The sequence below is a fragment of the Trichosurus vulpecula genome, chromosome 3 (genome assembly GCF_011100635.1).
Source record: "Trichosurus vulpecula isolate mTriVul1 chromosome 3, mTriVul1.pri, whole genome shotgun sequence".
NCBI classification, from domain to species: Eukaryota; Metazoa; Chordata; class Mammalia; order Diprotodontia; family Phalangeridae; genus Trichosurus; species Trichosurus vulpecula.
The window spans coordinates 85,495,011-85,567,099 of record NC_050575.1 but is presented as its reverse complement, the minus strand read 5'-3'; the positions used below and the strand labels follow the sequence as shown (position 1 = coordinate 85,567,099).

General features: G+C 40.4%; 1 protein-coding gene across 1 annotated transcript; it reads right to left on the bottom strand.

The window, feature by feature from the left end:
* Positions 1 to 22,273: 22,273 nt before the first annotated feature.
* SMIM23 (small integral membrane protein 23) lies at positions 22,274 to 37,172 on the bottom strand. The gene is made up of 4 exons (XM_036748890.1): positions 37,004 to 37,172; positions 29,654 to 29,705; positions 29,343 to 29,410; positions 22,274 to 22,640 (listed from the first exon to the last, which is right to left on the bottom strand). The coding sequence occupies exons 1-4, from the start codon at positions 37,088 to 37,090 to the stop codon at positions 22,428 to 22,430; spliced, it is 420 nt and encodes a 139-aa protein (XP_036604785.1). The 5' UTR covers positions 37,091 to 37,172; the 3' UTR covers positions 22,274 to 22,427.
* Positions 37,173 to 72,089: the final 34,917 nt, after the last annotated feature.

The following is a 72,089-nucleotide window of genomic DNA, read 5'->3' as shown; positions in this document are numbered from 1 at the left end:
TTTAAAGATGTCATCAAAGTTATACATGGATTAGAAATGAGATGGATTTATCACTTGATCAATTAAGAGCAATGGCATAATTAATAGAAATACTGAGTATTGCTGTTTTACTTGCAGAGTATAGGGCATAGACTGCCATGCTTGGTGTCAAGAAGAGCTGAGATCAAATCCCTCCTATGATACCAAATAGCCAAGGAACCGTGGGCAGGTGACAACTCCTCAGTTTGCTCCTCTTTAAAATGGGGGTGATAACCCAGAGTTGTTGTGCAACTCTAATAAAATGTTTGTGAAGTATCTGGCAAACTTTAAAGCAATATATAAATGTCAATTTTATTAATATCAACAAAATATTAAGAGACAAAGGGAAAGCCTCCTGTGTATTTCATAGGGTTTCTTTGCAGGATTTGTGGAAAGACACTGGACAAGAATCACACAAGATGAACAGCCACAGATGGCTTGAGGTCTGTACTGATGGAGGTAGTACCCGGGTTGATGATATACCTGATATACCTGTTGGCACTTGCATATAACCTAAAAGTGGCTAAGTCAGTTCTCTCTGGGCCTTGGTTTCTTAATCTGTAAAATGAAACAGTTGAAACTAGTTGGTATTGAAGGTCCTTTCTACCTCTGACAGTACATGATCTATGAGCTATCGTGAATTGAGAAGCAGTGAACTAATGGAAAGATCCTTAGGCTGTTAGAAAAAAGAAACATCTTTGAATGGAATCTCCATTAGGTCTGCCTTGCCTTTGATGACAGGAATGGGGGAAGAGGAGTGCAGCTCTAGATTATAGATTAAAACCCTCCCTTCTCCTGGTGTCTTCCTCCTTCTCCTTCGCCTCAGGCACAGGATATACATCATTAGTGGTGACAGTCACAGCAGCAGATATTTAGGTGCTTGGGGGGAAAATGGCAATTTTGGCTCCATCCATCCCTACCCTCAATTGTTCTTGTGACACTGAGATTTGAGCCAAATTAAATTTAGTGCATTTCACAATGTTGTTTAGCAAATTAATGGATAAAAGGGACAAACCAAACACAGATTTTAATTTGACACCATCCCAAATAAAGGCTTGACATGAACCTTCCTGGCCTGCAGGAAGAATACTTCTTTGATATTCCCATTGTCTAGCTGGGCAGGAATGGTTACCTGACTTCATCAAGGTTGGTCCTTATGAAGGCCCTTCCAAATCAGTGGCCCTTGGACCATGGGGTTGAGGCTATCGAGTAGAAAGCCAGCCTCCAACAATGCATACCAATAACACAATTCCAACGTTTACTTCACCCAAATAGAATGTTCAGGTAGGCATAAGCCATAAAAGACAGAGCTGGAGAGATCCTTAGGGATCTTGCCCAGTGCTTTCATTTTACAAGTGAGGAGACAGAGGTGCACAGAAGGAGAGTCCCAAATGGCACAGTTGGCTTTCCAACACAGGTATTTGGACTCTGAGTTTCGTATTCTTTCTAGCTAACCATGCTGTTGGTGGTTAAATAGCTTTGCATTTAGACTATGAAATCTTTGTTAACTCATGATGTTTTCACCAGCTCAGACCCCCTCTAACAGCAACCAGGGATGAAACAGAAAAAGTGGCAAAACACTCAGTGACAAGGGTCATCTTTTAAACTTTTATTCATGTGAAGAAATGACTTTATATAACACTTGAAGGTTTCCAGAATGATTTACTTAAACCCTGATTAGGGCAAATAAAGAATCCCTGAAGTGGTCTCATTATTTGAGTTTGCACTGCATATTTCCATTGGGCTGGAACCAAAAACCATATTTTGCATGATTAAAAACTTTGAATAGGGCAATGAGGTGGGGCAGTGAGCAGAACACCAGCCCTGGGGTCAGGAGTTCAAATCCGGTCTTGACACTTGACCCACTTACTAGCTGTGTGACCTTGGGCAAGTCACTTAACCCCAATTGCCCTGCCTTCTCCCCCTGCAAAAAAACCAAACAAACAAGAAAAACCCATCAACTTTGAATAGTATGAATGTGAATATATTTGACCACTTCAGTGAATTCCTTATTTGCACTAATTAGGACCAAGTTATATTTCATTTGATGGTCATCATAGTAATATCTTCAAGGTAGGTGTAATTGTTATCTCCATTTTGCAGATGAGGAAACTTAGGCTCTTAGAAACTAAATGACTCAATCAGGCTATATAGCCAATAAGAGTGTAAGGTAGGGTTTGAATCATTCTAAGTGCTAACTCTCCTATTAAAATGATCACTGATTTGCAATCTGATTTCTTTCTAAACCTAACAATTTTCATTTCCATTCTATCTCTAAACCAAAGGGCCCAGGATGATAAGAAGCCATTCTTACTTCTTGGCCATTTACATAAAAATGAATGGTTCGATTCAATACAGAAATCATTTATTGAACTATTCTGGTATTAGGCTTGGAGCTGAAGGGATAAAGAGATAAATAACACTGCCATCCAGCTTTCAGGGAGTTGTATAATCTAGTGGGGAAGAGCTACAAATAATTACTTAATGCATGACATTAGAGGTCATTGGGTATCTATTGGGAAGTAAATGCAAAGTGAAAAAAACATAACATTTTACAAATTAAAAAATATTTGGGGGGATTTTCTTGAAATAAAGTGAGCTAAAATAGTTTTGCCATTTAGAAAAGTTTACACATATGTTTTTTTCATTTAATCCTTACACAAAGGTAGTGATCATAGAAACTTCCCTAACCTGCTGTATACTTCCAATGGAGCTGTGCCTGAACTGTGACATTTTCTGTTGTTCCTTTGTTGAGTCCCAGGCAACCTGAAGGTCCTGGTTGGCTCCTTAGTCCCCTTCACTTGAGTTGTTTTGAGGATGATTATTGACAGAGCTGCAAAAGAGCTTCTCATTAGTCTTTAAAAGGAGAAAGAACTCCTGCCTTTACTCTTTCTTTCCTTCTTTCAAGCTTCATGACTCTGTGGGCTCTTCTTTAGTCTTCTGGTGGAGGGAGAGAGGGAATTTTCCTTACCCTGCCTCTCCTTCTCCTCAACAGCTGCTATGTTGTCGTTCAGTCATTTCAGTCCTGTCCACCTTTTTGTGACCCCATTTGGAGTTTTCTTGACAAAGATACTGGAGTGGTTTGCCATTTCCTTCTCCAGCTCATTTTCCAGATGAGGAAACTGAGGCAAACAGGGTTAAGTGACTTGCCCAGGGTCACATCGCTAGTGGGTGCCTGAGGCCCAATTTGAACTCAGGAAGATAAGTTTTCCTGACACCAGCCTCAGCATTCCATCCACTGTACAAGCTACATTAACATGATAGTGAAAACATGGACTTATCTAGGTGATCCTAACACTATCTCAAGTCTGTAAGTGCTAATTAAAAATTTTTTGGGGGGGGGCAGGGAGAGGAGACAATTCGTGTTATGTGACTTGCCCAAGGTCACACAGTTAGTAAGTGCTGTGTCTGAGGCTGGGTTTGAACTCAGGTTCTCCTGACTGCAGGGCCAGTGCTCTATTCACTGAGCCACCTAGCTGCCCCTTGCTGCTTTTGCTTTGTATTTCTATCTCTTAGTACAGATGACTAGACAGTAATTCTAACATAGATGTTTCTGGCTTTGAGGCTACTTTGTGAGCTCAAAAGGTCCAGAGTCATTGAACAGTCCAGAGACTAGTTTCCGAGCAGGAAGTATTTCCTTGGAGTTCTACTCTGGGGTAAAGAGGGGGAGAACTTGATGAATCAGAGATTGTGATTAAAAAAAAGCATTACCTGTCCTTTTTTGCAGTCAGGCTCCCCCAAGACTGAACTTAGGTCCCCTTGAGTTAAGAATTGGGGGTCCCTGTGGGAGAGGGAACCTCTGGGCTGCAGATGACACAAAACAGGCCTACGAGGTAGGTAGGGCGGGCACCCCATTTTGTAGATAAGGAAACTGTGACTCAGAGGGGTGAAATATCTTTGAGGTATGTATCAACAATGGAATCAGCAAGTGCTGTGGGGGCGTAAAATCAATAGCACCAGCACGTAGGAGGGCTGCTAGCACAAGTTCTTTGATCTGCTTTTCTAAGGAAAGCAACTTTAAGGGGTTAACAATCTTACTTTAATTAAACATACATATATCATTCACTTAGTTCAGGGGAAAACATCAGCACCCTGAACTTTCAGAGAAAATACAAAAAGAATTTACAAACAGGAAGATGGTGGCTAGAAAGCAAGGACTTGCTTAAGCTCTCCCCCAAATCCCTCCAAACACCTGTAAAAAATGGCTCTGAACAAATTCTAGAGCTGAGGAACCCACAAAATAGCAGAGAGAAACAGGTCTCCAGCCCAGGAGAGCCTGGATGGTTGCTGGGAAGAATCTATCGCACCGTGCCAGGAGTGGAGCACAGCCCAGTGTGGGCCGCACCAGAACAGACCAGACCTGGAGTCAGCTGGCCGGAACAGGGTTCAGGGCCATGAATCATTGAGCTGTGGCAGTTACCAGACTTCTCAACCCACAAACTCCAAAGAACAGGTTAGTGGGAAACTGCAGAATCGAGTTTAGAGCTGTCTGACCCCATCCCTGGGGGTGGTGGAGGTGGCGGAGGTGGTGCCACGGTGGTAGTGGCAGCAGCAAGAAGCTCCTGAGGCTGCTTCCAGAGCTCCAGCTGAGGTTGCTTTCTGAGTCCCTGGCTCACACAGTGGAAGAAATCTAGCAGCAGATCAGAGCGAGAGTGCGAGGAGTGCTTTGCTGGCATGGAGGCAGTTTCTCTTGCTGTGCTCTGCTTGGATCTGTATTGCGGTCCTGGTTGGTGTTCTTAGGGGAAGAGGAACGCTGCTGTGACAGAGCATGGGGTGACAGTGGAGTAGAAGTAGCTCTGAAAACAGCAGTGCTTGGACCCTAAAGCTTGGGACAAAGTACTCTCTACTCTACAAGCTCAAGGATCAAGTAGTTGGCTGGGAACATGAACAGGAAGAGAAACTGAACTCAGACTCAAACTCAAACTCTAGATTCCTTTTTTGGTGACAAAGAAGATCAAAACATACAGCCAGAAGAAGACAACAAAGTCAAAGAGTCTACATCGAAAGCCTCCAAGAAAAATATGAATCAGTCTCAGGCCACGGAAGAGCTCAAAATGGATTTGGAAAATCAAGTAAGAGAAGTAGAGGAAAAATTGGGACAAGAAATGAGAGTGATGCAAGAAAACCATGAAAAACAAGTCAATGACTTGCTAAAGGAGACCCCAAAAATACTAAAGAAAATAACACCTTAAAAAATAGACTAACTCAAATGGCAAAAGAGCTCCAAAAAGCCAATGAGGAGAAGAATACCTGGAAGCAGAATTAGCCAAATGGAAAAGGAGGTCCAAAAGACCAATGAAGAAAATACAACCTTAAAAATTAGATTGGAGCAAGTAGAAGCTAGCGATTTTATGAGAAATCAAGATATTATAAAACAGAACCAAAGGAATGAAAAAATGGAAGACAATGTGAAATATCACATTGGAAAAACCACTGACTTGGAGAATAGATCCAGGAGAGATAATTTAAAAATTATTGAACTACCTGAAAACCATGATCAAAAAAAGAGCCTAGATATTATCTTTCAAGAAATTCTCAAGGAGAACTGCCCTGATATTCTGGAACCAGAGTGTAAAATAGAAATTGAAAGAATCCACTGATTGCCTCCTGAAAAAGATCCCAAAAAGAAAACTCCTAGGAATATTGTCACCAAATTCCAGAGCTCCCAGATCAAGGAGAAAATATTGCAAGCAGCCAGAAAGAAACAATTTGAATATTGTGGAAACATAATCAGGATAATACTAGATCTAGGAGCTTCTACATTAAGGCATTGAAGAGCTTGGAATGTGATATTCCTGAGGTTAAAGGAGCTAGGATTAAAACCAAGAATCACCTACCCAGCAAAACTGAGTATCATGCTCCAAGGCAAAATATGGATTTTCAACAAAACAGAGGACTTTCAAGCTTTCTCAATGAAAAGACCAGAGCTGAATAGAAAATTTGACTTTCAAATACAAGAATCAAGAGAAGCATGAAAAGGTAAAAGGAAAGAGAAATCATAAGGGACTTAATAAAGTTGAACTGTTTTGTTTGCATTCCTACATGGAAAGATGATGTGTGTAATTCAAGAGACCTTTCTCAGTATTAGGGTAGTTGAAGGTAATATACATATATATAGACAGAGGGCACAGGGTGAGTTGAATATGAAAGGATGATATCTAAAAAATAAAATAAAATTAAGGGGTGAGAGAGAGAGAAAGGGAGAGATAGAATGCAGTAAATCATCTCACATAAAATTGGCAAGAAAAAGCAGTTCTGTTGGAAGGGAAAGGGGGCAGGTGAGGGGGAATGAGTGAATCTTGCTCTCATCTGATTTGACTTGAGGAGGGAATAATATACACACTCAATTGGGTATCTTACTCCACAGGAAAGTAAGGGGAAGGGGATAAAAAAAGGGGGGATGATAGAAGGGAGGGAAGATAGTGGGAGAAGGTAATCAAAAGCAAACACTTTTGAAAAGGGACAGGGTCAAGGGAGAAAACTGGATAAAGGGGGACAGGATAAGAAGGAGCAAGATATAGTCTTTTACAACATGAGTATTGTGGAAGTGTTTTACATAATGATACATGTGTGGCCTATGTTGAATTGCTTGCTTTCCTAGGGAGGGTGAGTGGGAAGGGAAGAGGGGAGAGAATTTGGAACTCAAATTTTTAAAACAGATGGTCAAAAAAAAGTTGTTTTTTTTGTATCAGGAGGGCCGAGTTTATAATCTCAAAGAGGATCATAAACATGTCTGAAAGGTTCGGAACCGCCGGATATAAGAAACTCTCAAAGTAGAAGGCAGAAGAATCAAAACATTTATTTAGGCTCCACAGTAACCAACCCATGAACCAGAAGCCCCATTTTGATATGTTGATCAAAATCTTCCAGGCCCAATAAGTACGCCTTGCAAGAGTAACCAGGAGGCTACAGAGAAGCATGATTGCGTAAAGCAAAATCATGCTTCCCCCTCGATGGTAATAAGATTACCCACTGGCCTGAAGTCTTTGTTCAGCTTCCTCCCGTAGGTCAGCTCTGCTACTGGCAGCTCCTGCTTCAGCTGTGTCTGTGGCTGTGGCTGTAACTGACGTAACTGCCGTAACTGCCTCTGTAACTGCCTCTGGTTCCAACTGTCGCTGTAACTGTTGCTGTAATGGCCTGAAGTCTTTGTTCAGCTTTCTCCCGTAGGTTAGCTCTGCTACTGGCAGCTCCTGCTTCAGCTGTGGCTGTAACTGACGTAACTGTCGTAACTGTCGCTGGCTCCAACCGGAAAAGGAAAAAAGGATCTTCAAGCTGTCCTCTCCCCTCTTATAGGGTTTTTGACATCATCAAGCTCCGCCCGAATGACCAGGGCCGATTGGTTCCTGAGTTGGCCCCTCCCCCTAGCGTAGCCGTTAACACCTCCCCTCAGCCAGCCCCATGACTCATCACACAGGAAGTTCTGGTCCTGCCCCGGAAGAGCAAGCCCCAGCGTCCAGGGAAGCTCAATGAGGTAAGCTGAGTCATTCAAAGAAAACAAAGGCCATTCTGGTTACACTCCACCCCTTGTTATAGGATACATAATCTAATCAGCCATGTATCCTAGAACATACATTGTGATCCAATTACAAAGGAAACTAAAACATATCATTCATTATAAAGCAAAACATATCATTTGGTGACATTCCTAAATATTGGTTTACGATTCAAATGTGATCCACCCCTAGGTCCCAGCAAGATAATCTCTTCAATCAATCATCCCCAAAATAATTATTAATAATTCAAATGTCCACCCCTAAATCCTTGTATCCATTACATAGGATCAATAATATCATAACAATAAAACAACACAGCAAGGATAACACAAAATAAGTAAACAGAACACTATCATCATTTCCACCCCCCTTGAACGATTGGGGCTCAAAATCTTGGGGTGAGGGGTGAAGGTCTCATTTTCCATAGCTTCTTCATGCTGAAATTGGATGTAGAGATGGCCCTGCCCCCAAAAAGTCCCATTCCAGAGGTCATTTCTTTAACGAGCTGGCAGGAATTCCAAGAATGCTACATGCTTAGGCAGTCACCGGAAAGTGCAGGGTGCTTAAGCCTGAAGGAAACAAAACTAGCAACAAGGTTAGCCAAAACAAAGGACAAAAAGAATAGTCTGTGAATCTATTATTATAACCTATTCACGGTAAAATATATGGTTCAGGGGTACGATTTGGTAATTATTTTCCCCTGAATAGACAACTGTTACAGTGTTGTCCTTCCCATGGGCTATAACTTCTGCAGCCTTTGGAATATCATCTGGCTTCCGTTTTACCCATACCTTAGCTCCTGACTTTATTCTATCAATGGAGCAAGACCCTTTTGCCCCTCTAGTAGTTATTTTGGGAGGAGGGTCAGTTTTCACAAAGGGTATTTTTTCACAGGGGATAATAATGACTTGAACCATCCTATCATTTCTACAAAATTGTACAGGTTTTTTACCCATATTCTGGAGTGTCACAACAATTTCTTTTTGATAATTAGAATCTATCACTCCAGCCAATACATGTATTCCTTGAGCCGCTAATCCTGGTTTAGGTAATATCCGTCCAAGATGATTCTTGGGGATTCTCATACATACTCCAGTAGGGGTTTTTCTTATCTCTTTCCTATTTAACCTAAAATTCTCTATACAATGTAAATCATATCCTGCTGAACCAGGTGTTCCTGGACTTGGTAGTGGGACATCTTCCCTCACAGTCCAAAATTCAATGTTTTGGATCTCACATGTTTGCTGTTCTCTGATCTGCAGATTTGGGGTCATCATTCTGGCTAGAGGTGTACTCCCCCCTAAGGGCCTATTATTCAAATTACGTAAGGCAATAGACAAATTATCCTTCCAATGTCGATATGAATTATTTGAGTTTAATTTTCTCAGCTGTTCTTTCAACAATCCATTCATTCTTTCAATTAGCCCAGATGCTTGTGGGTAATATGGAATATGATATATCCATTCTATATTATTCAACACACAATATCTTTTCACTTCTTTGCCCTTGAAATGTGACCCATTGTCACTTTGAATCTGCATTGGGGTTCCATAATATAAACTTACAATATCTAGAGTTTTACAGGTGTTTTTCTGAGTTGCGTCTTTATAAGGACAAGCCACTAGTACACCTGAATAGGTGTCAACACACGTACATACATATTTACATCCTTTATCCTGGGGTAGTGGGCCAATATAATCTATCTGCCAAATTTGGGCTGGAACTTTTCCCCTTGCTATTTCTCCAGTAACTATCCTAGGAAGAGTTCGTTCTTTTTCTAATTGGCATATACAACACTCCTCTGTTATTTGTTTTAACAACGCATGAGAAATACTGATACCTCGATCCTGTGCCCATCGATGGGTGGCCTGGACCCCTAAATGGCCAGCAGTCTGGTGGACCCATCTTGCTAAGGCTGGGTCATCAGTTGGAGTCGGAGTAGGGACAATACATTCAGTAGCAATCTTTGCTAGTCGATCTGCATGTGCATTGTACTCACGTTCTGGTGTGGTCAGGGTTGCATGAGCATCAACATGAAAAACTGACAGATCTGTAACCAAAGACATGTCCCATATATTTTCCCATAACTCTTTACCCCAAACTTGTTTGCCATGAATCTCCCAATTCTGATTCCTCCATATAGGCATCCACGTAGCTAATCCATTAGCTACCGCCCACGAGTCAGTAAATATATGACACTGTCCTCCTTTCTCTGCTCTGATGGCCTGATGCACTGCCATCAGTTCAGCATATTGGCTACTTCCACCTATCCCAGAACTTTCCAGAGTTCTCCTCGTACAGGGGTTATAGGCTACTGCTTTCCAATGTCTCTTCTGTCCTAAATATTTTGCTGTCCCATCAGTAAACCAAGCATGTTTCTTCTGTTCTTCATTTAGTCCGTCATATCCATTATTCCATTTCACTAAGGATGGTACCATCTGTTGCTTAGATTCAAGGGGCTTTTCATTGCTCTCAGTATCAATGTTCGCCACAGATTCATGTAGAGCAGAAACTCCATTTTTGCCTGCTCTGGACCTATTCTGAATATACCACTTCCATTTGATTATGCTTGCCTCTTGTGCATGTCCAATTCTGTGAGAAGCTGGGGTACTCATTACCCAAGTCATAATTGGAATTCCAGGCCTTAATACCACTTCATGACCCAGAGTTAGTTGCTCAGTTTCTACTAAAGCCCAATATGCAGCTAACAGCTGCTTCTCAAAAGGTGTATATTGCACTCCAGATGAGGGCAGTTTCCTTGACCAAAAGCCTAAAGGTACACTTCGGCTTTGTTGTTTTTGCCACAGACTCCAATTTGCATAGTCATCTTGTACAGTCACTTGTAACTCCACTGGCCCATTTTGCATAGGCCATAAGTCTAGAGCTAATTGAATAGCAGCCTTTGCTTCCTCAAAAGCTCTACTTTGTTCAAGTCCCCAGTCAAATTCATATTTCTTTCTGGTGACTTTATACAAGGGTTTTAAAATCTGTCCCAAATGTGGGATGTGGTGTCTCCAATAACCAAACAGCCCTATGAACTTTTGGGCCTCTTTCTTATTGGTAGGGGTGGGAAAATCCTGGATTTTTGTCGAGCTTGTGGGAGAATTTCTCGCAGTCCTCTATTCCACTGTATCCCCAAGAATTTTACAGTTTGAGCTGGCCCTTGAACCTTTGCGGGGTTGATTTCCCATCCTTTGCTTTTCATATGGTCAATTAATAATGCTAAACTCTCCTCCACCTCCTTTATATTCTTTCCCTGTATCATGATGTCATCTATGTAATGTGTAAGCTGTACACCAGGTAACTTTAATTCATCCAAATGTTCAGCTACAATCCTGTGGCAAATAGTTGGGCTATGAATATATCCTTGCGGCAGGCGTGTAAATGTATACTGTCGGCCTTGCCAAGTAAAAGCAAACTGATTCCATTGCTTGGGGTCTATTGGGATCGTAAAGAAGGCATTGGCCAAATCAATAACTGCATACCAAGTCCCTTCATGTTTTTGTATTCTCTCTATTAAAGTAACCGTGTCTGGGACAGCAGCATACAAGGGAGGAGTCACTTTGTTCAGCTGTCTATAATCTACTGTCATCCTCCATGTTCCATCTGACTTTCGGACTGGCCAGACAGGGTTGTTCCATTGAGTAGTTGTAGGGACTAACACTCCTGCCTCAACACATTCTCTTATAGTGTTGGCAATTTCATCTTGCCCACCTGGCACACGATATTGCCTCAAAGTAATTACTTCAGAAGGTTCGGGCAAAGTGATTGGATCCATCTTGATTTTCCCCACTAAGACTGCATTAATGCCTATTTTCCTCACAGCAAATTGGTATTTCCCTTCAGGTAAATTTAAGGTCATACCCTTCAAAATGTCTATTCCAATGATGTATTCAGGAATAGGCACAATAACCACACTATATTCTTTCTTGGGCAACTGTCCAATTTTCATCATCAATTTAACTTGTCTGGCTGATATTTCAGTCCCTCCTAGTCCTGTAATGGTAATAGGAGTTCCATGGCTGAACTTGTCTGGATTTCCATAAATAAGGGTGGCCTCGGCCCCAGTATCTATTAATGCCTCAGTTACCGTACTTGACCCATTTTTCCAATATACGGTCAAGTTAATGTGAGGTCTACAATCCAGCCTGTGTATTTCCTTAATTTGGGCTGGGGCCTGGCCTGTTCCCTAGTGTTCCCTTTCATGTGATTCACTTGGGTATGAAGGTTCAACATCTGTAGCATTTGCAGGAGCAGTTCTGATTTCCCTATCTCTCCTGTTATCAAGGCCTTTATCTCTGTACATTCTATATAATTCATTGGTTGGAATTCCATCTATCATTTCAAAACCTACTCCTGCTCTCAATAAAGCAGTAAACATTTCTTTCCTTGTTACTCTCCTTTGGCGCCAAGTTTGCTGGTTATTCACCCTTCTCTCTCGAGGAGATCTATCCCCTCCCCAGTCACCTAAGTCATGTAACTGTAAAATCTTATTTATCACTGTTGTAAGACGGCTCCCTACTTCTCCAAGTAATAAATTCAAAATTAGTTGTTATAAGCAGGGGGAGCTGTCTTAATTATTAAATTCCTATGAGGCAGTTCCATTGAATCATTGTAATATTTGTCTGCAGTTCCTGTCATAATGGCAGTCTTCATTACCTCCTCCTTTAGTCTCATGATACAATCTCTAAGTGAATACCAGGGTCTGTGCTCAGTGGGCCACATAGAATCAGTAGCATATCTCTTATTGCATCCCACAGCGGCTAATGCCAACAGAGTAGTCCTGCTATCACCATCTCCTTGCTGATGATGTTCCCTAAAAGCTTGTTGAACTAGAGGATCATGGCTGATACCTATGAATCTCATGCAGTCTGTCCCATCTACTGATATTCCACCGGCCCCTTGATCACTGAGTCTTACCATCCAAGATATCAATGGTTCTCCTATTCTTTGGCTGAATCTACTCAAAATATCTGTGACCTCTTGCGGTGAGAAATCTTCCTGAATTTCCCTTGTAACTGAATCTTCACCTCGGGTTTCTGTCTTCCTCCTTTGTATGGGTCGAGCCCTTGTCTGATCATTTAACCATCTCCTATTCTCTGTGTGAGGCACATCCTGAACCCCAGTAGTGTTTTGTGCCTCAGCCCCTAACATTGTCTCATTCTCTCCCCACTCACTTCCTCTGCCACCATGGCTAGGACGAAGCAGGCAGTCAGGCTCTTTCTGGGCTGGGTTGAAATGCACTCTGGGCTTTTTTGGTCTCCTGTTGCTCTTAGCCACATTAATAGAAAAGTTCTCATTTGAGTCAGTTTGGTCTCCTGCTATCTGAGATTCCTCTTCTTCCTGTGGGGTAGGAGTGCCCCCATGTCTTTCACTTAATCTCAATCTTTCGTATACTAGCCGGTAGGCTGATAACACTATCCAGCTTTGCCTAGATAGTGATGCCCCTGACTGAATCCCAACTTCTCGTAAACACTTTTCCAAATCCCTAGGATCTCCTCTCCGTAGCCTTGGTTCCCAGTTTTCACAGGGTCCAGCTTTTTTAGCCAATTCTTTTGCTAGGGAGGAATAAAATGGATCCTCCCATCCTGGGATATTCATCTCTTCCTCTGAAATTGTTCTGCTTCTAAATAGAGATCTTATACCTAGCGATCCTGTTCGTGACGCCAAATGTATCAGGAGGGCCGAGTTTATAATCTCAAAGAGGATCATAAACATGTCTGAAAGGTTCGGAACCGCCGGATATAAGAAACTCTCAAAGTAGAAGGCAGAAGAATCAAAACATTTATTTAGGCTCCACAGTAACCAACCCATGAACCAGAAGCCCCATTTTGATATGTTGATCAAAATCTTCCAGGCCCAATAAGTACGCCTTGCAAGAGTAACCAGGAGGCTACAGAGAAGCATGATTGCGTAAAGCAAAATCATGCTTCCCCCTCGATGGTAATAAGATTACCCACTGGCCTGAAGTCTTTGTTCAGCTTCCTCCCGTAGGTCAGCTCTGCTACTGGCAGCTCCTGCTTCAGCTGTGTCTGTGGCTGTGGCTGTAACTGACGTAACTGCCGTAACTGCCTCTGTAACTGCCTCTGGCTCCAACTGTCGCTGTAACTGTCGCTGTAATGGCCTGAAGTCTTTGTTCAGCTTTCTCCCGTAGGTTAGCTCTGCTACTGGCAGCTCCTGCTTCAGCTGTGGCTGTAACTGACGTAACTGTCGTAACTGTCGCTGGCTCCAACCGGAAAAGGAAAAAAGGATCTTCAAGCTGTCCTCTCCCCTCTTATAGGGTTTTTGACATCATCAAGCTCCGCCCGAATGACCAGGGCCGATTGGTTCCTGAGTTGGCCCCTCCCCCTAGCGTAGCCGTTAACACCTCCCCTCAGCCAGCCCCATGACTCATCACACAGGAAGTTCTGGTCCTGCCCGGGAAGAGCAAGCCCCAGCGTCCAGGGAAGCTCAATGAGGTAAGCTGAGTCATTCAAAGAAAACAAAGGCCATTCTGGTTACAGCATGCAGCTGGGAAACAAGATATATAGGGAATGGGGCATAGAAATCTATCCCGCCCTACAAGAAAGTAAGGGAAAGGGGATGGGGTGGGGGAGTGGGGTGACAGAAGGGAGGGATGACTGTGGAACAAGGCAATCAGAATATGCGGGGAGGGTAGAAATGGGGAGAAAATTTGTAACTCAAAATCTTGTGGAAATCAGTGTTGAAAACTAAAACATTAAATATAAATGATAAAATTCAAAATTCAAAAAAAAAAGAAAAAAGAAGAAATTACAAGCAGGAATTATGAGCAGAGAGAATAACAGAAACCAACAGACAGGCTTCTATCTGTCTGACCAAATCCTAATACATAGTTACCAGAGAGAGAAGCACCAACATCTGGGTTTCAAAGTGGGGCAAGGGAGCACTCTTAATGGTCCCTAGAGCCTCGTCTGGTCAAACCATGTGACCACTCTTCCAATGAGTGAAACACCCAAAACAAAATGCAACCTCAGAACATATATACACTTCTCAGGGCCCTGGGTCTTAGTATCCACTTAGCAAAAGGGTGTGGGGCCTGGGGCTTTCTTGTTTCTTAAGGAGGTCATCAAAGACTCTTGATTCAATCAAAGGCTCAGTTTGAAGCAAAGGCAAGACTCATCAAAGGCACTTGACTGCCTTAGTGCTGAGAAGCGCTCCTAAAGAAAAACAAAGGCAAAAAGTCCCACCTTGCTTGCCATCACAGAAGGCAGAGAACAGTGTTCTCTCCATGACACCAGGCTGATTAATATATGGGCAACTGAGGCTAGATTTGAACCCAAGCCTTTCTCACTCCAACACTCTGCTCCTGCCATCTGGTTGCCATCTAGTGAGAATCAAATCAGATTCTCAGAAACAATGCCCCACAGCTATCTCTTGTACCAGGTAGTACTTTTGCTTCTGAGCTGCTTTCACTCAGGTTCTTCTATATGAGGACCCATATTTTCTCTGATCTTCAAAACAATATTTGTCTTCAAGCTCCATTTTTTTCTGTATTTCTCCCACAAATGTCCTTCTTCTGCCCCTTTTAGTAAATAAATATCTGTATAATAAAGTATCAATATCTTACATGAGCAAAAATTAGTCTAGCCTGAACGGTATATATCGCTCTTCTCACATATGATCTCATAACTTCTTATGTATTATTTTAAATGCTTACTTAAATTCCTTAATATATATTTATATAATCATCTCTACTCCAAACCCCTATGCCTCACTGTGGTGTAAGAGTAATCCTAGGTTGTACCAGTGGACCGCAAACTCTACCAGGGCCTAGCAAGCTGGAAAGCCTTTGAGTATAGGCTAACAACAGCCTGTGTTTGTATGAGTCAAGGGAGGAGCAGCTTAGTTAAATTTGGAGAGGGTCATCATGGTATATTGTTTTGAACATAGCAAGTCAAGGAGGAGAGTAATTGTAACCTGCATGGCCAGAGGCTGCACCTGTGTGATGGAATCACAGATCTTTTGAAGTTTTGAAGAGCTATGCCTTTTTTCTCAAACTAAATTATAAGCTACTTGAAGGCAGGGGCTAGGTTTTATTCTTCTATGTAACTTCCACCTGCTTAGCCACAGGCCACACACTCAAATAAATGTTAGTTCATTTGATAAATAATGTAATTAGTGTGCTAATTGTTTGGAGTCGAATGAGTATTTTCTAAAGTGTTTGAAAAGTCTCTGAGCAGAATGAACTCAAGTGGGTTGGCCAAAGCCTTAGACTGCCAGCTCCCATGGCACACACCATGACCTTAACATCTATTTCTCTTCTGTTTTCTCTGTAGGACAAACTGCCCCTGGTGCCCTGGGGATCCTGGGAACCCAGGCCACCTCGTATACCTTGGACTGCCAAGGTACCAGCCAGAGACTGATGGCAGCTGCTAGATTTTCCAACTGGACTATTTTTACTGATGAGTTTTAAAAGACAATGTTGATACTGAAAGCCCTATCCTCCTCTGTTCTTCCTTTCCACTGTGCCCTCTGGAAGAATAATAATATAATAATAGCTAGCATTTTTACAGCTCCTCAAGGTTTACAGAGTGTTTCATCACATTTGATCCTCATGACAGGGTACAGTCTCTGGGAACCCCCTTGAACTCTCCTGGAATCTTCCCACTTGATCTGGCCTTTGCTTGAGGTCATAAGCCTTTCCTTATTGCTAGGGCCAAATCTCTACCTAGCCTATCGTCCAGCTGCTTCCCACACTAGATCCCATCAAAATCCCATTCTCTTGGTTCCAGGTGTCTAGATCTCTAGTCACCCCAAGTCCCATCAAGATCCTCCTTAGACTCTTCCTCAAGACCTTCCCTAAACCCCTACTCTAGTCATCCCACACTACTTGGCCACCCCTCAATCCCTCCCACAATCTTTCTATATATAAGCTCCATCTTGCCTCCATGAAGGCACTCAGATTCAAACTAGCTCAGCTTAGATTGATCTGGCCCACTGGTATGAGCGTCACAAATGCTCAGGCTCCCTAAGGGTCTACTCACTATGGCAAATCTTTAATAAACTTTATTTTTCTTTGCCTGAGAAGACTTGAGCCGAATTCATTTGGCAGGACTCAGTGCTTTGGTATTTTGGGGTCCCGAGCACCCCTAAAAACATGATTCCCTAACCTCATCACTCATAACAACTGTAGTAGGTAGATGCTATTATTATCCCCATTTTACAAAGGAAGAAACTGAGGCAGAAAAATGCTCAGGGTTAAACAGTTAGTAGGAGTCTGAGGCTGGATTTGAACTCAGGTCTTCCTGACTCCAGGTCGAGCGCTCTATCCGTTGTTTTCCATCTTCCTTCCATCATCTGCCCCTTCCCTTCTTCTCCTAGACACACAAGGCCAGGAGGAGGAGCTGCCCCTGCCCCCTCCCAACAGGACCCCAGTGCTGTTTTCAGACTTTTCTCCTGCCACCACTCAGCAACCACTTCTCTGACTTTAAAATTCACTCCATTCTGCTCAAGTCCTAGCTACTATTATCAATGCACTTTACAATCCTTTGTAGTTTCCTCAACAATTTAATCACCTGCCTCACCATCTCCTTCACCCTTGCCCACTTTGAACACTGTGGTGCCCCTGTCCCCAGCCCCCAGAATGAGTGAATTTTTCCCAGGACTAAATTTTTAGTTATAGTTCATCTCAGGGAGCTATATTCTTTGATAGGCTAAGATTAGATGGAGGTTGATTAGTACTTAAGATAGGTGTTTTTGATTTGCGCTATTTTCCTTAGCCTTGTGGTGAATCTTCTAAGCATCAGTGTTTTTTCTTCAGATAATTGCCTGGGGAGTTTGGGGGGAGGCAGATGGTTCTTGGGCAGGAGGGGAGTCTTTTGGGTTTTATCTGTGTTGATAAACCCCATCAGTACTTAAGATGAGTGGGAACCTCTCAGGCATTTTGTGTGAGTGTTGGGGATGGGGAAGTGTATTGGAAAGGGCTTAGGGAAAAGGAATTGCCTTTATTCTTATATTAGTTAGTTTTATTGTCCAAGACATCCCTATGACATATAGAATCTTCAGCATTTCTTCAGTCAAGAATTTATTGTCTGCTCTGTGTCAGGCACTGTGCTAGGTGCTAAGGATGCAAAAAATAAAAATAAAACAGTCCCCTGCCTTCACCAGAAGCCAACAGCAGCTTTCTCCATCCCTACAATTTTATTAATTTGGCCTCCCTGTTCCTCAATCTTCTCAAACCCCACGACCTCTGTCTCTAGTCTACTTCATCCAGACACAGAAGTGGGCATCTCTTAGACCTCTCTTCTAGCCCCCTCCCCATCCTCTAACCACCCCCACCCAAAACAACATCCTGACAATCTGACCCAGGTGCCAGATTTCCTTCTCCTAGTTAGTTTAGGCATTGCCCCTGTGTTTTTTACACTCTTAATTTGTTAATCATAGGTTGTGTAAAGATCAGCCCCTGGCCCTAATATCACAGATTCTGACACAGTGTGATCTCATTGAATGCATGAGATGAAGGGAGGAAAAAAAAAAAAACCCAACCAGGGCCAAAAACAAAACCAGAAAACAAACCCAGGATGGAGTTAAGGTTAGTTAAAAAAAAGAGAGAGAGAGGCTAAGAGAACAACAACAAAATCCTCAAATATATTGGTTAAAAAGAGAATCGAGAAAAACATCTATTAACATTAAAGACGGAGCATGAAATTAATGACATGTCTTAATGGACTGCGACGCTGAACTTATTTTTTTAAGTGCCTGAAACAAAGAAAAGAAGGTTTATTTGACAATTAGGAAGCCATGAGATCCTCCAAATCCAGATGACTGTTCTTTTAACAAGACAGAAGGCAAGTCCTATCCCTCCCTCCAGGGCTTGTGTGTGACAGAAACTGAAATCAGGTCCCTTCCCTTTTTTCCCCCTTCATCTCTGAGGATGTGTTTTCACTGGAAAAGTCTTCATTAATGGTAAAAAAGCCAAACAAACCCAAAACAAACAAAAAATCCACCCCAAAATACTGTTTCAGTTGCTGTTAATATTTGAGGTGGTCTTTTTTTTTCTTAGCAAATAATATTAAAGATTTCCACCACTGAAGGGAAATCTCTTCTGTAAACTAGTACCATTATCTCCCTAAAGCCTCAGTGAAAGAGATCACTTCTCCAGGAAGCATTCCTAGAATGATAACTCACATCTCAATTGCATTGTAGGGTTTACAAAGTGCTTTACTCAAAACCAGTCTCATAAAGTAATAATAGCCAGAATTTATATAGCATTTGGTGCTTTACAAGTATTGTCTCATTTGATCCTTAAGACAACCCTGGAAAGTAGGTGATTATTTCCATTTTATAGATGAGGAGACAGCCAGATAGAGGTTAAATGACTTACTCATGGGTTGCACAGCTAGTGTTTGAGTCTGGATTTGAACTACTGTCTTCCTGACACCAGGTTCAGTGCTCCATCTACTGCACCAACCAGATTGCAAATCCATCCATCCATCCATCCAGCTATCCATCCATCCACCCATCCATCTATCCACCCATCTATCCATCCATTCCTCCATCCATCCACCCATCCATCCAGCTATCCATCCATCTCTCCATCCGTCTGTCCATCTGTCCATCCATGCATCTACACATCCATTTATCCACAAAAACTTAATGGCCTTACTAAGTACCAGATACTGAAGATACAAATGCAATTAATGAAATAATCATACTTTCAAGGAGTTTACATTCTAACAGTTTCTCTGACCCCATTTCAAAGATGGTGTAACCAAGTCTCAGAGGAGTTAACTGACAAATTCAAGGTTGTGTGGCTGATAAACGTCAGAGCAGAGTTTCCAATGCAAGTCTCCTGAATCCATGTGCAGTGCTCTTTTCTGACACACCATATCTGTAAGACCTTGCCATCAAACCTCAGCCTTAGAGATGTCTATTGCTAGGTACCAGAATTGTCCCAATCCCAAGCCCATTTCTTATATTTTGAAATGCTGGCCTAATACGAATACCCTTTACTACCACTCCTTCTTGAGGCAGTGTGGTGAGGGCACTGGCCTTTGTAACAAGGCATCTGATTCTAGTCCTGGTTATGCTGCTGATTTGCTGTGTGACTTTAAGCTAATCACTTTATTTCTCTGGCATCATCTATAAAATGAAGGAGTTGAATAAGCTGGTGCCTATCATGCCGTCAGTAGAGAAAACTTTATTGCAATAGTTGATTTTGTCTGAAAGTCCCATCTGTTTGAAGGAGATAGTGACACTCTGTCCAAGGAGGAGGGAGCAGGAGGCAGGGCCCTCAGGACCCATACAGCTATTCCAGCAGCACTGAGAAGCTCAGATCAGACTGAATAAAGGATCAGGAAATACAGTGAACAACTATACTGACTTCTTCCATTCTAGAACTACATACAAAGTCAGCATCAAACACTTTGCCAACACAACCCCTCACCCCTATCCCCAGCAAGTATCAGGGCAGGGCAACTGTACAACTTGACCAGATAAATCCAGGGACACATATTGTGTGAGGCTTTGTAGCTGGAGGCAGCAAGAGTGGAAAACTCTGACCTTGGAGTTCCCAGGGAGTAAGAGTAGGCAGCAACCAGCATGGCGCTATCCAGACCATCATGATGCCTTAGTGCTCAGATAGGGATAGCACAGGCCAAAGTGCTTTCAGGTTCCTCACACTCCCTGCCGAAATATACGAGAGGCCCCTGAAAATCCTGCATCCGGAACCATTTAAGATCAAAGGGGAGGTCAGTTCTAGAACACGGTGGTACCAGAGTGAGATAAAGCAGGTTCATCCATCCCACCCACAAATATAGCAAGGGCAGAGGCTGGTTCTGGTACAAAGCTGCAATTCAGGAACTAAAGCTGATGAAATAAACAAATCAAAGAAAACACCAACCAGCATAAAAAATTACCGCAACTTAAGGTATAGACCGAAAGAAAAAAATTCCCACAAGGACTACATGAATGCTTAGAAGAAATGAAATAAGAGATGAAAAAAGAAACAAAATCTCTTAAGGAAAAAAATTGGAAGGAGAATAAATACCTTAGAAGAAACAATGGTAAATCCTACTCAAGAAATTGACACCTTGAAAATTATAATAGACCAAAAAGAAATCAATGACCCTTTGAGACGGCAAGCTATATTAGAACAAAGTTAAAAGAATGAAAAAGAAAAGAAAATGTAGGATATCTGACATTAAAAAATTGACCTGGAACAAAGTCAAGGAGAGATAATTTAAGGATCATTGGATTACCTGAAAACCATGATTGGAAAAAAAACCCTGGGTACTATATGTCAAGAAATTGTAAATGAAAACTGCCTGGATCTAGTAGAACCAGAGGGCAATGTAATGCTAGAAAGAATCCACTGATCACCTTCTGAAAGAAATCCCAAAAAGGAAAAGTCCCAGGAATGCTATAGCTGAAATCTAGAGTTCCTTCATTAAAGAAAAAATATGGAAACAAACAGAACGGAGTAGCTCAAATATCAAGGGACCACAGTCAAGGTAACATGTAGACCTGGAAGCTTTTACTAAAAACTGGAGATCCTGGAGATCCTTAGAATTACAAAAGACAAAAGATACTGCCTTACCATGAAGAATAATTTACCCTGCAAAGTTGAGTATAATCCTACAGCAGGAAAATGGGTTTTTAATGGAATAGAGGGCTTTCAAGCATTTCTGATAAAAAGACCAGAGCTGAGTAGGGACTTTGAGATAAAAATATGAATCCTGAGCAATTTATTTATTTATTTTAAATATTTTTTTATTTAAGCATTTGTAATATTTAACATTTTTTATTGTAATGTTTATTAAACATTTATGTAAGCAATTGGAAGGATCTATAGGATGACATAGTGTTAACATGTTATACTTATAGGTGATATATAGATATATATGTGCATCTATCTATCTATCTATCTATCTATCTATAGCTAGCTATCTAATGCATCCATCTATCTCTTCTAAAGGTGGGGATAGGAAAAAAACCCTTTATATAGCAAGTGCTTTTTACAAATATTATTTCATTTGATCCTAGAAAGAACCTTGGGAGGAAGGTGCTATTATTATCTCCACTTTACAGTTGAGGAAACTGAGGCAAACTGAGGTTAAGCTACTTGTCCAGGATCACATGGCTAATAAGTATCTGAGGCTGGATTTGAACTTTAAGTCTTCCTGATCTAAGCCTAGCATTCTATCCACTACCTATGATATATTTCTAACTTGATGTTCCATAGACAACTTGAACTTAACATGTTCAGATTAGAATTCATTATCTTCCCCCTCCCAAATGTTTACCCTTTCTCCTATATTCTTGTCAAAGTACCACCATCCTTCTAGTTGTTCAAATTTGCAACATCAGTCATTATCAACTCTTTCATTTCCCTCGTCTCCCATGTCTAACCAGCTGCTCTTTGAGGTCAGGAAACGTTTTTTTGTTTATTCGTTTGTGTGTGTGTGTGTGTGTGTGTGTGTGTGTGTGTGTGTATGTTTGCATCTCTGCCACCCAATACAATGCCTGACACATAGCAAATAGCTAATAAATGCTGGTTGAATTGATTTCTCATTATTCCCTCCTGTTTAGCCTATACTGAGATATCTATATAAGGGAAATCACATCTACTCCTCTTGATACACGTTGGGGGTGGAGAGTGGGGAGGGGAGAGCTCTATATTCAAAATTGAAAATGGCTTTTTATATTCCAGTGCTCCATGGTTAGAGTTTTGCCCTGATTTTCATTTCCTATAAGTCAGAAGGCAATCAAGGTTAATGAATCACCCACGGAGACAAGTGTCGTGCTTGGTTTTCAAATTACTTTATTTTTTGTTTTACCGCATAGCTCAAGTATCCAAGCTCCAAATTGTTCACATTGTTATATTGCATTACAGTCAGAAGTGTTTCCATCAGCTGTCCCTCCATGTAGGCCCTTCTAGCCTTATCCCCAGAACACTTAGAAGTGACTTGTGAGGGTTACGCACTTTTCTTCTGACCCCAAATCCTTTAAGTGATAGTCTAGCCATTCTTCCAGGTCTTTCACCTGTTGTTCCAGGGCCCTTAATTCTTGTTCCAGTCTCTCCTGAAGGACGTCCAGGCTCTCTCTCCACCACAGTCCCATAGGCTTGACTGGTTTCTTCGGTTGGTCCTTGAGCTGATTATCAAAGTTCTGAAAGGCAGAATGTTAAAGTGCTTCCCCATCTCATCAGTCTACCAATATCTTTGAGCCTCCCCCCATCACATCCAGTCATGGTACAATGATTGGTCTTGTCAACCTCAAATTCAGTATACTTAAACACTTATGACAACCTCTCATTGCCATCTTCCTCCCACTCCCCTCACCCAATCTAAATTTAGCAAAAGAGAGCGAGGAAACCCAGAGGAACATACCACCCTCTAATGATTCTAGGAAGTTTCCTTGCATTGGCTGGGTAATGTTGTGCTCAAGACACTATTCAGAAGGACATTATCTCTTTGCAATCTCATTTCAAGAACTTTCTTTACACAGAAAAGTGTGGGCCGGGGGATACTGGTGGTCTACCAGTTCCTATCTGGGACCTAAATATATGGTGTACTTTGCCTGTTTAACCTGTTTCTCAAACAAGGTGAGGAGGCAGAAGGGCAGCCTTCATACATGCCGTCTGTGGATTGTGATTCTGGATTGGTGGAAAGAATACTAATGCAACCCTGCATAGTGGGGTAAAGTTGTGAGAGCTTTGGGGAAGAAAGATTTTTTCCATTCCTGCTTTGAGAGAGGGCACTCATGGTTCTAGACTCTCTTGCGGACTGACTCAAGACATGTAGAGAAGAGAGAGATAGACTTTGGAAGGCAGCCATGTAAGCTAAGTTGGGTCCTTAACACGTCCCTGATTTCCTGTTTGCTTCCCTAGGGAAGTTCCCCTTGAGTGAGATCAGGGGCCCTTCTCTTGGTTGAGCCGAGATCTCATCCTGATCTTATGCAATGATATGTAAAGAGGTCCGTCAATCTTGGTGTATTTATTGTATATTCTAATCTGCATGACTTCTGATTTTTGTTCACTATTTCTTTGGATAAACAGATTCACTCACTATTCCCTATTTGTGATGGTCTTTTGTTTAACTAGAAGTTGATGAGAAGGGTCCAAGCTGTCAGTGTAAGTTTGAAGTACACTTCCTCTTTCTAAGGGAAAGCAACAAGGAAAGCTAATGGCTTTTGTTTTGCTTTTGAACCTAAAAATTGTGCCCCTAGAGCAGAAATATTTAGGGCAAAAGGAGATAGATATCATTTTAGTTCTGTACCCTCCTTCTCAGGGCAGCTAGGTGGTACAGTGGATAGAGCACTGGCCCTTGAGTCAGGAAGATTCATCTTCATGAGTTCAAATCCAATCTCAGATACTTACTAGCTATGTGACCCTGGGCAAGTTGCTTAATTCTGTTTGCCTCAGTTTCCTCATCTGTAAAATGAGCTAGAGTAGGAAGTGGCAAACCACTCCAGTATGTTTGCTCAGAAAACCCTAAATGGGATCAAAGAGTTGAATATGACAGAGACCCTCTATCTCAGGAAAGAAGAGACTGACAAGCCCTGTGCCCTTTCTTTTGCTCCCTTCTAGACACGGATCATAGTGTCCCTTAGAGGGTAGTGAGCAAGATCCCAAAATATCTATCAGTGTCTCCCTTCAAGCTGCCTGTCTATACACTTAGGCATTCCATGTGGATATGCACATCTTAATAAGTAACACATAATTTTATCATATGTGCAAAGAAGTCTCTAGCTTCCCTGGTCAGTATCATTTGAATGGCAAGAATATCTCAAGCTTATACCCACAGCCTGATCCCTTACCACTGAAAGTTGTATACAAAAGACCATCACAAATAATGAATAGTGAGTGAATCCATTTATCTAAAAAATGGTGAGCAGAAATCAGAAAAGTTATGTAGATGAGAATTTCTTTTGCAAGAAAATACACGAGTGAATAAACTTTTTAGATAAAAAAGAGATGAGATCTTGGCTCAACCAAGAGAAAAGACTTGATCTCACTCAAGAGGGAATTCTCTGAAGTCTTTAGGAAGACAACCTGGAAATTAGGGACAAGTTGAAGAGAAAAGCTTTGCCTACATGGCTTCCAAAGTCTGTTGATTTGTCTGTCTCTCCCCATGGATCTTGAATCGGTTCCTAAAAGAGTCTGGAAATAGGAGTCCTCTCCTGAAGCAGGAATAAAGAAAAGTATCTTCTCTCCAAAGGTCTTGAACCAGTTTTTGCTCCTCATGAAGTCACACAAGGTCATGGTTGCCAGAATATGGGTCCTCTCTTTTAATCCAGAATCACAATCTGTAAAGAGTACAGGGCTATCTCCCTCCCCCCTGCCTCCTGCCACCACCACCCCTCCCTGCAATAAACAGTTGGGTTACATATGTAATGCTATGTGTATGACTTATGGATATCTTAAAATGTATACCTGAATGTATAATCTGCACCTCAATACTGTACATTTGCATCCAATGTAATTTACAGAGACCACTAATTTTTTAAGGGGCATGAATGTGTGAGAGTGATGTAATAGGCATTTCCTGATAGGAATTGAAGCTGCTCTTCCCTTTCTGCCTTAGATAAAAGCAAATTCTGAAGGTATAGTCATAGCAGAGAGAATGGTACTTCCCAACTAGCCACTGTGAAGATTGGGAGTGGGTTTAAGATGCCATGAGGGAATGGAACACGATACCCACAGGTAGAGAGACAGCTGTGCCACGGGAGTATAGGAATGAGGCTTGGTGATGGACCAAAGTGAGGGAGCCATCAAGAATCTTGGTGTTATGCTGACACACACACACACACAGAATGGGAGCAAGGGAGCCACCAAGATCATCAGTGCTTTACAGAGACGGAGATTAGGAGCAAGAGCTTCCGTAGAACAACCAGATCCATATACTTCCATGAGAGCCTAAGGAGAAGTTCCAGACAGAATGTTGCACTGACTTCAGGACAATTATACTCATGAAATAAGGCCTTCCATAATTGGTGCCATGAGTTTTAGAGGATGATCAGCTGAACCTATAAGGCCCATCATTGCATCACAGACTTAGAGCTGGAATGGACTTTATAAGCCATTGAGTCTAACCCCTTGTAATGGCAAGTAAAGTGGGACTTTTTGTTGTCTTTTGTTTTGGAGTGCTTCTCAGCACTAAGGCAATCAAGTGCCTTTGAGTCTTGCCTTTGTTTGAATCAGGAGTCATTGATTGGAAACAATATATATGATGTGGTGGTAGTGATTAAAGATCTTTCTCACCCTTTTGCTAAGTAGATGCTAAGTCTTAGGCTTACACTCTTTTGCTAAGTAGATACTAAGGCCCAGGACCCTAAACAGGGTATATATGCTCTGAGGTTGGCATTTTGTTTTAAGGGCTTACCCATGGGTGTTCCTGTGACTTGGCCAGATGAGACTCTGGGTAGGCATTGAAGCCCCTGGGGCTTTGAAAAACCCAGATGTTGGTGCCTCTCTCTCTGGTAATTATGTATGTAATGTTTTGGTCAGACAGCTAGAAGAAACCTGTCTGTTGATTTGTGTTTATTTGTTCTGTTTATGTAATTTCTGCTTGTAATTTCTGTTTGTGTTTTCTCTGAAGTTCAGGGCACTGAATTTTTCCCCTGAACTAAGTGAAGGATATATGCATATTTAACTAAAGTGAGATTATAAACCCCTTAAAGTTGCTTTCCTTAGAAAAGCAGATCAAAGAACCTGTGCTAGCAGCCCTCCTGTATGCTGGTGTTATTGGTCTTACACCCCCACAGCAGCTGCTAGCAATATTGTTGTTATACCCCCTCATTTTATAGATGAGGAAATTGAGAAAGAGAGGTTAAGCAACTTTCTCAGGGTCACAAAATTAGTAAGCTCCAGCAATATTGTTTTGAGAACAACTTTAAGTAACTATATCTTTTTGACCATTACAAATAGCCAAATTAACTGCAAAGGACATATGATGGAAAATGCTATCTGCATTCAGAGAAAGAATAGAAATATGTATAGAATGATTTTGCATATATATGTATGTGTGTATGCAAATATATGCATATATATGTGTGTGTGTATACACATACACATACATTTGTATTTGATGATAGCCCTCTCTAGGATGGGGTGGGGGAGAAAAAAAGGAGGAAAAAAGCAATTTCTGCAATAACCTTATTTTATATTTAAAAGGAATAGCAAATCATACATAATAGATTTGCAGGTTCACATACAATCACGTTTTCAAAATTATTGTTATATTAGTTATGGAAATAAATGTTTGTTTTATTCCACAAATTAAAAATAAAATAAAAAAATTTTAAAAATTACTAAGCTCCTGAGTTGAGGTGAGATTTGAACATAGGTCTTCACTTCCAGTTCAGTGCTCTAAACACTACACCCTGTTGCCTCTTGAGTAACACATTTCTGTGTTGGTTACCACATTAAATACATTTGTTTTCTTTTTAAGGCCTTTATTCAGGAGATCTGAAGATTCTTTTCAAAGCTATGAGCCAGATTCTGATCTTCCCATCCAATAGACAGCTCGGGACTGTGGAAAGAGTTCTAGATTTTAAGTAGGAGGACCTGGCTTCAAATTCTAGCTTTGCTACTGATGGATTGTTTGACTTTGGGAAGGGTTTATGAAGGAGGCCATCTCTGAACTGGACCAGTAGGATTTGGAGTGACAAAGGGACAGGGTAGACTGGTGGGAACAATCAGAATGAGTATGGCCTGTATGTGGATCCTTAAGGGTATAACTGACAGTCCAGGGGAGACCTATATGAATGGTTTACTTCTCTCTAAGCCTCGCCTCCATCTTTTATAAAAGGAGAAGTCTTAACTAGATGACCTCTGAGGTCCATTCAAACTTTAAATGATCTTCTAAGCTATCTTCCTATAGGCATATCATTGACTTTTATAGTCATGACAATGGCCAAACTTTTGTTTCTGGAGTGAACTAAGTATTTGTTTGTAATACTGTGGAGGCAGCTAGGTGGCACAGTAAGTAGAGCACTGGGCCTCAAGTTAGGAAGACTCATCTTCATGAGTTCAAATCTGGCCTCAGACACTTAGTAGTTGTGTGATCTTGAGCAAGTCACTTAATCCTGTTTGCCTCAGTTTCCTCATCTGTAAAATGAGCTGGAGAAGGAGATGGCAAACTATTTTACTATCATTGCCAAGAAAACTCCCAAAGGGGTCACAAAGTGTTAGACATAGCTGAAAAACAACTGAACAAATTGTAATATTGTATGAATACTTTCCATAATCTTCATAGTATCTGACCAAAAGTACTACCTTCACCATTCACACAGTCCATGAACATTCGTTGAGTGTTAACTATGTGCAAAATACTGTACTATTTTTTTTTCTTTTTGGCCATTCATTTGCCATTCTCCAAGGATCCACATTGCTTAGTACCTCTTCCCAAAGAGAGCATCTACAGAATTATGTAAATTTGAGCAAGCTGCCCAACAAATCTGCATTCCAGTTTATCTATAAAATAGGGATAATATGGCCTGCTTATTGCTCAAGATTTGTGAGATTCAATGAGATGATGACTATGAAAGTGTTTCCAGAATGCAGAAAGCACCATACAAATACAAGATGTTATTTCCTTTCTTCTTATAAGGAAGAAGGACCACATCTGCTACCCTATTCTTCTCCTTCATCCTTACTACTCCAAGATGCCAAGAAAAATCAGACTTGCCTCTTCTCTTCTCCCTTGGCTGTTATTCATTGGTCAACCAATATGTATTAAGCATTTATTATATTTAAGATATAATACAAGTGCCTTGAGATTTAAAATGAATATATAACCTACCCACCCTTTTCATATTGCAAATTTAACAATCAGCTTTTGTGAGAGGTTCTAACTGCTTTAGCACACACCTGAAGAAATTTCAGCATAATATATATTTTTCACTCATTCATGTGTGTTTATCTTTTCTTTAAAATGAGATTACAAATTCTTTGAAGGCAGGGACTATTTCTGTACTTCTTCATGCTCCTATAGTGCCTAGCACAGAGCCCTACATATAGTAAATGCTCAAGAAAGACTTCATTCCATAGGGCAGATGATACCATGTAGCATGAAAGAGTGAGCAAGAAAGAGGTCTGAGAAAAGGCCAGATTATTGGTACAAAAATTTAGACAGTATATGATAGAATGCTGAATGGGTGATGTAGACCAGGGCTGTCCACCCTTAGGTTATCTTAGGGCCTCATTAAAATAAAATAATTATTCGAGGGCCCCGCCCAAAATAAAAAATGTAGTACACCAATAGAAAGTAGGGGAATGGAGGTAATCAATACAATAGGTGAAGGCACAAAGCACAAAAGCAAACACAAAACAACAAAGTGACGCCACAACAGTATAAAGGTAGGTGCATACTGACTAGTCTGCACCATACAGACAGAACGCATCCCACAGATCGATTGAAAATTCCATGCAATATGTTCTGTCTTTAATACTGCTTAAAAACACCAAAGAAAATTAACATCAAAGAGGTTATTTATTAGTGATGGAATTAAAAACTCTAATATGAGTTCCATGCAAACCCACAGGCAGGTTGCATGAAATTGCACTGCAGGCTGCATGTGGTACATGGACCATATTTTGGACAGCCCTGATGTAGATAATAAATAACGGGGAAATGAATTGGAAGAGAGAGAGATCATGTCATATTAAGGTTCTTAGGGAAGGGTTTATGAAGGAGGCCATTTCTGAACTGGACCAGTAGAATTTGGAGAGTGACAAAGGGACAGGGTAGACTGGTGGGAACAATCAGAACGAGTATGGCCTGTATGTGGATCCTTAAGGGTAAAAATGCCAGTCCAGGGGAGACCTATATGAATGGTTTACTTCAAACCTAGTTTCTGGTTCTGTACCTTGGAAGTGCCATGATTCTGGTGGTAATTACATTCTTTGATCCCTTCTGAGGTCTCCCAGCTTTTTCCTGAAACCAAGACACAAACGTTGCAATTCAGTTTTCCAAGAAGGGGGCAATAAATGGCATAAATAATTCATATTCCTGCCTAAGGTCCTCCCTTATCCCAGCCCCAACTCTGGAGGATGGAGAAGGGTCAGAGAGGGAATGGTGACCATGGCTTAAGCCAGACTTCTTCACCAAATATACCTCCATTCACCTGCTCCTTTGACTCTTCCACAGGGACATTCAGGGATGACCAAGCTGTCTTACCTGATGACCACATGGTCACGTACAGGGACAAAATCAGCAATATCAGGATGCTCTGCAGGCCAAGAAGGAGAAATGGGGAAAGGGAGGAGAGACAAGAGGAGAAGTTAGAGTTCCCTGAGGACAGAGACCCATCTACTGCTGCATTACTTATAATACTTAGTTAAATATGGTACTTTCTGTGAGAATTTAAGGAGTACCAAATTAATTAGTTCAAATTTATACAGTAACAGCAATAACTCTGAAAGACTTAATAAGTCTGATCAACACAATAATCTGTTATAGAACTTATGATGAAACCAGTTTTCTATCTCCAGATAGAGAACTTAGGTACTCATATCTATATCTATACATATTTGCAATGGATTTAGTTTTTCTTGCGTTCTCAATGGGTGAGGGAGAGGAAGAATAGAGGGAGAGAATTTGGAATTGAAAATAAAATAAAACTGAATTAAAAAATAAATTAATTCACTCAAATCAATAGATATTTATTGAACATTTACTATATACAGGACTCTTTGCTAGGTGCTGTAGGGATTTAGAGAAGTACAGACATAGTCCCCACCTTCAAAGAATTTGTCATTTTAAAGATAAGATGAACAGAAGAAATGGTGAAAAATACATTTCATGCTTAAATAATCTGAGGTTTCCTACTATATATGCTGGGGCCATCTTGAAAGTGTCACAAATAGTCAGTTATTAAATTTTCAGCATGAATATTTAAACCTTGGAAATTGACAAAAGCTAAAAATCAGGGACTGATTTATTGTTTTGTTGATTGTTTCTAGACTTAAAAAGTGATGAGAAAATCTTGATAATGCAGATTAAACTTATAAGTGGACCAAGGGCATATATTATATCTATATATACATACATATACACACACATAAATTTACATATACACATATATATCTATATATCTTTATAGACAACAGTTGTTAAACATTTATTAGCAAACCCCAGGTAAGGGTTAAGGAACTCAATTGTCACTTATGACACTTAAACGATGATGCCTGAGGAGGCATTGAGGCATATAGAGATTAAGTGATTTGCCTAGAGTCATTCTGCAAGTAAGTCTCAGAGCCAGAATGTGAATCCAGGATTTCCTGACTCCAGGACTTCCAGCATGCTGTTCACCATATGATAGGGCCTTCTCTGAAGAGATTTCAACCAACGAATCGATCAATCAACAAATATTTTATTAAGTGCCTCCTATTGGCACCTGTTCAATGAAACAATCCCAGCTCACAAGGCATGGGTGAGAAACCAGGTACAAATATCTTTCTATATACATACTTTTGTAACATGCATATGTGCACGTATATACACACACTTGCAAACATAGAGCATGAATATAAAGTGAATAAATACAAATATCTTTGTTCAGTCATTTTAGTATGATTCTCTGTGATCACATTTGGAGTTTTCTTGGGAAAGATACTGGAGTGGCTCGCCATTTCTTTCTCCAGCTCATTTTACAGATGAAAAGACATTTTTTTATTAGTTAATTTATTTATTTTTAGTTTTCAACATTCACTTCCATAAATTTTATATCTTTTCCTCCTCCCTACCTCCCTCCCCAAGACAGCCTGCAATCTGATATAGGCTTTACATATGCATTCCTATTAAACTTATTTTCACATTGTGAATGTGTCATGTTGTATAGAAGAACTATAACAAATGGGAGAAACCATGAGAAAGAAAAGAAAACAAACAAACAAAAAAAGAAAATAGCTTGCTTCGCTCTGCATTCAGACTCCATAGTTTTTTCTTTGGATGTGAATGGCATTTTCCATCATGAGTCCTTCGGAATTGTTTTAGATCCTTGCATTGTTGAGAAGGGCTAAGTCTATCAAAATCAGTTATTGTATACTGTGACTGTTACAGTGTACAATGTTCTCTTGGTTCTGCTCACTTCACTCAGCATCAGTTCATATAAGTCTTTCCAGGTTTTTCTGAAGTCCTCCTATATAGATGAAGAAACTTGAAGGAAACAGGGTTAAGTGACTTGCCCAGGGTCACACAACTAGTAAGTGTCTGAGGCCAGATTTGAACAAATGAAGATGAATCTTCCAAGCCCGGTGCTTATCCACTGCACCACCTATATTTACAGAGTAGTTAAATACAAGGTGGATTTGCAGGGAGACCATTAGTATTTGGGAAAATTGAGAAAAGTTTCATGTAAGATGTTACCTTAGCTGCATCATAAAGGAAGCGAGGCACTCTATGAGGTAGATGTAAGAAGGTAGCAAATTCTAGGCATGTGGAATGGTCATTGCAAAGGCATGAAGACAGTAGATAGAGTAGCAAGCACAAGGAAGAGAGAGAAGGCCAATTGGTCAATTTGTCTGCATCACAGAGTATATGTGGGGTAGGAATGCCCAGTGACACTGGGAAGATAGATTGGAATCAGGTTATACAAGACTTTAAAAGCAGGAGCTTATATTTTGTCCTAGAAGCAATAGGCAGCCACTAGAGTTGATTGAATAGAAGAATCATTTGGCCAGATTTCTGCTTAAGAAAAATTACATTGGCAGCAGTGTGTAGGTTGGAATGGAGTGGTGACAGATTTGAGACAGAGAGGCCAATTAGGAAGATGTTGTAATAATCTAGGCACGAGATCACGAGGGCCTGAAATATGAGTGGTGGCCGTGTAAGTGAAGAGAAGGGATTGGACACGAGAGATGCTGTGAAGGTAGAAATGTCAATATTGGGCAACTGATTGGATATTGGGGTGAAGGAGAGTATAAAGTCAAGGTTATTGTTAAGCCTTAAGAACCTGAGAGACTAGAAGGGTATTTTGAATAGAAATAGAGAAGTTTGGAAAAAGAAAAGATTTTGGGGGAAAGATAATGAGTTCAGTTTTGGGCATGTTGAGTTTGAGATGGCTCTGGAGTTTGAAATGTCCAATTAGCAACTAGTGATGTGAGCCTGAAATTCAGGGGAGAGAATAGGGCTGGGTACATAGATCTATGAGTTATCTGCACAGAGATAATTAAATCCATAGGAGATGATGAAGTCACAGAGAATATAGAGAAAGAAGAGAAGAGGATCCAGGATAGAACTGTGGGAAACACTTAGAATTAGGGGGCATGACATGGATAGTGATTCAACAAAGGATTCCAAGGAATGGTCAGACACATAGGAGGCAATCTATGAGAGAGTAGTATTCACACACACGCGCGCGCGCACGCGCGCACACACACACACACTAAAACAACAGAGAGGAAAGCATATCTATGGAGGAGAGGATAGCCAAAATTGTCAAATATAGCAGATAGGTTGAGAAGGATAAGGATATGAAAAGACCATGAGATTAATCAATTAAGAGACTTGGTAACTTTGGAGAGAGTAGTTGAATGATGAAGTCATAATGGAATGAATAGTGAGTAAGGCATCAGTGTTGTACACTAGAAAGAGTATTGGAGCTAATTGTTAGATCATGTTAACATAATAAAAATTATGCTTCTACTTAAACTAGTTTGTAGATTTAGTGTTATACAAATCAAACAATCATATACAGATACTTTAAAGTATTACACGATGTGATAATAAAATTAGTTTAGAGGAACAAAAAGCCTAGAATTTCAAGGGAAATGATTTTTTTAAAAAAAAGCAGTAATGACAGTAGAATGATGTCACAAGATCTCGAAGTGTATTATAAAGCAGTAATCATAAAAAAAACCCTTTTGAGCACTGATTTAAAAACAAAAATGTTCATCAGTGGAATACCCATAAGGAAAGAAGCATCCAAAAATAGAAGTCCAATATCTGGTAAAGAACATAGAGTAGTGAAGCAAAGATTATATTTGACAAGCATGTCGGGAAACCTGAAAGCAGCTTAGAAGAAATTAGATTTAGACTAGTATTTTATACCACATATCACTATATGTTTCAAATGGATAAGAAACCTGAACATAGAAGATCACATTATGAAACAATTAGAAGAAGGCAGAAGGAGGTATTTCTTTCAGTTATGGCTACCAAACATGATAAAGGGGTGATCAGAAAGGACAAGATAGACCTTTAGATTACTGTATGTAAAATTTTAAAAAGCCTTTTGTATGAACAAAGTGCATATAGAATAAAGAGAAACTGCATTGGAAAAATTTTTGCATGGCATATCTTTAATAAAGGTCTGCTATCAATAAACTTAGGAAATAATATAAATATGTGACAAGAGCCATTTCCCAACAGATAATTGGTCAAAGGATTAATCAATCAGTTGACAGAAATTTATTAAGCCCTTGCTATGAGCCAGGCACTGTGTAAGGCACTGGGGATAGAAATGTAGGAAATTAAATAATCCTTACTCTTACAGATTTTACGTTCTATTTGAACAATTTTCAAAAATCAAATTATGAATTATCAGTGACCACATGAAAAAGATTCCAAATCACTAATAAGAGAAACACATATTAAAAATAAGGTTTTATCTCATTCCCAGAAAATTGGTAAAGATAACAAAAACCAGAGACATTCATTGTTTCAGAGGCTATGGGAAAACATACACTTTAATACACTGTAGGTAGAGCTATGAATTGATACCAAACTTTCAGCAGAACAATTTGTAATGATGTAAGGCTGAATTATTTGTGCACTTTAATCTCACTACTGGGTGTATATCCCAAGGTAGTCAGATACAAAAAGAAATGTTCAAAGTCATGTATCTCTCTGTCTATCTATCTATCTATCTATCTATCTCTATCTATCTAACTATCTACCTTAGCAGCAAAAAACTGGAAACAAAGTAGGTGCCCATCAATTGAAGAATGGATGAATAAACTGTGGTATTTGAATGTAATGAAATATTATTGTGCAGTAAGAAAGAACACATTTAGAGAATTCAGAGAAGCATAGGAAGATTTGTATTGACTGATACAAAGTAAAAAAATCAGTACCAAGAACATAATCTCTACAACTATAATAATGTAAATGAAAAAGATTCTGTTAAAAAGAAAGGCAAAACATGATAAATTTAAAAAAATGATCTGCGATCATGGAGAACAAATTATGAAGCATACTTCCTTCCCCTTGACAGGGAAGTGGTGGATTCTGGGGCAGAATGTGGCCATACATTGATCATATGGTCTCTGTATTGACATTATTTTTGCTTAATTGTTTTTCTTTGTTACAAAAGAGGGTTCAGTTCCTGGAGGATTGGGATTGGGGTAGAGAGCAGAGTATGACTGTGATATAAAAACAGGACATTAATAAAAATTTATTTTTAAAAATAATTCTGAGGTCAGAATCAGAGGACTAAAGTTAGACTCCTGGCCCTGCTACCTATTAGCTCTAGAGCCTATAATCATACTTGTGTGAGCTTAGGTTAATCACTTCCATTTTCAGGGCCTCAGTTTCTTCATCTGTAAAATGAATGGATTTGACTATAGATGACCTTTCAGGTCCTTTCCAGCTCTAAATCCTAGCATGCTGTAAGGCCACAGTTCTAGTGCTGGTTCTGCCACTTATGACCTGTGTAATAATTGCCATCAGATACTCTACTTGGGTTTCAACCCTTCCAACATTAATTTCCTCCCACGAGAAATTCACTACCTGTAATCTCATCATCATGGAGATTTATTTAGCTTTGATCCTCAATGTCTCCTCAGCTGCCTCTTCCCTTGCATTGGACTGCTGGAGGGCAGAACAACATATTCTTCCCAAAGCTTCACTTCATAGAGGCCTCGGAATTGTCCAGCTAACTCATCATCATGCCCCACCCCTCCAGATACTCTCTAGTGGTCTCCCTCCCCTCCCCCCTTTTAGCTTCCCTTTGTATATAGCCTTCTCCCATTCTATGGCAAGCTGGGACATGACTGAACAACAGCATTATCTATCCATATAGACCTAGATCTATCTATCTGTATATGACCCATGGGGTCAAAGAGAATCAGACATGACTGAATCACTGAATAATAACATGCCATATATTATGCTATACTCTAAGAATACAAATAAGAAAAGGAAGGCAGATAGATGGATCCAGGTCTACATGGATAGATGATATTGTTTGTTGTTCAGTCATGTCAGACTCTTTCTGACCCCATGGACCATAATGTCCATGAGATTTTCTTGGCAAAGATACTGGAGTGATTTGCCATTTCCTTCCCCAGTGGATTAAAGCAGAGGTTATGTGACTTGTCCAGGGTCACATAGCTAGTGAGTCTCTGAGGCCAGATTTTAACTCAGGTCTTCCTGACTCCAGGCTCTATCCACTGGGCCACCTAGCTGCCTCCATCTTGCACCTAGTAGGCACTTAATAAATGTTTATTGACTGACAGTGGACAAGTTGCTTAACTTGTCTGAGCCTGTTTCCTCAGCTTTAAAGTGACAACCACAATGCCTTCCCTACAGAGATAACATGTGAAAGTGTTGCTAAGTGCTACACAAAGTCAAGGAATTATTATCGTTATTAGCAAGGCAATCAGGGTTAAGTGACTTGCCCAAAGTCACACAGCTAGTAAGGGTGTCAAGTGTCTGAGGCCATATTTGAACTCAGGTCCTCCTGACTTCAGGGCTGGTGCCCTACTCACTGTACCTCTTAGCTGCCCCAGGAATTATTATTAATTATAATATGATTAAGGGCCCAAGTAAGTTGTGGAGACAATAAGAAGTCCAAGGAACAGTTTCTGTTCTTGAGGAGATTTGGTATAGGAATCACAGATAGATATCAAAGAGCAGTCTGCAGCCAAAGGCTTGATCATAGGGTTATCTCTTCTGGGGAAATTCCAGTTGAGGCTTAGAATCCAGGTCAGAAGAATGAGTCCAAGTGTCAGACAGAGTATGGAATACTTAGCTCCTATGACTCCAATAGGGTTCTAGCAGAAAGGCAGAGAGGTCACGAAGTGGGTAGAATATTGGACCTAGGGTCAGGATGATCTGAATTCAAATCCTGCCTCATATACTTTGCCAACTGTATCTCTCTTTCAGTCAATCTCTTAGTCTTAATTTCCTTACCTGTAACATGGAACTAATACCATAGGATTGTTGTGAGTATCAGATGATATAATAGTTGTAAAGCACTTGGCAAATTTTAAAATGCTATATTATTGTCGTTCAGCTGTGTCTTGTGACACTGTTTGGGGTTTTCTTGGCAAAGATACTGGATGGTTTGCTGTTCTCTTCTCCAGCTAATTTTCCAGATGAGGAAACTGAGGCAAACAGGGTGAAGTGACTTGTCCAGGATCACACAGTCAGTAACTATCTGAGGTCAGATTTGAGCTCAGGTCCTCCTGACTCCAGGGCTGGTGCTCTGTGCACTATGGTGCCACCTAGCTGCCTTAGTAAAACAGTAAATATTCAAGAGCTGAACAGAATGAATATGGGTTAATAGACATGGGCTAATCTCACCTGTTTTTTGTCTATAGAAGCATTGACAGTTCTTCTGGATGAGTCTGCCCTTCTTCTCCGGACGATGCCTTCATGTCCACCCTGCATAGTCTAGGTAAATATACTGAGAAGTCAAATCATTTCAACTAGACTTCCTGCCAACTCCATCTCACTGACTGTGCTCCCTCTCAAGACCACCTGAAGCTTCCCTTCACTCAGGAGTCTCACACCATCACACTGATGTCATAAAAGGTGATGGCTTTAGGCTGGGCCATGGCCAAGTGGGCAAGGCAATGGAGGTCTCTAGAAAACCTAGTTTTGTCTATGTGGCTGCAGAAGTCTGATGTAAGGAGGGCTTTAGACAAGATTAGGAAGTAGGAACATTCTGGTTTGCGGGTTCATTTCCCAATTCTCTGCTCACAAATTCTCACTGTTCCCCTTACCCAGCACTGCTGCCACCTTGTCAGAATATATCTTCAGTGACAGTGTCTCAGACTCATCTAATCATCCCCCTCCCAACACGGTTTACTTTTTCATTATTTCATTAACTCAGGTCTTCCTAGGTGAATAATAGCTAATTAGTATTAATAGGTTAATCATCTGAAGGGCCATATAATTTATCAACATAAAAGTGTCAGTTATCATGGCAGAATAAGGACCTCTTAGGTTATTGTATGAACAAAAGAGAAATAGTTTAAGACTTGATAGATCTGATTTTCCTTTTGCCCTTTAAAAACGTTGATTCATTTTGTTCTTATATCATAATCATTTGTTCTGATTGTACCTCTTTGAATATACCCCCTCATTCTCTCCCTTCTCCCACTTGGCACCTTTTCTCCCCAGTCAGAGAGTTTTTCATTATAACAAATAAAAATGGAGCCAATGACAGTGAATACAAATAAAAAAATTTGCAAATCATAGCTCCACATCTCTTTAACAAAAGGGGGGAAGTAGATTATCTCATCTTTTCTCTGGGGCCAGGACAGGTCATCACCACTGTACAGTTGTTGTTCAGTTGTTTTCAGTTGCTTCTGACTCTTCATAACCCCAGTTAGGGTTTTCTTGGCAAAGATACTGGAGTGGTTTGTCATTTCCTTCTCCAGCTCATTTTCTAGATGAGGAAACTGAGGCAAACAGGGTGATGTGACTTGTCCAGAGTCACACAGGTAGTAAATATCTGAGGCTGAATTTGAACTCATGAAGATGAGTCTTCCTGACTCTAGGCCCAGTCCTATGGTGTCACCTAGTTGCCCTAATTATATAGTATTTGTCCTCATTTTTCTTTTCCTTTACATTATTAGACATTGTGAATATTGTCTTACTGGTTTCACTTATTTCACTTTATTTCAGTTCATGAGAGTCTTCCTATGTTTCTCTGAAATCCTCCTACTCACTGCTTCTTCTGCCATAATAAAATTCTATTATATTAGTCGTTTTCAGTATCCATTTCTTTTCCCTGGTTCTTTGCTAACATGAAAATACAGCTATGAATAATTTGGAATATAAGAAGGCTTTCTTTCAATATTTGGCATCTTTGTTGTACATACCCTTCAGTGGGATCTCTGAGTCAAAAAATATGAACAGCTTAGTTAAGTTTTCTTGCATAATTATAAATTGTTTCCCAGAATGATTAGACTGCTTTACTGTTCCACCAATAGTGTATTAGCGAGTCTATCTTCTTATAACCTCTGAAACACTTACTATTTAAATTTTTTTTCATCTTTATCAGTTTTCTGAGTGAGGTAAAACTTCGTTTTTTGATAGAAAATATGTGTCTCTCTTAAAAGTGATTTGGAGCAATCTTTCATATCCTTTGGTAATTTCTTGATCATATCCTTTGAACATTTGTCTTTTGGGGAATAGTTTTGATCATGTGTATTTTGTTAGTTTCTTATTTATCTAGGAAATCAGACAATTTTCGGATTTACTTAATCCAAAGACTTTTGTTTTACTCAATTGACACTTTCCCTTCTTAGTTCTAACTACATTGATTTATCTCTAACCATTTGTAATGCATTTTAGAAAACAAAAAAAAATTATTTAAAATATACCTAAGCTTGGTGAAGATAGGAGCCCATATGTTCATAAACCCAGATTGTGCCTACCTCCTCTCAAGAGCTCTTTGATCATAATGGTTGGACTTATGAGATCTTTGTTCAAAAATCATCATTTATGTCCCTCACCAAAAGATATCTTTGATAATAAGCCATCATATACATACCTTACCACTCCCATCTTTTAGCCATGTGACATCAGGGGTGGGATGGGCCACCTTTTCGAGTACAGGGACAACACATGTATTTGTGAATGCTTTCTTTTCTGTTTCTCTGTCAACTAGCTCTATAGTTCTCTGACTTGATAAAGCTATTCACACTAAAGTATAAACAACTGATGACGACTAAGGAGCCTGAGAGATGGAGATCTACCATTTCAGAGCCCTGACCTAAGGTCTGTCACTATTTTCCTATGTTCCTTGGGCAGGTCTTTAGTGATCAGCATAGAGAGGGTCAAAAGATGGGTGGGTTTTCATGAGGTCCCACTCCACATAAACACTGTGATTAAGAAGGCTAACTCATGGTCAAGCCTGGGGCTTCAGAAAGCAGTCCCCTATAACACAGTTTAATCAGCAATAATGTAGCTTACTTTGTCTTCTCCAGTTTGCTGGGTTTGTTGCAATGCCCATCCTAGCTATTTGTTTTGGGAGTAATCATTAACTATGCCAATGGCTCCAGCTATTCAGCACCAATTTATCTTCTCAACGGCTGGGACTCATAGTGGTTTAGTACACCATCGGTCCCTATAAGAAGATCTGACTCTGCCCTTTTTCCCTAGTTACTTTTGGAACTTTCAGGTTGAGATAGCCAGTAGCTCCAACCAGGCCCAATGAAACCCATTTCCAGCTGCCTAGAAGTAGCTGTACTGATTTTGCTCATGTGAAGACAGTTTAATTTTATGTAATCAAAATTGTTTATTTTGACTTTTTTCATTATTTTTTTCCTTGTTTGGTTAAAAATTCTCCATAGTTATAAAAAGAAATTATTCTCCAGGAGGGCCTTTTCTCCTTTTTTTTGGAGGGGGGAGGCAAGGCAATCAGACTTAAATGACTTGCCCAAGTTCACACAGCTAGTAAGCATCAAGTGTCTGAGGTCAGATTTGAACTCAGGTCCTCCTGATTCCAGGGGCGGTGCTCTATTCACTGCACCACCTAGCTGTCCCTCAGGAAGACCTTTCCACAAGAGTCATTTAAAGGTGTGACGAATAAAAAGTTCTAGAGACACTTTCTTTAATAATAAATTTTTATTAATTATAACTTGCAGATAATTAATAAAATGATGGTCATTGGGCTTTCTCTCATAATCAAAGACAAATCATGGAGGCTGCTCAATGTTTACATACCCTTGGAAGAGTGGGTGATCCCAACAGGTGGAAATAAACTGGGATTAGTTAACAATTAATGAGAGAATGAATATTATAATGAGAGATGGGCCTGTTCTAATGAGGGGCTGGGTACCTGATTCTGATCACATCTCTTATTCATGGACAAAGAGAGACTAATCTCAAGCCAGACCACTCCCACTTCTGGGACAATCTATATAAAAGGATCTATCCTCCACCTAGTCAATGAACAATGAACAATTGTGGGGTAAGAATTCTACCTAGATAAGATAATCTGGGTGGGGTGAATTCTTTGGTCTGCCTCAGAAATGCCTGTGAGACTCTTCACTTTGACTTAGGAAATAGAAAGGAAAAAAAAAATACCCGGACCCTCCCTGCCCCCCCACATTCCCTTATTACTTATGAGAGAAATAATCATTTAGTGAGTGGCAGATCCAGGGCCAGAGTCAGGTCTTGAACCCAAATCCTCTGTCTGATTTCACATTTAGAACTCTTTTCATTGATCCACACTGGCTATATTCCCATGTTTCACACCAAGGTTGGAACATATACTGTTGAATCTGTTCTGCATCCCCTCCTCCCCTCCTCTTGAGAGCTGATAATGTACTGTCATTGAAAATTACCCAGAGATAACTAAAGGCCTGTCCCAGGGAAATGAGAGGTAGTGATAGTGCTTATGTCAGGACTTATGCTAGGTCTCTATCTCTTAGGTTCCTGAGTTGTTATTAGTTGTTTACATTTTAGTGTGAATGTTTCACAGATCATAGAATTAGTTTTTTGTAGTTGTTGTTCAGTGATTTCAATTGTGTCTTACCCTCCGTGACCCCATTTGGGGTTTTGTTGGCAAAGATACTAGAGTGGTTTGCTGTTTCCTACTCCATCTCATTTTACAGATGAGGAAACTGAAAAAATATGGTTAAGTGACTCACCCAAGGTCACACAGCTTGTCCTTATCTGAGATCAGATTTGAACTCAGGAAGATGAGTCTTCTTGGCTCCAGGTCTGGCACTCTATCCATTATACCACCTAGCTGCCCCTCATTTCAAAGGTCATAGAATTATAAAGAAGCTTACATGGTAAAGACCTTAGAAGCCATCTGTATGCACTACCCAATGTAGAAATCTCTTCTACTACATTCCCAGGAAGAGGCCCTCCAGTCTCCATTTCAACACTTTAAGTGACAGGGAGCTATATTTCCTTCCATTCTATCCTGTCCCCCTTTATTCAATTTTCTCTCTTGACCTTGTCCCTTGTCAAAAGTCTTTGCTTTTGACTACCTCCTCCCCCAGTCTGCCCTCCCTTCTATCATCCCCCCTCTCTTATCCCTCCCCCCTACTTTCCTGTAGGGTAAGATACCCAATTGAGCATGTATGTTATTCCCTCCTTAAGTCAAATCCAATGAGAGCAAGATTCACTCATTCCCTTTCACCTGCCCCCTCTTCCCTTCGAATAGAACTGCTTTTTCTTGCCACTTTTATGTGAGATAATTTACCCCATTCTATATCTCCCTTTCTCCTTTTCCCAATATATTCCTCTCACCCCTTAATTTTATTTTATTTTTTTAGATATCCCTTCATATGCAACTCACCCTGTGCCCTCTGTCTATATATATGCATATTCCCTTCAACTACTCCAAGTGGTTCAACTTTGGTAAGTCCTTTATGATTTCTCTTTCCTTTTACCTTTTCATGCTTCTCTTGATTCTTGTATTTGAAAGTCAAATTTTCTATTCAGCTCTGGTCTTTTCATTGAGAAAGCTTGAAAGTCCTCTATTTTACTGAAAATCCATATTTTGCCTTGGAGCATGATACTCAGTTTTGCTGGGTAGGTGATTCTTGGTTTTAATCCTAGCTCCATTGACCTCTGGAATATCATATCCCAAGCCCTTTGATCCTTTAATGTAGAAGCTGCTAGATCTTGTGTTATCCTGATTGTGTTTCCGTAATACTCAATTGTTTTTTCTGGCTGCTTGGAATATTTTCTTCTTAACCTGGGAACTCCAGAATTTGGCTACAATATTCCTAGGAGTTTTCTTTTTGGGATCTTTTTCAAGAGGCGATTGGTGGATTCTTTCAATTTCTATTTTACCCTCTAGTTCTAGAATATCAAGGAAGTTTTCCTCGATAATTTCTTGGAAGATGATATCTAGGCTCTTTTTTTGATCATGGTTTTCAGGTAGTCCAATAATTTTTAAATTATCTCTGCTGGATCTATTCTCCAGGTCAGTGGTTTTTCCAATGAGATATTTCACATTGTCTTCCATTTTTTCATTCTTTTGGTTCTGTTTTATAATTTCTTGATTTCTCATAAAGTTACTTGCTCTAACTTGCTCCATTCTGGTCTTTTGGATCTCCTTTTCCATTTGGCTAATTCTGCCTTTTAAGGCATTCTTCTCCTCATTGGCTTTTTGGAGCTCTTTTGCCATTTGGGTTAGTCTATTTTTTAAGGTGTTACTTTCTTCATTATTTTTTTAGGTCTCCTTAAGCAAATAGTTGACTTGTTTTTCATGACTTTGTTGCATCACTCTCATTTCTCTTCCCAATTTTTCCTCTACTTCTCTTACTTGCTTTTCCAAATCCCTTCTGAGTTCTTCCATGGCCTGAGACCATATTTTTCTTGGAGGCTTTCAACTGTAGACTCTTTGATTTTGTTGACTTCTTCTGCCTGTATGTTTTGGTCTCCTTTGTCACCAAAAAAGATTCTATAGTATGAGCCTGAGTCCTTTTATGCTGCCTGTTCATGTTCCCAGCCAACTACTTGACCCTTAAGCTTTTGGTCAGGGTATGACTGCTTTCAGAGTGGAGAGTCCTCTGTCCCAGGCCTCAGGGGTTTTGTGCAGCCTTTTTTCAGAGCTACTTCTATTCTGAGGCAGTATGATACTCTTCTCCTGGCCTGTGCTCTGGTCGGTGAGTGCAAGCACTCCTTTCTGCCATGTAGCTACAGTGAGGACTCTCTTTCCACAGTCACGGCAAGCTCTGCCACAGCAGTGCTCCTCCTTCCCCAAGAACTGCCAACCAGGACCGTGAGCCAGATCCAAACAGGGCAAAGCAAGAGAGCCTTGCTTCTGCACCAGCAAAATGCTCCCTGCACTCCTGCTCTGATCCACAGCTTGAATTCTCCCACCGTGTGGGCCAGGGACTCTGGAAGCAGCTGATGCTGGATCTCTGTAAGCAGCCATCAGAGCTTCCTGTTGTTGCTGCCTTACCACTTCCACTGCCCCTGGGGCTGGGGCTGGACCGCACACTTCTCTCACCCAGATCCAGCAGTTTTCCCACTGACCTGCTCCATGGTCTTTGGTGTTTGTGGGTTGAGAAGTCTGGTAACTGCTGCAGCTCAGTGATTCATGGCCCTGAGGCCTGTTCCGCCCAATCTCCTCTTTGCCTGTTCTGTCCTGGCATGGGTCGTGCTGGGCTGCACTCCACTTCCAGTATGGTGAGATAGACCCTTCCCAGTGACCATCCAGGCTGCCTTAGGCTGGAGACTTGTTTTCCTCTGTTATTTCATGGCTTGTGTAGCTCTAGAATTTGTTCAGCACCATTTTTTACAGGTATTTGGAGGGATTTGGGGGAGAGCTTAAGCAAGTCCCTGTTTTCCAGCTGCCATCTTGAGCTGGTTATTTTTTATATAACACAATGTTATTCCATCACAACCATACCACAGCTTGTTCAGTCATTTCCCAATTGATGCTCATCCCCTCAGTTTCCAATTCCTTGCCACAAAATGAGCTGCTATAAATATTTTTGTACATATAGGTCTTTTTCTTTCTTTTTTAAATCTCTTCAGGATTCAGATGTAATAGTGGTATTTCTGGGTCAAAGGGTACACATAGTCTTACAGTCATTTGGGCATAGTTCCAAATTCCTTTTCAGAATGGTTGCATCAGTTTACAACACCACCAACTAGGTCCTAATTTTTCCACATCCCCTCCAACATTTGTCATTTTCCTTGTGTGTTATATTAGCCAATATGAAACATGTGATGTGGTACCTCAGAGTTGTTTTACTTTGCATTTAATCAATAATGATTTAGAGCAATAGTGATTTAGAGCCTTTTTAAATTTGACTATAAATAGCTTTGATTTCTTCATCTGAAAACTGTCTTTCCATTTCCTTTGACCATTTATCAATTGGGGAATGACTCATATTCTTATCAATTTGACTCAGTTCTCTATGTATTTGAGAAATGAGCCCTTTATAAGAGAAACTTAGGAAAAAATCTCCCCTCCCCCATCCAGTTTCCTGCTTTCTTTCTAATATTGGCTGCATTGGTTTTGTTTGTGCAAAACCTCTTAAATTTAATTACAATCAAAATTATCCATTTTCCTTGCCATAATGCTCTCTATCTCTTGTTTGGTCATAGCTTTTTCCCTTATCCCCAAATCTGACAGGTAAAATATTCTATGCTCCCCTAATTTGCTTATGGTTTCACCCTTTATGTCTATATCATGTATCCATTTTGGTCTATACTTAGTTAATGCCAAACTGCTTTCAAGTTTTCCCAGAAATTTTTGTCAAATAATGATTCCTTGTCCCAAAATCTTGGATCTTTGTGTTTGTCAGACACTAGATTACTATGGTAATTTACTACTATGTGTTGTGTACCTAATATGTTCCACTGATCCACCACTCTATTTCTTAGCTAGTAGCAGATTGTTTTGATGATTATTGCTTTGTAATACAATTTGAGATGTAGTATTGGTAAGCCCCTTTCACATCTTTTTCATCAATTCCCTTGATATTCTTGACTTTTTGTTTTTTCAGATGAATTTTGTTATGATTTTTTTTCTATCTTTATAAAATAAAATTTTGGTAATTTAATTGGATTGGCACTGCAAAAACTAAATTAATTTAGGTATAATTCTCATTTTTGTTATACAGGCTTGGTCTATCCATGAGTAATTAATATTTCTCTAACTGTTTAGATCTGTATTTGCATGAAAAATGTTTCGTAATTGTGTTCATGTAGTTCCAGGGTTTGTCTTGTCAAATACTCCCAAGTACTTTTTATTGTTTACCATTACTTTAAATGGAATTTCTCTTTCTATCTCTTGCTGCTGGGCTTTGTTAGCAATATATAGAACTGCCGATGATTTATGTGGTTTTATTTTATATCCTGCGACTTTGCTAAAGTTGTTAATTATCTCAAGTAGTTTTTTAGTTGATTCTCTAGGATTCTTTAAGTATACCATCATATCATCTGCAAAGAGTGATAGTTTTGCTTCTTTATTGGTTATTCTAATTCCTTCAATTTCTTTTTTTCATTGTTATAGCTAATTTTTCTAGCACAATACTGAATAATAGTGGTGATAATAGGCACCCCTGGTCTTATTGTGAAGGCTTCTAGCTTATCTCCCCTACATATAATGCTTATTGATGATGGTTTTAGATAGCTTGCTACTTAGTATTTTAGGGAAAGCTCCATTGATTTCAATGTTTTCTAGTGGTTTTTTTTGTTTGTTTTGTTTTTATTTTGGAGAGGGGAAGACAAGGCAATTGGGGTTAAGTGACTTGCCCAAGGTCACACAGCTGTGTGTCAAGTGTCTGAGGCCGGATTTGAACTCAGTTCTTCCTGACTCCAGGGCTGGTGCTCTACTTACTGTGCCACCTAGCTGCCCCATCTTCTGATAATTTTCATGCATCATTCTCATTTCTTTTCCCAATGTTTCCTCTACTTCTTTTATCTGATTTTAAAAATCTTTTTTGAGCCCTTCCAGGAATTTTTGTTGGGCTTCTGTCCAATTCAGGTTTTTTTCTTTGAAGTTTTGCTTCTAGCTGTTTTGACATTGGTGCCTTCTTCTGAATTTGTGTCTTCTTCCCTGTCACAATAGTAGCTTTCTATGGTCATGTTCTTTTTTTAATTGTTTGCTCATTTTTCTAGACTATTTTTTTAAAAAACTTTTAACTTTATGTTAAAGTTGGGCTCTGCTCCCAGGGTGGAGGGGTGGGGAGGAATCTGTCCCAAGCTTCAGATTTCTGTGCTACTATTTTCAGAGCTAGTTCTGGGCAGGGGGAGTTATATAAGTTTTTCCAAGTTGATATGATCCAAGGAGAGGCATGGTCACTGCTCTGCTGGCCTGTGCTCTGGTCTTTACCCAGAAAGGGACCTTGCTCCCCATGCAACTGCAAATGCTAACAGTGCTCTTGGCACTGGAACTGGGATGGTTCCCTTGCTTTCCTGCAGCCACGAGTGATAACTTTCCTATCTGCCTTGAGACCAAGGCCTCTGCTTTCTTGTGAATGACTACAAGCGCTATTCTCCACCCTGGAACTGTGACCAGGGCATCTTTATCCCTGTGGCCATAAGTGCTAGTGCACTAGTACTCCTCTTTACCCTGGAACTACAACACAGAACTACATATGGGAAGTGCAATAGGGTCTTGCACCCAGTGCTAGCAAAGTATCCCTTGTAATCTTTTTCTGACCAGTTGTCCCAACCACCTTATCATCTCTGGGCTGAGAGCTCCTGAAGATGTTGCTACCACTGTCAAGATGTCTTCCAAGCCTGCTTCTTGTATTGCCACTACATATGCTGTGCTCCGGGCAGACCTCTACCCCGGTGTCACAGACATCTCCTAATGATCTCCTAAGTTGGCTTGAGCTGGAAGAATGTTTCACCCTACAGAGGTCATTTTGTTTTCTCTGCCTCTTTGGAATTCATTCTGAGGTGTTGTTTTAAAGTTTTTTGGGAGAGTTTGGCTGAGCTGCTGCCTGAACTCTGCCATCTTGGACCCCATCCTTCTACAACATTTTTGACCAGTGGTTCTCTAGCCTCTCCACTCAAACACCTCTAGTGGCTGGAAAACTCTGTTTACCAAGTCAGCCCATTCCATTTTTCAGCAGTTCTAATTGTCAGGTAGTTCTTCCTCATTTAGAGCCAAAATCTCCCTCCCTGAACCTTCTGCCCATTGGTCTATTTCTTTGGATCATATATCTCCAGCTGGAAGGAACCGTTAAGGATATCTCTAATCATCTCATTTTAGAGATGAAGAAACTGAGGCCCAGACAGTTTAAATGACTTGTCCAAGTCATACTAAATGGCAAAGCTTGGATTTGAACCTGGGTCCCTTGACTCTAAATCCAACTGTCTTTCCATCATTCAACCCTATGAAGTTATACTGGATAAATCTAATCTCTTTTCCATATGAGAACACTTCAGATATTTGACAACAAGGATCTTGTCTCCCCACCAGACCTTCTCTTTTTGAGCCTAAACCACTCTAGTTTCTGTAACTGATTTTCATATTAGGTGATTTTGTGGCACTGCCTTTTTTGCCTCCTTTGTAACACCCCCACCCCAAGAATCTTGGTCACTTTCCTCTAAATGCATTTCCACTTGTCAACTTTCCTCCCAAAATGTGGTATTCAGAACTGTGCATAATACTTTAGATGTGGTCAAACCAGGGCAGAGCATGGTGAAGCTATTGCTTCTTTGTTCTGTATGCTATGCTTCCATTAATGTGATGTACGATCACATTTGTTCCTTTGGCTGCCATATGGCACTGCTGACATATTGTGTTGGCAGTCCTCTAAGACTCTGAAGTCTCTTGTGCTTTTATAGTCTTTTCCCCCCTGAACCAAGAGATTTACATTCATTCCTATGTGATTTCATCTTATTCATATTTTGCCCATCATTTTAGTCTTTTGAAATCCTCATGAACCCTTGATCCTTTCATATCTATCATACTTTTATCCAAGTTGCTGATTTAAAATAAAATTGCTGAACTGAGCTTTAAGAGCATACCACCAAAGATCTCTCCCCAGCTTGACATCGATCTATCAGCACTCATTAAGAGACATTGTTTAACCAGCTGCAACTGCACCTAACCTGCCTCATCAACCAGCTGCCATTTTTCCATCTTGGAGAACTCCAGGTATCAATGACCACTTGATAGAGGAGATGTGTTCATTTCCTTTCTGGACACCTTTAAATCATAGAATGTAGGTCACCATCTACTCTGCTCATGAAAAAAGTGCCAGTTGTAAAGAGAGGAGTCATTCTCATTGCTGTACTACCTTTGGAGCAAAAGGACTAGAGTTGTCAGGAAGCACCATCACTAAAACATGCCCCTGTGGTGTGTTTATGTGACCCCAGGCATGTTTTAGACAACTGTGTGTATCCAGCACTTGCCCTGGGCTGGGGGCCAATACTCTGCAGGCTTAGTTTGTGCTGCGATAGATCTTCATTCTCAGCCATGGAAGTTTCATCTGCTAAGTTGCCTTTAACACTGAAATAAAAGATAGGTTGGAGGAATGGTTAGCCCAACATAGAATCTATTTCCTATTGCAACGATCTGGCTAGCAGCTACTGTGGCTGTGTAAAACCAACAACAACTGGCATACAGAATGCTGCAAGCCCAGGTTCTTTTGATCTGCTTTACTAAGGAAAGCAATGTTAAGGGATTAACAATTTTACTTTAATCCAACATACGAATATTATTCACTCAGCTCAGGGGGAAAAGCCAGCACCCTGAACTTCAGAGCAAACACAAACAGATTACAAACATCAACAGAGAGACCTTGTCTGATTCAAATCTCAATTCATAGTTACCACAGTTTAACCAAGTCTGAACATCTGGGTTTACAAGCTGGAGGGCTCTTAACTAGAGCTGCCCAGAGTCTCCACATCAGTATACCACCAAGAGTGAGAGCCCTAAGCAAATAGCTCTGTCTTCTCTTTTTATGCACTCTTTAGCAGTCATCAAACATCATCTGAGGCACCAGAACTTAAGCTCTTACTATTGGCTCTGGTCTTAGCAACTCCCCTTAGGACCCTGGAGGCTTCACTCCCACATTGGCTTAGCACCTAGTAGCTAGGGGGTTTGGGCCTACTTGGGAACGAAGATATAATCAGACCTCCCTTGATTGGCCCCACCTGGAGCCCCACCTTAGTTACCAATGCATTCCTCATCCAAAAATGGAATAACAGTAGCATTAATATATTATATTAATATATTAATAATAGCAATAATACCTCACAGAGGTGTTGTGAGCACCAAAGAATACACATATATACCACTTAGTAAACCTTAAAATATATTAGCCATTATTATTAATATGATTATTCTTGTTTTTAATATAATTATTTCTCACTACGGGGCTTAGTAATTAAGCCTGAGCCAAGGATCATCTTAAAAGGGCACCCAGAGTTTTTTCCCCTTCTCTTTCTTTTTGCCCCTTCCCCTACCAAAATGGATTTGTTTACCTCAGATGTCCAGATCCCTCCATGCTATCTCTTCCTACTTCTTTCTATCAAAACTCACCCTTAGAATCTCTATTTAATAGGTATAAGAGACCTTAGTTAGTCAGCTAGCTGGCACCATGCTGTGGATAAAGTGCCAGGCCTGAAGTCAGGAAGACTCATCTTTGTGAGTTCAGTTCTGACCTCAGCTACTTCCTAGCTTGTGTGATCCCGGGCAAGTCACTTAACCCCGTGTGCCTCAGTTTCCTCATCTGTAAAATAAACTGGAGAAGGAAACAGCAAACTACTCCAACATCTTTGCCACAAAAACCCCAAATGTGGTCACGAAGAGTCAGATAAAACCAAGGAACAGCAACAGCAACAAAAAGACTTTGTGTTACTCTTCTCAGGGCAATATAACTTTTCATAAGGATCTCCTAGTCCAAGCTAAAGGAACGAATTTCCACTATCCAAAAAACACTTTGAAGTCTCCTCTCATGGAGAAGGAGAGGGTAAGGACATTATATGCAGGCTGAACAGCATGAGCAAAAGACACACAGAAGGAAAAAAGGTCACAGGTATTAGAAATTCAATTCTGCCTGCCCAGTCCTTCATTGTCCTAAGAATCATTAAAGTCAAATAGGACTTTAGAGGTCCATCTATTTCATTTTACAAAGATGGAAACTGAGGTCTGGAGAGGAATTATTATAGGATCATGACTTTAGACCTAGAAGGAGCCTAATAGGTCATCTAATCGAAACAGATGAAGACATTGAGGCGGAGAGTGTATCTTGTTCAAGGTTACACAGGTTAAAAAAAAACAGCAGTGCCAGGATGGAAATGCACAGCCTCTACTTCCAAATCTAGTGTTCTTTACTATATACCATATACAGATAGTGAGTAACAAAGGCAGAATTCCAGCTCAGATAATAAGTAGCCAGGATCTGTGTTAAAGTCCCACCTCTGACACATAATGACTGTGTGACCCTGAACAAGTCCATTTAATCTCTCAGTGCTCTGGGCATCTCTGAAAGTTACAGTACAGCTGGTGATCTATATTGGTAAAAAACAGGAATGGGGAATCTGCGGCCTCGAGGCCACATGTGGCCCTCTAGGTCCTCCAGTATGGCCCTTTGAATCCAAACATCACAGAACAAATCCCCTTAATAAAAGGATTTGTTCTGTAAAACTTGGACTCAGTCAAAAGGCTGTACCCAAGGACCAAGAGGGCCACATGTGGCCTCAAGGCCACAAGTTCCCCACCTCTGGTAAAACGAATTTCCTCAAAGGGAGTTCCCTAGTCTAATGAAATTACAGATGGTGGGGGTGGGGTGGGGGGGAGACTTACCATCCACCTTGTACAGATGAAGGTCACATCAAAAATATCCTCCTGTGTGTGCCATTAAAGCAGAGGGCCAAAGAATAAGTGACCCATGGATTGAAAAAAAAATGTTAAATTTATGAGCCGTGCTGCTGCCTGGACAGCACATTTCATACCAGCTCTTGTGGTACAGTCTTTAATATACTCCTAGACTTATGGTGCCTAGACACCCAACTCCTTTCTTTTTGAGTGCCGAATGGTCTCCTGGCTATTGTTCTGGGCAACTCCTGTTAAGCATTTAGGCTAATTTATTTCAGTTGGAAATTTTCAGGACCAGACATAAGTATTATTACTCAGTCCTTCAGAGGAGGAATAAAAGGTAAATTGATATTTGGAAAAATGAAAAATATGTGGAGAATATTTTTGGCCTCAAGACCAAAAAAGAAAAAAAAAAACCCAACCCAAAACCCTGGGAAAAAAAAATAACCCCAAACCTCCTCACCTACCCATACACTTTGTTCTGGCCAGCCTCAAACACGTTGATTCCAGAATGTCTGAGCATGAATGAATCATGACACGGTCCTGGGAATTCTGTAGCCACAGGAGTTATTCTATACATGGCATCAGACACCACCTGCAGATGCCGGGAGTGGAAAACTTTGCAGTTTCTAAAGCTCACCTCATCATGCCACGACGTACAATTAGCCATGTGTGTGTATTTAACAGTTCCCTGGGGGGAGAGGAACCCCGGCCCGTGTTGTCGAATTCACATTTCTTGTTGTTGGTGCCGAGGCTCTTGTGGAAAACTAATATAGTAACTAGTTTTTTTAAGAAGTTATAGCCCCTGAAACTTGTTTATAGAAGCAAAGAGTGATGCCGACTGGGTTCACTCGGATGGTTTTTTTCCCTGCCATTATTAAAATGCACCCCAAACACCTGTAACCTCCCTAATACTCTGAGACCAGAGGTCTCTCTCCCGCCCCCCAATCCCCCCCCCCACTTTGCTGTTTTATACTCGGACGTGTCTGCATAAAATCTGTGACTTCACTATTCCTGGAAATCCGACATAAAACACTGTATCTTTGGCAGAAAGCTCGGTTGCCGTAAATGTAGGAATAAGGAGATGTGTCTGACTATCTACACTGGCCAAGAAAAGCTGTATTGAGAAGCGAGTGTGAAATTGGAGCAGTGTCTACACTCCCCTTATGTTTCCCTTAAAGAAATGAAATCTGTCTGGAGATTGGCCCAGGGTTCTCTGAAGATAAAGCAGTGGGTTGGGATGACTTTTGGATCTCGTTCGTATGTACTTGTCAAAACAATAGGCCAATGTAAAGGAGGAAATGAGGTTAAATTGTTATTTTGCATGGTGTAGACTAAAATCAATCCAATTATTTGCCTGAGTTTTTTCTTTATGCACCAATTGGATGGGTGTTTCAAAGACCCATCTCCCATGTCCAAGGCTCTCTTTTGGCCGTGTAGACCTTCAGAGTGTTAGGGCTGGGGCTAAGAGCTATAACATTCTTCTTAGGTCACTGGCCTCTCTTTCCCTGATGAAATCATCATGGGGCAGGCCTCGATCTATCCATGTGTGAGCTTCTCCAAACATTACTGCTCAGTCTTTTTAGTAGTGTCTAACTCTTCTTGACCCCATTTGGGGTTTTCTTGGGAAAGATACTGGAGTGGTTTGCCATTAGCTTCTCCAGCTCATTTGAAGAAACTGAGGCAAACATCTAGGCTCCACACTCTATCCACTGCTTCACCTATCTGCTCCAGACATTAATAGGGTAGGGCAAATAGATTTCAGGTTTCAAACTTTCTGGCTAGAGTCCACAAAAGCATTGGCTTTTCATTAGCTCTGGGAAATGAAAGATTATTTATTATTACCATTGCCAATAGAATTTGTACAGCATCAACTAAAAATAATGTACTAGGCTCTATGTGGGAAACTAAGAAATATAACCTGCCTTCAAGGAGTTATCAATCTAGTTGAGGACATGGGACATGGATTTGAACAATTGAGGCAGACCATTTCCCAGGGATGTTTTAGAAGCAATTCACATGTCAGATAAGTAGCGGGGAATCTGTGGCCTCCAGGCCACATGTTGGCCTCTAGGTCCTCAAGTGTGGCCCTTTGACAGAATCTCAGGTAACTTGTGGCCCTCTAGGTCCTCAAGTGTGGCACTTTCACAGAAAGGGCCATACTTGAGGACCTAGAGGGTCATATGTGGCCTGGAAGCCGCAGGTTCCCCACCCCTAGACTGGATGATTTTTCTGGTCCTTTCAGTTCTAGGAGGAACATCCTTCAAGACCCAGCTCAAATCTTACTCCTCCCATGAAGCCTTCCTCCACTGCTTTGTTCCAAATTTTTTCCTCCCTCCTTTGACGGCCTTCGATAACACTTACTGTCTATAATACATAACTGAGCCACTAATCATACTGCCTGGTATTTGTTCTCTAGTTGTATCATTCCATGTGTGTTTTTTCTTGTCTTTCCAATAAAATTGAAAACTTACTGTGGGCAGGGGTTATGTTTGAAAAATATTTAGTACCTCATAAAATGTCTTGAAAAATGCTGGACAACTCAATGAGGTTCAATAAATGTTTGTGGAGTTAGATTGAATGAATGAAAGTACGTATGGTGGGTTTTTTTTTTCAAATAAAAGTATTAAATCCGTCAGAGGTAAGGGATTAGATTGGTAGTCCATTAAGGTCTCTTTTAGCCCCATGATCTATGCTATACAACTGAAATATCAAAGAGAAGAGTAGTTGAGGGTTTTGATTCTTCTCTGTGTCCTTGAAGAGAGGCTGCCACTGGTATTAAAAATACTGATTTATAATTTCAGTGAGAATGGCTGCAGATGGTTATCTACCATAGTAAAATAGACAGCTTTCCAGTTGTTCATATTAGCTAGTATTTGGCTTCTTGGGAAACCACTCGTCTGGAATGCTTGCCAGAGACGAGAGAATCTCACAAGTTCAGAGATGATTCTAAAAGGTCCCACATATATTTAGAGCCCTTTGGATCGGAGATTAGGAAAGACATATACACACACACATATATTTTAAAAGTCTTTGGTACTTCCTGGCTGGCTAAAGTCAGGCTAGTCTTTCCTGTGGTGTTTCAGTATTTCTGCTGCCTCATTGAACTGAAAATGAGCTTTTATTTTACGAGACTTTTCTTTCATGAAACAAAAACAATAATTAAAGAGAAAAACCTTTTATAAACACCAGTCTGATAGTCCTAGTTTGCTTAACTTTTTCCAACCTTAAGAAAAGTTGGAACTGGATTGAACTTCTGAAAGAAGGCTCTAAAAGTATTTTCTTTTCAATTCATTCAAAGTTGTCTGCCACCCCGCCCCCCCCTCCCTACACCCCCACCCTTTCCCGAATTCTGATTTTTCCAGTGCTCCACCATATCCTGGAGACTAACAATGTGGAATGTTTTCATTATGTTTCACCACAATTGTAGAGACATGCAAATCATTTTGGATAAAATCCCTGACCGAATATGAACTGACTCTACAGTGAAGGCTAGTTTGATCATCTGAGCTAAATTGATGAGTTAATACAGCCCAAGAATTGTTAGTAAGAGGTGACTAATTAGTTAGAGGCTAATTTATTCAAAATAGTTGAGCCACAAAAAACTGAAACAGAATGCTGTGTAATTTTGATGACCAAACTTGGAGAAGAGTTAAGAAAATACATCTGCCTTCAGAGGTGGGGGACTGTGGATGTGGAATGCTGCATATGTGGTCATATTTAATTGGTGTGTTTGCTTTGCTGAACTGCTTTTTTTGTTTGTTTCCTTTAAAATCTTTATTAAAAGGGATGGCTAGGTGGCTACAGGAAAAGAGAGTGATATATGTGGACATAAAACTCATATAAAAAACAAAAGAGCTATAAAATTAAGATTTTATTTAAAAAAGGCAAAATGAACAAGCCATTTGACACACATAGACACAAGCTACAGGTATCCCCTGCCTTGGGAAGGAAGGTTGAGTTAATCCTTGCTGAATGTGTGTGTGTGTGTGTGTGTGTGTGTGTGTGTGTGTGTGTGTTTAGCTCAGGGCCCAGAAAGAAAGCCTGGAGATTTGTATGAGCATGACTTAGACAAGTATGGAAACCAGCCAGGAAGTCTGGGAGAAAGCTCCATCTTACACATTTTACGTGAGACAGCCAGCTGTAAATCTCATAGGATATTCTCCTTCCTAACAGGAGCAGGTGGGTTTTATGGTTACTATGTTAGACTTTAATGGAGAAAGTGTTTTTAGAGTCCATCAAATGGGTTAGTGTTATCTGTATAGTTAATGAGAATCTTTTGAGCATAGAGGAACAAACAAATGTTCCTTTTCCTCTGTCCTTTTCACCTCTCCAGGGATCAGGATCATACATTCAGAGCTGAAAAGAACTTCAAAGGTCATTTAGTCCAACCTACTTATATTAAATTTGAGGAAACTGAGGCCTATAGAGTTCACCTGCTCATAGTTCATGAGCAGTAGAGATGGGCTTTGATGCCCTCTGATGACAAATCCAGTGCTCTTTCCTCCAGACCACATCTCTAGAGAGAGGAGAGTGGTATGCGTGTTTGTGTGTAAGAAGGGTACTTCTCTTGGTCAATTTTAACTGCCTTCTAATGTAGAGGAGACCAGTTTTATACCCCTGAACTAGTTTATTGTACTAGGAAAGTTTGGGATTTGGAAGCCAACTCTCAGAGAGCAATTCACAAAACTGAAATATGATAAGTTTATCTCCCTTGCCACTAATCTCTGTGTATCATTTTGAGTTGGCCCTTTCCCATCCCTTTTCAGATTCTCATTATTCCTGAGCTCTCTCCTTCTCCCCTCCCTTCCCCAAATCCAAATATACTTGGAGAAAGAATTGGAATTAGAGACTTTAACAGTCAATGAATTGATTTATTGACTCCTATGTGCAAGACAGTGTCCTGGATGCATTTTGGGAGAAACAAAGATGAATATACTATTACTAGACTTCAAGTGCCTCGAAGGCAGGGGCTTATTTAAAGGTCTTATTTGTTTATTTATTTCAAAACCATCAAGATAGTGGTACAACAAAGGCATTGCTCCAGGGCACTGAATTTTAGAGGGAGCATATAGCATTGACTTCCATCAGCAGGTAGGAGCTAAACCTCTAGCTAGCACAAAATAATTAGGTAAAATAGGAAACAACCAGCTTTGCCTGGCGACCCAGGTGAGTTACTGCCTAGGCCATTTTCATCCTGTTCCCTCTGTTGGCAATGGTATCCCACATATCCTTGGGTCATCTTCTTTCCCTCAGCTAAATTTGCGTTTGAGGAGGTCTTTCACGAGGCTGTCTGTGTATCTGCTTTATGGTGCTTTTCCTGGGTAAGGGAATGTCTTGTTATGGCTCTGCCTTGGAACTCCATCAGCTTCCACAAAAGCATCACTCTGATGTTCTTCATACTTGGGGTGACTACGGCCACTTGAAGGCTATGACAGAGAAGCTTCAGCAGGTTTGGCCAAAATGGGAAAGCTTTGAGACTCATCTTGGTGACAGACTATCTTTGCCCTTTGAGGATTAGTCTAGTTAATTATGAAAAGCATCATTGGATCATGAAAGGAAGACCTTAGAATTCATTTAATCCAACACCCTGATTTCACAGATGAGGAAACTAAGGCCTAGAGACCTTGTCACTTGACAATGGTACTAAGCAACACAGTGGGAATTTGAACCCCAAACCTCTGACTCTGAATCCAATACTCTTTCCACTGGACAATGCTTCCTCCTTTAGCAAACAGCTCATCACCAGACAGTTGTTGACCACTAGGTTATCTATCTATCCGTCTATCTATCTATCTATCTATCTATCTATCCATCCATCCATCCATAAATCCATCTATCCATTTCTCTATTGATCTGTCTACCTGTCTTTCATCTCTCTACTTACTTATTTATCTGTTTGCCATAAACAGATAAAAATATAAAATGGTGCTCACTTCAGTACAACCCTCATCAATAGGTAGCAATGTGGTGTGGTGGATAGACTATTAGACCAGGAGTCAGTAAGACCTGAGTTCAAATCCAGTTTTGGATAGCTGTGTGTCCTTCAGTAAGTCATTGATGGACTATTTGGGGTGTATGAGGTGTTCAGGAAGGACTAGTATCTCTGGTGTGAGGGTTTGCTGAGCCCTTTTCAGAGCTGCTCACCTACCTTCTTTGCCTGTTTACACCCAACTCTCACCTGTGGCTCCAAGAAGCTGTAGCATGCACAGCGGCCACACCCCAGTAACACCGTCTTGGCAGCTGGGCTAAACCAAACTGAAGGTAACCAATGGGCCTCAGACCCCTCGGTGAGTTAGTGGAACGTCTACTATCCCAATCATGTGAGGGCTTCCCTGGTAGAGTGGGTAGATGAGAACAATTTGTTCCGACGGCCATGAAGGTGACTGAAACAGGCACCGTGGAGGGCTTAGAGCTTGGTCAGACATCGAAGATGCCAAGGTCATCCACTGCATCCTGAGCCATTGCCAGTTGTCCTGACTTTTGTCTTCTCACTGGACTTCAGCGACTCTGGAAGACAGAGTGAGGCTGACCACTTTGTGCAGCTCTGCCTCACTCAAATCCAGTTCACAAGCAAAGCAAGACATCACTCCTGATATCAGTCGGTCCTCTTCAAAAACAAAGAATGAACACCAACAGCAAGATGGATTGTTTGCCTCAGTTTCCTCCATTGTAAAATGGTGATAGTAATACTACCTACCTCTCAGGATTGTTAAGATGATGAAATTAGATAACATTTGTAAAGTGGGTAGCACAGTGCCTGGCACATAGTAAGGGCTTGATTAATGCTAGCTATCATTTATTACTATATCCATAGTGATGGTGACTCAGTGAAATAAAGAGCAGGCAGAGAGCTAAGAATCACACCATTTGCAAACATTGATTTAATTGTTAGCACTTTTAATTTGGCATCTTTGTCCAACGACCAGTGAGTGATCATTATCACTAGAATTGAGTTGCATCCGTAATGTTTTTTTTAAATTGAGAATCTCAATCTATGTTCAACTTCTCATAACTGAAATCAGAAGACTAGAACGGAATATGACTGGAATAGAAGGTGGGTTGTTCATTTAGAATGAGAACAGGTCATTTAGAGCAGAGATGTCAAACACATGTCAACCCACAACACTCCTGAGTGTGGCCCAAACCAGATTAAAATGTACTTACTGTAAGATTTCAATATGTTAATGTATTAATAAAAAAGAAACATACAAACACGTGTGGCTTTTCTAAGTCAATATGTGGCCCATAAGGATTTAATGACCCTCATTTCTTTCTGAGTGTGATACTACTGATCTAGAGTGAAGGCTGTAGGCAGCGGGGTGGTGCAGTGGTTAGAGCAATGGGCCTGTAATCCAGAGGATGTGTTCAAATACAGACACTTACTAGCTGTGTGACCCTGGGCAAGTCCTCTTTCTGCCTCAGTTTATTCATCTGTAACATGGGGATAATAATAGTATAGTTGTTGTGAGGACAAAATGAGATATTTGTAATACACTTTGCAAGCCTTAAAGTGTTGCATAAATGCTAGGTTTTTATTAAGGATAATAGATGCATAGCCTTGGGTGTTGCCCCAGTCTCCATGGAAAAAAAATTAACAAAAAAATAGTAGTAAACTGTATTTATGGAAAAACATGGATAAGAATGAGGATATGAAGATCTGGATAATAAGCTGCACTGATGGAATTCCCTTACAAATGAGATCATGGGTATATTAGTATTCCAAAGAAGAGGAAGCACGGAATGTAGCTTCTTAGCCTCCCTTGGCCTCTGTGGACCTTGATTTTTTTTCCTTTATGAAGTGAGGGGCTTGAATTAGTTAATTTCTGACAGCCCTTTCAGCATCCTTTTCAGATCCTACCCTCCTCCCCATTTCCCCCTAGTTTCTTTTTTTAATTTAATTTTTTTAAATTTTTAGTTTACAACACTCAGTTCTACATACTTTTGAAATCCAGATTTTCTTCCCCCCCTCCCCAACCCCTCCCCAAGATGGCATGGAATCTGATATATCTTCTACATATAACTTCACATTGAACTTATTTACACATTACTCAAGAATCATGACCAATGGAATGAATCATGAAAAAGAAGAAACAGAACCAAAAAACACCCTGAAAACAAAAACAAAGGAGAGAAAAAAAGGAGAAAAAAGGGTGAGCATGAAGTGTGCCTCAATCTGCATTCATACTTCATAGTTCTTTCTCTGGATGCAGATAGCCTTCTCCATTGTGAGTCTTTTGGAGTTGTCCTTGTACCTTGTGTTGCGGAGAAGAGCGAAGTCTGTCAGGGTTGGTCCTCACAGAATCCATATATCTGTGGTTGTGTATAATGTTCTCCTGGCTCTGCTCCGCTCGCTCAGCATTATATCATGCAGGTTTTTCCAGGTTATTATGAAGTTTGTATCATCCCCACGTCTCATAGCACAATAGTATTCCATTACCTTCATATACCACAACTTGTTCAGCCATTCCCCAATTGATGGGCATCCCCTTGATTTCCAATTCTTTGCTACTACAAAAAGAGCGGCTATAAATATTTTTGTATATGTGGGTCCTTTTCCCTCTTGTGTGATCTCTTTGGGATACAACCCTAGAAGTGGTATTGCTGGGTCAAAGGGTATGAACATTTCTATAGCCCTTTGGGCATAGTTCCAAATTGCTCTCCCGAATGGCTGGATCAGTTCACAACTCCACCAGCAATGTAACAATGTTCCAGTTTTCCCACATCCTCTCCAGCATTTATCATTTTCCTGTTTTGTCATTTTAGCCAATCTGACAGGAGAGATGTGGTACCTAAGAGTTGTTTTGATTTGCATTTCTCTAATCAGTAGTGATTTAAAGCATTTTTATATGCCTATAGATATCTTTAATTTCTTCCTCTGAAAACTGCCTGTTCATATCCTTTGACCATTTCTCAATTGGGGAATGACTTGTATTCCTATATATTTGGCTCAGTTCCCTGTATATTTTAGAGATAAGGCCTTTATCAGAGACACTGGTTGTAAAGATTTTCTCCCAATTTTCTGCTTCCCTCCTAATCTTTGTTGCATTGGCTTTTTTTTTTACACAAAACATTTCAATTTAACATAATCAAAATTATCCAATTTGCATTTTGTAATGCTCTCTATCTCTTGTTGGGTCATGAATTCTTTTCTTTTCCATAAATCTGATAAGTAAACTATTCCTTGCTCTCCCAAATTGCTTATAGTATCAGCCTTTATTCCTAAATCATGAACCCATTTTGACTTTATTTTGGTATATGGTGTAAGATATTGGTCTATGCCCAATTTCTGCCCTACCATTTTCCAATTTTCCTAACAGTTTTTGTGAAATAGTGAATTCTTAGCCTAGAAGCTGGCCTCTTTGGGTTTATCAAAGAGTAGATTGTTATAGTTTTTGGCTTCTCCATCTTGTGTTCCTATCCTATTCCACTGATCCACAACTCTCTTTCTTAGCTGGTACCAGGTAGTTTTGATGACTGCTGCTTTATAGTACAGTTTAATATCTGGTATGGCTAGGCCACCTTCCCTAGCATTTCTTTTCATTAATATCCTAGATATTCTAGACCTCTTGTTCTTCCAGATGAATTTTGTTATTATTTTATCCAGCTCTGTAAAATAATTTTTGGTAGTTCGATTGGTATGGCACTGAATAGATAGATTAATTTAAGTAAAATTGTCATTTTTATTATATTAGCTCGGCCTAACCACAAGCAACTGATATTTTCCCATTTATTTAGAGCCGACTTTATTTGTGTAAAAAGTGTTTCATAATTATGTTCATATAGTCCCTGGGTTTGTCTTGGCAGATAGACTCCCAAATATTTTATAGTGTCTACAGTAACTTTGAATGGAATTCTCTTTCTATGTCTTGCTGTTGGGCTTCGTTAGTAATGTATAGGAATGCAGAGGATTATGTGGGTTTATTTTATATCCTGCAACTTTGCTAACGTTGTTTTTTATTTCAAGTAGTTTTTTTACTTGATTCTCTAGGATTCTCTAAGTAAATCATCATATCACCTGCAAAAAATGATAATTTAGTTTCTTCTTTGCCTATTCTAATTCCTTCAATTTCTTTTTCTTCTCTTATTGCTACAGCTAACATTTCTAGTACCAAATTGAATAGTAGGGGTGATAATGGACCTCCTTGCTTCCCTCCTGATCTGGGAATGCATCTAGCTTATCCCTATTACAAATAATGCTTGTTGATGGTTTTAGGTAGATGCTATTTATAATTTTAAGGATGGCTCTGTTTATTCCTATTCTTTCTAGTGTTTTTAATAGGAATGGGTGTTGTATTTTGTCAAAGGCTTTTTCTTCATCTATTGAGATGATCACATGGTTTCTGCTAGTTTTGTTGTTGATATGGTCAATTATGCTAATAGTTTTCCTAATACTGAACCAGGCTTGCATTCCTGGAATAAATCCTACCTGGTCATAGTGTATAAGTTGCTGCAATCTTTTTGCTAATATTTTATTTAAAATTTTTGCATCAATATTCGTTAGGGAAATTGGTCTATAATTTTCTTTCTCTGTTTTGACTCTACCTGGTTTGGGTATTAGTACCATATTTGTGTCACAAAAAGAATTTGGTAGGACTCCTTCTTCTCCTATTTTCCCAAATAGTCTACAAAGTATAGGAATTAATTGTTCTTTAAATGGTTTGATAAAATTCACATGTAAAACCATCTGGCCTTGGAGATTTATTCCTAGGGAGTTCATTGATGGCTTGCTCAATTTCTTTCTCTGAGGTGGGGTTACTTAGAAATTTTACTTCCTCTTCTGTTAACCTGGGATATTTATGTTTTTGTAGATATTCATTCATATTCCTAAGGCTGTCAGATTTATGGGTGTACAATTGTGCAAAATAATTCCTAATTATTGCTTTGATTTCCTCTTCATTGGAGGTGAATTCACCCTTTTCATTTTTGATACTGGTAATTTGATTTTCTTTTTTCTTTTTTTAATCAACTTGACCAAAGGTTTATCAATTTTATTGGTGTTTTCATAAAACCAGCTCTTTGTTTTATTTATTAATTCAATAGTTTTCTTGGTTTCAATTTTATTAATCTCTTCTTTGACTTTCAGTATTTCTAATTTGGCATTTAATTAGGGATTTTCAATTTGTTCTTTTTCTGGCTTTTTCGGTTGCATGCCCAATTCATTGATCTCCTTTTCTCCTATTTTATTCATTTCAGCATTTAGAGATGTAAAACCTCCCCTAAGAACTGCTTTTGCTGCATCCCATAAGTTTTGGTATGTTGCCTCATTATTGTCATTCTCTTGAATGAAGTTGTTAATTGTTTCTCTGATTTCTTCTTTGGCCCACTCATTCTTTAGAATTAGATTATTTAGTTTCAATTAATTTTTAGCTTATTTTTGCATGGTTCTTTATTACAAATAATTTTTATTGCATAGTGATCTGAAAAGTATGCTTTGACTACTTCTGCCTTTCTGCACTGGATTGTGAGGTTTTTATGCCCTAGTACATGTTCAATTTTTGAGTATGTGCCATGTACCACTGAGAAGAAAGTATATTCCTTTTTATCCCCATTCAGTTTTCTCCAGAGGTCTATCATATCTTTTCTAAAATTCTATTCACCTCCTTAACTTCTTTCTTATTTATTTTGAGGTTAGATTTATCAAGTTCAGAAAGGGGGAGGTTGAGGTCTCCCATTATTATATTATATGGGAAGACCTGTAACTCCCTTAACTTCTCCTCTAAGAATTTGCATGCCATACCACTTGGTGCATATATGTTAAACAATGATATTGCTTCATTGTTTATGGTATCTTTTAGCAGGATGTAGTGTCCTTCCTTATCTCTTTTAATTAAATCTATCTTTACTTTTGCTTTGTCTGAGATTAGGATCACTACACCTGCTTTTTTTACTTTAGCTGAAGCACAATATATTTTACTCCAGCCTTTTACCTTTACCCTGTGTGTATCCCCCTGTTTCAAATGTGTTTCTTGTAAACAGCATATTGTAGGATTTTATGGTTTTTAATCCATTCTGCTATCTGCTTCTGTTTTATGGGAGAGTTCATCCAATTCACATTCACTGTTATGATTTCTATCTGTGTCTTTTTCTCCATCCTATTTCCCCCCTGTTTATGCTTTTATTTCTCCCTTTCCCCTTCCACTCCTCAACAAAGTTTTGTTTTGACTACAGCCTTCCTTATTTTACCCTCTTTATTGATTCCCCTCCCTTATCTTACCATTTTCCACTTACTACTTCTTTCCTCCCTTATGACCGCCCCCACCCCTTTTTCCCCCCTTTCCCCTCCTACTGCCTGTAGGACTAGTTCTATTTCTATACTTATCAGGGTATATTATTCCCTTCTTGAACCAGATCTGATGACAGTAAAGCTCAAATACTCCTCTTCTCCCTCCCTTTTCCCCCTATACTATAATGTGTTTTTGTGCCTCTTCATTTGATGTAATTTACCCTTTTCTACTACCTCCTTATCTCTTCTCCCATAACCCTCCCTTTACATCTCTTAATTATGTTTTTTATCCTTATATCACTTATTTTATACAGACATTCACAGTCTACGTGTATCCCTTTCAATTGTCATAATAGCTGTACTATTCTCAAGATTGACATATATATGTATATGTGAGTACATATATATATATCACACAAGATGATATAATCCTATATAAAGATGTAAATAATTTGCCCTTTTTGATTAATAAGGTTTGTGGGGGTTTTCCCCCTGTTTACCTTTTTATGTCTCTCTTGAGTTTTGTATTTGAAGATCAAATTTTTCAGTGAGTTCTGGTCTTTTCATCAGGAAGGTCTGCAATTCCCTTATTTCATTGAATGACCATCTCCTTGCCTAACATATTATGCTTAATTTTGCTGGGTAGTTAATCCTTGGTTGTAGTCCCAGCTCCTTTGCCCTTCGGAATATTGTATTCCAATTTCTCCTGCAATTTAATGTAGAAGTGGAGAGATCCTGCATGATCCTGACTGTAGTTCCACGATATTTGAATTGTTTCTTTTTGGCTGCTTGCAGTATTTTCTCCTTGACTTCGTAATTCTGAAATTTGGCTATAATATTTCTTGGTGTTTTCAATTTGGGATCTCTTTCAGGGGGTGATCAGTGGCTTCCTTCGATGATTATTTTACTCTCTGGTTCTAGGACCTCTGGGCAGTTATCTTTGATAATTTCTTTGAAGATACTGTCAAGGCTCTTTTTTTCATCGTGGATTTCCAGTAGATCAATAATTCTTAAATTGTCTCTCCTGGATCTATTTTCCAGGTCAGTTGTTTTTCCGATCAGATATTTCATATTTTTTTTCTATCTTTTCATTCTTTACATTTTGTTTGACTACTTCTTGATGCCTCATAGAGTCATTAGCTTCCACTTGCTCAATTCTAATTTTTAATGAGTGGCTGTCTTCATTTTGCTTTTGAGTCTCCTTTTCCAATTGGTTGATTTTACCTCTTAGGGTGTCATTTTCTCTATTTAGATTCTGAATCTCCATAGCCATTTTGCCAATCTTATTTTTTAAGGACTTGATTTCATTGGTTTTTTTCCATTTTTTCTTTTACCTCCCTAATTTGGTTTTTAAAATCCTCCTTTAGCTCTTCCAGTAATGCTTTTTGGGTTTGAGACCAGTTCACATTCCCTTTTGAGGTATCAGACGTGGGTATCCTCTTCCAAATTGGTATCTTCATCATGCCTGTCTCCATAAAAAGAATCAATGGTCCTCGGTTTTTTTTGTGTCCTTCTTCATGTTGGTTAGCCTTAACTGGCTTTACAATGAATTTCTACTTTTGGGGCTCAGGGCTCTCTGTTCCAGGTTTCTTATTCTGGGGATTGTGAGTCTAGTTACTGGCTTTGTGTATTGTAGCCTTCAGTTTCCTGAGGTGTGGGGGAGGGGTCTGGCTGCCTGAAGTCTCCTCTTCCCCTGGTGTTGCTCTCCAGCACTGTTGCTCTTCAGCAATGGTCTCAGCCGTTTGTTGTTTGTGCTGGTGTCTGGCACTTTCCCTGGGGGTGCAAGGGTACATCTGGGCTCCTGGTGTTGACCCCTGCTGGTTCTGCCCCTCTGGGACTCAGGAACTCCCACTGCTTGGACACTGAAGCCCCACTTCTGTCTCCTCTATTCCAGCGATTTTCTGGAGGAATTCTCTGGGTTGGGGGGGGTGGGGGAGGTATTAGAGCCATTTACCTGGCTATTATGTCTCCTGGAAGTTCAAGAAGACGCATTTCATACCTTTGGGCTGCAGGCCTCAGGAGTTGGTGTCTCATGGCCTGTGGCATTGAGCTGCTGCCTCTTGTGGCTTCTGCAGCCTGCCCGGCCTCCATGGGGATCTCCGCCGGTTTCAGGAGCCCAGCTTTCTCCCAGCCTGTCTCACAGTTGGTTTCCTCCGCTGCTTCCACTTTGGTGCTGTCTGGAGCAGCTCCGCACGCTGAGCGCTCTCCCAGCCTACAGACTTGTCCCGTCGGCCCTTCGGACTCTCCTGGCTTGGAAATTTGCCTCACTCAGACTGCTAGCAGTTTCTAACTCTCTCAAATCTGCTCAGAGTCACTTTTTTATAGGAATCTGACGGAATTTGTGAGAGAGCTCTGGTAAGATGCTGTTTTCATATGACCATCTTGGCTCCGCCCCCCTCCCCCTAGTTTCTAACAACGTGAAATATACATAATAGCTTTCAACAAATGCTAATTCAATGGATGAATGAATACAATGTCCTTTGCCCTCATAGAAATAATAATATAGCTGGAGAAGCTAATGTTTTTCATTCATTCTTGAAGAGGATCATGACTTCAGGAAGATGATGCCATGACTTGCAAATGAATTGGATTTAAGTGAGGGAGGGCTGTGCAAAGTCACCAGTCTCACTTTCTCCTCCAGACCCATCTTGGTCCAGTGGCCAGATATGGATCAGGACAACTAGGGATGGCCCCCAGCTGGAGAAACTATAATATAGTTGGACTATAGATTTTAAAATGTATAATACAAATGCTAAATCAGTAGGACAAAAAGTAAGTTGTAGAAATTAAGGATTCAAGATAGAGTTGGGGGTTGAGGTGGTGCAGAAGAGGGAACGGGAATTCTAGTGAAGGGGAAATATACTAGAGCAGAGTCCAGAGGGAGCACAGTTTTCCAGAAGGCTAGGAAGAAGTTGAAATTATCCACTGAAAGGTCTATGGAATTCTAGTAGAGATGTCATGGAGCTGTTAGAAATGCAACTGTAGGGGCAGCTAGGTGGCGCGCTGGCCCTGGAGTCAGGAGGACCTGAGTTCAAATCCAGCCTCAGACACTTGACATACTAGCTGTGTGACCTTGGGCAAGTCACTTAACCCCAACTGCCTTGCCTTTCCCCATCCAAAAAAAAAAAAAGGAAATGCAACTGTAAAGAGGGACAGAGAGTGAGAACACAGGACAAAAAAAAAAAAACACTAAGGTTGTGTTAACAGAATTACAAAATTTTGGAGCTAAAAGGACCTTTAGAGTTCATCTACTCCAGCCCATATCTGAATAGGAGGCTCTGCTACAACATCCCTGACGAGTGGTCCCCCGTCCAGCCTTTGCTTGGGACGACAGCATGGGAAAGAGCGTTGGATTTCTGGTCAGAGAGCACGAGTTTGAATCATGACTATCTGTGATTTGGGATAGGTCGCTTAACGCCTCTGGGTCTCATTTTCCTTACCTGTAAAATGAGAAGGTTGGAGTATATGACCATTAAAGTCCCTTCCCTTCTAGCTCCAAGTCTGTGATGCTAAAAATCTCCAGTGATTGGGAACCCGCTGCCTCTTGGGGCAGCTTCTTCCATCTTTGGACAGCTCTGAACAGATTGGGTGAGAAATTGGATAATACTAATTATTATATGGCATTTTAAAGCTACAAAGTACTTTCCTATTACTTTTCCTCATAAACAAGGAACTTGATCTGGGTGAATATTGGTTCAATATGGCAAATATTTCTTAGTTCTGGTTTTGTTCCAATTAAATTATTTGAGAAAACACAGGATGTAGCTTAGCTCCTATCTGACCTGGTTTTGCCGGGTATTTTAAAACAAAACAAAACAAAACTTTGGTTGCATAAAAAAATAATATTTAGGCCCCATTTTTAGCTCTTCAGTTAGTGAAGTTTACTCTGATTTTTGCCGCCTGGTTTGGTTCTGTCCAAGCTGGGAGGCAGGATGGAAGGGTGACAAGAGAATTCAATTTGGAGTCAGAGGAACTGAGTTTGAATTCTCATTCTGCCACTTCTTGACTGCGTCATTATGGGCAAATCACTTCACATCTCTAGGTCTTAATGTGCTCATCTGAAAAGGCGGGGATTGGACTAGATTGCTTCTGGGGTTCTTTCCAGCTCTAAATCTATGATCCTATAAGATCCAGCTTTAAACTCCCGATTTTATTTTTCCTGCCCAGGAAGGAAGCCTTCTATGGTGAATGTTTGTTGTTGCTCAGTCATCTTCAGTCATGTCTATTCTTCATGGCTCCATTTGGGGTTTTCTTGGCAAAGATAATGGAGTGTTTTGCCATTTCTTCTCCAGCTCATTTTACAGATGAGGAAACTGAGGCAAACAGGGTGAAGTGACTTGCCCAAGATCACATAGCTAGTAAGGGTCTGAGGCTGGATTTGAACTCAGGAAGATGAGTCTTTCTGACTTTAGGCCCAGCGCTCTATCCTCTGCCCCACTTAACTGCCCCTCTATGGCGAATGCATGTTGCAAATTGCTATGTCCCCAGTGCTTTGAGAGCTAAGTTTGAAGCAAACATTTCACCCCCAGTACCGTATAATTGTAACCTCTAATCCAGCCCAAGTGTAACCTGTTCGCAAGGTCTAAGGAGTCGGATGGTGCTGTCTGAACTTGGTTAGGCTTCTTTCCCGTCTCCAGCTTTCTACTGCCCAGATGAGACAGCCTGGAGAATTCTCCCCATGAGGATCCCATGCTGATATGAAAAGGCCCAGTGATCAATTTAGAACCTGGAGGGGAAAGGAAATGATCTGTTATCTGCTTGAGTGACAGCAAAGGGAGCATTTGATATGGGCCCTAAAATGGGACCATGAGGCAAGGGAATATATTGTTTTAAGTCTGTCTGGAGACCAAAGCAGCTGGTGTATGTTCAGATAAGCATCTGCACTCTTGGAAGCCGATTCCTACTGAATCAAACCCCTGAACCGTCTGAGGTCCACCCATCACTAATTTTCATATGAATTATATTAAGAGTCTGATGGTAAAGTATGTCTTGGTTTAAAAATAGAATAATAAAACAATAAATCAAGAAGAAAAAGCAAACTGAAAAAATGTAGAAAACAGATGAAAAGAAAAAAGGGAAAAAGTGAACTACATAAAAATACCATACATGCCAGGCACTTCAGATGTGATTTCCTGTGGCCTGCACTTTAAAAAGCCTGGTGTTACAACATGCTCTACCTCTGAAGGCCAAAAACAGAAAGAATAAACCCTTGTTTAAACTTGGAGTGGAAGGGCGACATCTGACCTGTTCATGATCTAGGCCTATACCGAGGGAGGACATGTCAGATGATTTTCCATTTGATGGAACTTTGCCCCATGGCTCTGCCCCTTCTCCACCCTCCTGGTGCCCACACAGTGCTGACACACTTCCTGTTATGGACGGCAGGACACACAGTGGGACCACTCCTGGGCTCTAGGGCCCTTGCTCACATGTGGGTTGAAGAGAAGACTTCAAAAGCAAGTTCTGGCACCCAGAAAGATGATTTAAAAGTGAGTTTGGGTGGTTCCCAAGAAGACCTACTCCAAGTAAGTAGAAAGAAAACATACATTATCTCATGTTAAAGAGCCTGCTCCTTTTAAGACTCTGCCAAATATTTATGAAATACTAACTTATTGCTGAAAAGCCCTGACAAACGCAATAACCGCTGGCAAACCCAAGAGGACATAAACATGATGTAAGGATACCAATCCTGAATTGGCCCAGATTGCATGACAAATCTGTAATTCTAATCAACCAGAATCTAAAATGTATGCCCCAAGAATATACTGTCTGCATTACAGATGCACTTGTCTGATATTAGATTAGGCAAAGCAAAGGCAAAATAAACATTTTAAAGAATCTGTAGATTTGGGAGGAGGGGTGTGGGGGAGTGGGGGAAGGGATGGTGTGTGGAAAAAATAACATTTCAGTTACAAGAAAAAAAATCAGCAAATCAGGACAGAGCTGATCAGGCCTGTGAAGTTGTTTGGTTCAGATTTTTAACTTGTGCTGAGAAGTTTCTTGAATAATAACAAAAATCATCGAAACTCTGAAGGGGGTGTTGTGGCAGGAGTTCTCATTGCACCTCTGTATACCAACAATGCTCTCTTCAAACCCCAGGGAACCTGACAAATATGGTGTTGAGCCTGAATGGTGTCCCAAGATGGGTTTGTGATTACATTTATAAACCGTTGAAATGTCTTTCATTTAAAAGTCAGAGAATTGGCAGAGTGCATTCTCTAAACATGTGCTTTTTCTTCTCCTTCTTTTTCTTCTTCTTCTTTTTTTTTCCAGCAAGCAGCTCAGAGGCCAGCTGGTCTTTGTTAGTAATCTTTAGCACACCCACGAGCAAGCATGTGACTGGTTTGATGATATGCTATTAAGAAAATGTGATTTGTTAATGCCATATCGTGGGCCTCAACAGGTCCCCTCTTCCATCCATGACTTTGGAATGAGAATTTTGATGGGTGGTGGGGGAAAGAATGGTTGATGGATGCTTCATCAGGCTGCCTGTTGAGTCTGGGATATTGAAGAGACCATAGTAGGACCACAGTGATCGAGGTTTCCTCTTCTTAAGCTAAGGATGCACTTCCAGGGAATTGTCATAACACACTCAGGTCCTTAGAAGGGGACATTTAAGTGTACTCAGTTTTGGAGTAACAAACAATTCAGATTCAGGGACCATCCAGTGGGACCAGCTGAAGTCAGACATGCTCCTGTCTGCCCTGTGACTCTTGCCTATTATCTAGTTACCTCTATATCTCCTCTAGGGCAGCTAGGTGGTCCAGTGGATAGAATGTTGGGCCTGGAGTTAGGAAGACTCATCTTCCTGAGTTCAAATCCAGTCTCAGACACTTACTAACTGTGTGACCCTGGGCAAGTCACTTAACCCTGTTTGCCTTAGTTCCTCATCTGTAAAATGGGCTGGAGAAGGACATGGCAAACCATTCCAGCATCTTTGCAAAGAGAACTCCAAATGGGGTCATGAAGAGTTGGACACAACAACAACAACAAAACTAACTCCTCTCCCAGGGATATTGTGATGGAGACTTGGTGGGAATGGGAGGAGTGCAGACATAAATACATTTTACCCAACATTACTAAATATTCCAGTGATTTTTTTTTGACCTTGGAAGGAAATACCTTCTGGGAGAGAAGCCACGTGGCTAAGATGGGGCGAAACTTCATGGAGAGAGAGAAGGGAGGGAGGATTGTAAACCACTATTTCCTCTAAATTTCACTTGCAGAACCTCAGGGAACTGGGGGACTAGGTGCTTCTTCTGTAACAGAAAACAGGCAGGTACAGCATGGTACAGCGGAGCATGCACGGAGACAAAGAAAGATGGACGAGAGACTATGTGGCCAAAGGGACTAGCAGATCAGATTGGTGAGACTACTGTAGTCTAATCTACAGATGTTTTTTCTATTTCCTTCTTTGGAGTCCTCCTCAGGAAAAACCTGAAGCTCCCTTTACCCTTCTTCATCACTTCACTTCCTTTTCCCCTTGGGTGGGAGGGAGGAGTTGAAGAAATGCAGCATAGAGGTGAAACCATTATGGCCCACAAGTAGAAGCCTGTTCCTCTAAATTCCTATTTGTGTTCTATATGACCTCAAAGCTGCTATTAAGTTGTATGGCCATTTACAATGATTTTACCCCAAACTTATAAGTAGGTAGTTTTGTACTGAGAAAGAGGAAATTAACCCAAAAGGGAGAGTAGATTTTCCTCACCTCACGCTGAGTTGAGGAGAGACAATTAGAGAGAGAGCTGCAATTTTTACAATCTTTTTGATAGCCCTACCCCAAAATGCCTTTGAACCCAGAGTGAGATATAATAAAGAAATGAATCAGTAGCAATAAGAACTAGAGGTTGTTGTATTCAGGTAGCTACATGTCCTGTACATAGCCCACAACCAGTTCCCTACCTAACAATCACACAGGATCTTTCTGTTCTGGAATCATTCTTTGTTTCCATATTCTGCTGTTCTTTATGGTCCTTATACAGTAGTCCCTGAACAAAAGTATATCTGTAACTGCTTGTCAAAGGTATCTGAAATTCTGACATTAGATATCTATCCCTTGAGTTACGCATTCTCTTTTCCAAATATGTTTTTTTAGAATGTATGTATCTCACTTCCCAGGGTCCCTTAAGCTCTGGGCTTACATGGATCAGGTCCAATCTTGGTAATTAACCCAAAAGAGTTTTTCTTTCTTTTTTTCTTTGATTTGTTTGCCACAACACAGAGTTTCTTCTGAGAAATCTCCAATTATTGCTTGTCTATGTCTCAAAAAATGTTGATAGCAGGATCTTCAACTCCTTTAGAAGCACTTGTGATAACAAATGCAAATATTTAGTCTAAGGCTGCCTTCATTTGCTCTATAAAAATACATGAAATGCGAAAGACTCACAAGAACACAAAAAACAAATGCAGAAAACACATTAAAGGATGTACAGTAGCCCATACATAATCAACACAGTTCTTCTTCCTCTCTGATGGATCCCATTTTCCCATAAGACCCCACAAAGCCCACTTCCCTTCTCCCCGAGGACTTATAATTCTCTTCTATCATTTGGACTCTCCCCAGGAAGGAAAACATATGTTGTAACTGCTAGATAGGGAATATCCTGACATTACCATGAGTACCTCTTACATTCCACAGAGCCATTCTGAGGAATTCTGCCTTTCCCAATGAGAAATACTCTTTAGGCCTGCAAGCCTCTTACTATACACCCACCTATCTAAATAACTCATGGTATAAAGGGAGATCTCAATTTGACATCCCCCTTCCCCAAACACAATCATGACTTTAGTTCCTCAGGGTCACCCTCTTCTCTCTCCAAGAGGAACACATTTCACGAAATTCCCTTCTCTGAGAGAAACCCAGATCCTCTAGAGCTTGCTTATGAGATAGCACTGAAGGCTAGTTCTGTCCAAGTAATTCCCCTCCTTTGGCTGGAAGGTCAGATTGT

Excerpts from the sequence above, each read along its gene's own strand:
- SMIM23 (XM_036748890.1), bottom strand. The coding sequence starts at position 37,090 with ATGCAGGGTGGACATGAAGGCATCGTCCGGAGAAGAAGGGCAGACTCA. Across the intron at positions 29,706-37,003 it reads CTTCTATAGACAAAAAACAG|AGCATCCTGATATTGCTGAT; the intron begins GTGAGATTAGCC and ends CTTGGCCTGCAG. Across the intron at positions 29,411-29,653 it reads CGTGACCATGTGGTCATCAG|GAAAAAGCTGGGAGACCTCA; the intron begins GTAAGACAGCTT and ends TCTTGGTTTCAG.